The 64,633-nt window shown below is 43.2% G+C and overlaps 1 protein-coding gene across 1 annotated transcript; it reads left to right on the top strand.

Moving 5' to 3' along the window:
- Window positions 1–15,525: 15,525 nt before the first annotated feature.
- Window positions 15,526–50,460, top strand: LOC124594209 (brachyurin-like). The gene is made up of 6 exons (XM_047132569.1): window positions 15,526–15,637; window positions 31,510–31,711; window positions 34,273–34,426; window positions 37,814–37,970; window positions 45,775–45,884; window positions 50,293–50,460. The coding sequence occupies exons 1-6, from the start codon at window positions 15,526–15,528 to the stop codon at window positions 50,458–50,460; spliced, it is 903 nt and encodes a 300-aa protein (XP_046988525.1).
- The last annotated feature ends 14,173 nt before the right edge of the window (window positions 50,461–64,633 follow it).

Genomic DNA, 64,633 nt, shown 5'->3' with positions numbered 1-64,633 from the left:
AAATATCTGTGTCAAACTAGATTATTTTGCAACAGCATCTCCAAAGAATCGATATACTGCTTACTTATCACTTCCACCTGCATAGACGATGCACGTCTAATCTACATCTCCACCGCTAACTTTAGCGCTTCTTGGAATAATAAAACTATTATTTTTCAATTACCCTGTTAGCCATGTGGACCGCAGTACCACATCATTACGTCTTTTGGCTAGGTACAATCATCTTCAGATCTGTAATCCTGTGAGTTTCATGTGCAACGTGTTACACTAACTCGTTTTAACACAGAAATTACAATTATTGCATCTAGCCAAAACCATAATGCTATGACACGGTGTTTACAATCTAGAGGGACAATGAAGCTGCTGCAAAACCTAAGTGAGTGATAGCGCTTTGTCTCTATCACATCGCTGGCGTCGATTAAACTTGTTTAAATTACGTGTTTCCTCTTTTATTTGTCATAATACGAATACATTGACGTTCAGCGGCAACTGAACTCTAAATTCTGCCTCTGCAAGGAGCCAAATTTAACGAAGTAAAAGGAAAATCTGAAACGGCATAGATTATCTCTTTAAAATTAAAGCTTACCAAATTCCTTTTCTGTAACAGTCAATAAACTGCTTCTATCCTGAAAATATGTCCGCATCAGTCACAAAATCGTAATAGTACGTTGTCTATTATGTAATACCTTTTTCCAATTAGAGATCGCGTCCAGTCGTCAATCAAAATCTTATGAAATGGGCAATCATGCTGAAACCAGTTTACAATAAAAAACAACGTTATCCAAATCGCAATTAACTCAGCAGGCGACAGAACGTTACTTCATTGCTGCAATGTTTAAAGTTGGTACATATTAGTTGGGTTAGAGCTCGGTTTGTTGCACTACCAAAGAACTCTCTGACGAATTATATGTACACATAAATGTTATTTTACAACATGAATCTCAAGTAAAGATTTTATCAACACTTAAAGACCAGGAAATGCCAATATTAACATAGCTTTTTAATTCTTTTAAATGACAATATAGACAATATGTAGCTATAAAATTAAGACAGACAAACTGAAAACCTGTTTGTTGCTTATTACGTTGTTCACCTACAGCGACAATTATGGTTCCGGTTATACAGTAGCAAGAATTTAATAAATTGTTCTGGGTAAAGGAATTCACAGGTATCGGTTGAAACCATTTATACTGCTTCTCGTACTGACTAGATTCTTTTTCTTAAAACTCTATAAATGGTCGTTACATAGTCTACATTCTAAAGACGTCCATTGTGAAATCTCCTGTGAATGGAAAATAAATCTGTTTTGCCGTTTGTAGTGCATATTTTTGTTATGTTGCTTTGTTCTGTTTCCTTTTCCATTTGTCCTGTTCTTTATGCGATAGTTTTCATTATTATTATTATTATTGCGTCAGGACACCAATGGCAGCTACGCATTTAGAGTCAGCTACTTATTAGAAACAATGTCTTTCCTTCATTTATTGCAGTCGACTATTTTATATAAAGTCAACTTAACAAGATTGTATGCTCACGGTGAGTGATCCTCTTACACTGAAAATCAAGACTATGATACATTTCTGGTGTTATATTAAATTTTGCTATCTAAAGAAGTTGATATGATTGAATATCAATATCAGGATCCTACACTGCACGCTCACCACTCTCCGGAAATATAGGTGAACATGCTCTGTGTAAAACCATCCTACGTGTCCGAGTATATACACTGCCGGAAAAAATCAGATACCCTGAAGCACAGGTTCATTTCATTAACAACTGAGGTGACAGGTAGTTCACCATTGTAGGAGTGTACGATAAATTCAACCAAATGAATCAATCGCATCAATACGCAGTGTTCCGCCATCTGGCGGGAACGTATGCATGTAGTCACGCATGCGAAACATCATAAAGGTACCGAATGACATCCTGAGATAGATTTTTGATAATTTTTCGTCTTTTTTCTTCTTTTTTTGCAATACAGCAGTGGTTTTTGCAGACCCTGGAGGAAGAGAAAGTTCCCACTTCATCATGTTCCAAAAGTGCTCAATTGTACACCACGATGAGTACGTTGCGTCGCCGCAGCCGTATGTGGAAGTGCATTATCTTGCTGAAGAGCACCTCATCTTCCTGTCGAAGAAAAGGTAGAATCACGGAAATAACTGCCGGTGCAATGTATCGGGGACTGGTTCTTTACCCTGCAGGAACACCAGATGTGACCGCGAGTTGTAACTGATGATCCCACCACACGATGATGCACGTGTCGTGGGCGAATGTACTCTGGAATACGCATGTCACCAGGTCTATGCCACACACGTGTACGTCCATCACTCGCATACAGACAGAAACTACTCTCTTCGCTGAAAACAACAGAATGCCATTTCACTCTCCAATCAACTCTGTCTCGACATCAGACCGGTCATGTTTGACGGTGTCGTGGTGTCAGTGGTAGCCTGGCGGAAGGCACAGCTGATCTCAATCCTGCTGCTGCAAGCAGACGGTTCCCAACGGCCTCTGATGACACAGCACCCCTAAGATGGGCCCGGATTTCGTCCTCAAATGATCAGTCGGCGACCACTATTCGCAGAATGCGTCGACCTTGACAAGCGTTTAAACTAAGTGGAATCCAGAACCTAGTCTACAGTTGTAATAGGTGTGGGAATGTTTCACAGACAACTGGGGAATAACATTTCTTTTTTTGAAACAGCGTCCAGCCTCATTTCCTTCTCTTTCTGTTTCCTGATTACTGTACGCCATATACGTACATTTCTCAATTTGGTCAGTGTTTTTTGCCATTATTCTGTAGCCCTCAATATGCTTAACGAATGTAGTGAGGTCTGCAAGGTCTACCCAGTTCATTTTACATAGCTGTAAAATTGTCCTCTCTTAATAGAAGTTTGCATGTTTTTCATTTTATCCTATGACTATGGCGCATTATTGTGCTGCGTCATTATATGTATACTCACCAATTTAAAATTTACCTGTCTTTCATGGGACTGATGACCTCAGAAGTTAAGTCTCATAGTGCTCAGAGCCATTTTGTCTTTCATGATGTAAAATGCGTCTCAAGTCTTATCTCCTGTAAGCCTTAATTAGCTGTCGACTTTTAGTTAGCTTTTAATATGTTCTTTTAGTGCTATTGCTGCTAGCTATTAATTGGCATGTTACTTTCTGACAGTGTGTACTGTAAGGTTTCGCTACTTTCACTTTTGGACAGTAAAGAGATGCTTGTAAATAGGATTGGAACATGTGTATGTTCTTTTAACTGATGACTGCAGCGTCTTGTTGCACATTGCCACTTACATATCCCCACTAAATCAAATATTTGATTGCCACTCACGTAAAGGGAAAGTTTCATTGCGTTTTACAAAATGGTTCAAATGGCTCTGAGCAAATGGCTCTGAGCACTATGGGACTTAACATCTGTGGTCATCAGTCCCCTAGAACTTAGAACTACTTAAACCTAACTAACCTAAGGACATCACACACATCCATGCCCGAGGCAGGATTCGAACCTGCGACCGTAGCGTTCACGCGGTTCCAGACTGAAGCGCCTAGAACCTCACGGCCATACCGGCCGGCGGCTCTGAGCACTATGGACCTTAACTGCTGTGGCCATCAGTCCCCTAGGACTAAGAACTACTTAAACTAAACTAATCCAAGGACATCACACACATCTATCCCGGAAGCAGGATTCGAACCTGCGACCGTAGCGGTCGCGCGGGTCCAGACTGTAGCGCCTAGAACCACTCGGCCACATCGGCCGGCATTGCGTTTTACAGTTTATACATAAATTTTATATCGCAGCTTCCATTCAGTTTTACTACAGTTCTGTACACCCCCGTTCAACATGAACCGTTACTACGCATAATGCACGTTTACATTTTTCGTGTATTTTTATGTAATTTTTTTGTTTTCTGCTTCATTTTAAATGCGAACCACTAATTCAAGTCCTGAACAGCCGGGCTAGTGACACTGCGTCCTTCTCCCCATTAACAGAGGGCAGCAATTTTGCCACTCAGGTTTACCAGTTTCCTTCCTCCTTCGCTCCCGCTACTCCATGCTCTGCGCTCATAGGCAGCACACCGTGCCTTGGACACGTCCACCGCGGCGCTCGGAGGTCACAGCACCAAGTGTAAGTGTCCTGGTGTTCTTTGCGTATTTCTTTACCTAGACAGTCGTCCGTAGTACTGTCTGGTGTCACTTTCGCATTGACATAGGTTTCACAGCACCTAGCCCGACCGACGGTTTTGAAATGTCTTTAAAATTTTTTATGATTTTTTTTGTTTTTTATGTGTATTGCTGCGTGTAAAAATTATCTCCCTCCTCTTGCTATTTTGACACCTGAAGATTGACGTATAAGAGCCCTTAACCGGTCGTGTGATAATAAAAGAACCTTGCAACTGTAGCGGTATTTTCAACCTCTGGTGTGATGCTCAGTTGCGGATGTTGCTCAGTTGAGGATTTTTTGGTTTATTTAGTGCTTTGAGCCTGTTTTTCCTGATTCCATATCATGGCCGTTGGTTGAGTTTGATGGAAAAATGAACGCAGGTACCGATAACAAAATATTAGACTTGGTGACACTAAATTTTACATATCTACATCTACATCTACATGAATACTCTAGAATTCGCAGTTACGTGCCTGACAGAGTTTCATAGAACCACCTTCAAGCTATTTGTCTACCATTCCACCCTCGAACAGCATGCGGGAGAAGAAAACACTCAAATCTTTCTGTGCGAGCTCCGATTTGTCTATTTTATGGCGATCTTTCCTCCCTACGTAGGAGCGCGCTAACAAAATAGTATCACACTCTGAGGAGAACGGGAGGATGCCTGCGCCCACGAAGAGAAACAGGTGAATTTGCTCGATTGATCTTTCCAAACACACGTTATGAGTTGAGGCGGATAGCATTGTAATCAGAAAGTGTGCTTGCAACATCGATTCAACTGCGCAACAATCAGTAATATCTGCAGAGTAGTAGAACTTGATGTGAAACCATCCCCAAATATCACAAGCTATAATAACAACCGAAGGACCTCCTAGGCGTCGGCACGCGACAGACAGCGAATTTGTTCACACAGTAAGTAAAAATACAGTATATGATCAAAAGTATCCGGACGCCTGGCTGAAAATGACTTACAAGTTCGTGGCACCCTCCATTGGTAATGCTGGAATTCAACATGGTGTTGGCCCACCCTTAGCCTCGATGATAGCTTCCAATCTCGCAGGCATAAGTTCAATCAGGTGCCGGAAGGTTTCTTGGAGAATGGCAGCCCATTCTTCACGGAGTGCTGCACTGAGGAGAGGTATCGACGTCGGTCGGTGAAGTCTGACACGAATTCGGCGTTTCAAAACATCCCAAAGGTGTTCTATAGGATTCAGGTCAGGACTCTGTGCAGGCCAGTCCATTACGGGAAGCAAGATAACACCATCGCCTCCGAATTTTACTTTCTCCACTACATACGCTGGCAGATGACATTCACCGGGCATTCGCCATACCCACACCCTGCCATGGGATCGCCACATTGTGTACCGTGATTCGTCACTCCACACAACGTTTTTCCACTGTACAGGCGTCCAGTGTTTACGCTCCTTATACCAAGCGTGGCGTCGTTTGGTATTTACCGGCATGATGTGTATCTTATGAGCAGCCGCTCGACCATGAAATCCAAGTTTTCTCACCTCCCGCCTAACTGTCATAGTACTTGCAGTGGATCCTGATGCAGTTTGGAATCCCTGTGTGATGGTCTGGATAGATGTCTGCCTATTACACATTACGACCCTCTTCAACTGTCGGCGGTCTCTGTCAGTCAACAGACGAGGTCGGTTTTTTGTTGTACGTGTCACTTCACGTTTCCACCACTTCACTGTTACATAGGAAACAGTGGACCTAGGGATGTTTAGGAGTGTGGAAATCTCGCGTACAGACGCATGACACAAGTGACACCCAATCATCTGACCTCGTTCGAAGTCCATGAGTTCCGTGGAGCGTGCTATTCTTCTCTTTCACGATGTGTAATGACTACTGAGGTTGCTGATAGGGAGTACCTGGCGTAAGTGGCAGAACAATGCACTTAATATGGAAAACGTCTGTTTTGGGGGGTGTCAGGATCCTTTTGGTCACATAGTGTAGCTACTGCTGGGACCCATAACTCTGTGCTTGAGGCGACCATAATTTAAGAAAGGTTGGCAATTGCACGTGAGACCAGCTGATAAATATTGAGTTTATCAGTTAATATGGCAATATTTCGTGTTTACAAAGACGTTACACACGGTTTTCGGAAATTCCTGTTACAAATTTCTAGGACTTGTAGAAGAGGGAGAGTGCGTAATATTTTGAATAGAAACCCATGTCTGTTCTACGACGCTTTCAGTTCAGATGTGTAACACGTCCACGTCTGCAGAATGAAAGACTTTCTTGTCCTCGTGTGGTGCACATTAGACAGTGTGACGTGTACTGAGTCACACGGTCACCTAATGTCAGTTTTAATTTGTGAGACTCCTGTAGAGACAGAGGAAGATCTTCTGGTAGGAGTTCTGGCCGCAGCACTAGGAACTGAGGAGACACCAGATGGGATGGAGAGCGTTTACCAGAACGTGCTTCCTAGGAACAATTTCTGAAACAACGTTGGTGGTCGCCACATCGAGCAGCTGTTGTAGTGCATCAGTACTGTTCTGTACGTACAGTATGATGGGTTCTTTTTTGTTTTGGAATAACGTAAACACGTAATGTTTGAATGTTAATACAAACGAACGTGCTTAAGTGATAAATGGATGTTTCGTTATGTTTCCCTTAGAATCGTTATGTAATAATTGTACAGCGTCACGGCTAATTCAATTCCTCAAGGAGAACTGGACGAGTTAAAAATCAGAATTGATACCGTCGTAGACAGGAAACAGTACGTTTCCGAGCATTGGTTCCTGTTGAAAATATTATCTATTCATTCCTCTCTACAAGTCCTGAAAGTTTGTTACGGCAATTTTCGAACACCATGTATACAAAAGACTGTTGAATAGCTACTTTTTAGGTCGAACAATTACTGTTTATAAAGAGGATGCAAACGTTATGCTGCCTTAAAAAGCAGAAGACTATATAAGGCTACGGCCATGTTGAATTAACAATGTTGTTGTTAATTTGACTATTGCTGATGTTTCCCAATAACTCCCTCCTCTGTCACGTCCATTAGCGTCCATGCTGATGTTTCCCAATAACTCCCTCCTCTGTCACGTCCATTAGCGTCCATTTTCTAAATGTAGAGCATGCCAAGATTTAGGTATTTTAGCACTGCGCCTACTTCAGCAGACGATATCATGAAGATAAAACTTAACCGCTGACTTTTCAATGCGCTGGACACTAGGTCATGGGCAAGCCACCTCATTTACGAATAACCCATAAACTTGCGAATGTGTCATGTCAGCATACAGTCCCACATTTAGTTGTACATTTGCATTTTGAAGCATCCGATTCACGGGATGAATCGGAAATTCACGCAAAAAATTTCAGAGATTGTGCAGGGATATTTTCTGAATATTTTAGTAATATTTCAGTTGGAAGTTCCATCACTCACAATGGCAAATACACGTTTCAGTCACATTAATGTGTCCACCGTCTATGAGCCCTTTGGTCTCATATAACTCCTTATAGAATAGTAAAACATGATTTATTGGGTTTGTTATGCATATTATCTCTGTAGAGTGTAAATACCTTCACAACAATTAAAGAATTTTCGTACATCCATATTCAAATTGGTGATGGTGGGACATCAGTTGGTATAATTTTTATTAAAAATGCAACTCCTCCAGCTGTGCTTAAGATTTAATATTTATTTGCCTACTGGTTTCGGCGTTGTGTCAACGCCATCTTCAGGCCCGTACACTTTGATGGTATCAACTGTGTGTGGCTGAGTACTAGAAGTCCGTGGTAAGACAGATACGTCAAGTAATTCGTAATCACCAATCGCAAAACACAGAACAGTGCAACAACCTGTAGACAGATGTAAAAATACTGTGATGTGGTTGAGGTCACTGTGGGAACAAACAGTTCAGCGTGGCCTCGATATGCCGCGCTTCCATCGCATTCAGTGAACTCATGCAAGGGCTGCTTAGCGGCCAGAACCTAAACCATAATGCCCCGTATCACAGCTAACGTATAACTAACACTTTAGGAAAAACAAACCCTTACCTAGAACCGAACAGTAATGAATTCAAGCTTGAGGGCGAAGAGTGAAGTGGAAATTACTGTTACAACAGTAGATACCAGGAATGAGTGGAACACCGTCGTTCAGAAACAGGACACATGGCGCATACCGTCGACACTTGACTGTTGTGTAGATGTTTTCAGTTGAATCCACATTAAAAGATAAATAAGGTTAAGAAATCGCATGAAATGTAATTACTTTGTAACGACCCGCTGAAGACTAGACGTCCCTTATACGAAAATAGAAGATAATTCTGAACTATTTCCGGAATTGTTTAGTTGAAATTCAAGCTCACCCTGTACAACCAACTGCAAACTAACAGTCCAGGAGCGTCACAAAGCCGCTGTCAGTCTCTCTCTCTCTCTCTCTCTCTCTCTCTCTCTCTCTCTCTCCTCTCTCCTCTCTCTCGCTCTCACTCACTCTCTCCTCCACAAACAAAACTGGCAATTTCAGGAACACTCATAAACTTATGTGCCTTTCTCGTTCTGAAACAACTACCCCATAAATTTGTGCTCAGTGAGACGGCGACAACAATAGCCGTATTTGAGATGGAAGTTCCTTGACTCACAGTGGCAAATAAACATTCCAGTCACAGTAACGTGAACAATGCCTATGTACGACGTCAATGTGCAACAACCAGTCACAGACGGCTAGTGGCAACATTAGCAGTGGAGGGTATATGAAACATGTCTAGCGGTCGCAGTAAACAGTACTGTCGTCGTCGTGATGTAGAAACGGAGGAATTAATTTGACGTCCAAATTGGCTTGATGGCTCTGACACTACGGGACTTAACATCTGAGGTCATCAGTCCCCTAGACTTAGAACTATTTAAACCTAACCTGACACCACACACATGCATGCCCGAGGCAGGATTCGAACCTCGGACCGTAGCAGCAGCGCGGTTCCGGACAGAAGTGCCTAGAACCGCTCGGCCACAACGGCCGGCAAAATGGCTTGATAATTAGCTTTCGAGCCAAGGATGGAAGCATTTCCGAAACGGCTATGTCTGTAAACTACTTGCATGCCACCGTGGTTGAAGTGCACCGTACATTAAGTCCGCCCCGACAGCTGAATGGCCAGCGTGACGGACTGCCGTCCTAAGAAGCCCGGGTTCGATTCCCGGCTAGGTCGGGGATTTTCTCCGAGCAGGAACTGGGTGTTGTGTTATCTTCATCATCATTTCATTCCCATCCGGCGCGCAGGTCGCCCAATGTGGCGTCGAATGTAATAAGACCTGCACCAATGCGGCCGGACCTGTCCCGTAAGGGACCTCCCGGCCAATGACGCCAAACGCTTATTTCCATTACCGTACATTAGAAAATGGCACTATCCAAAACCGGCACCGAGGAAACTGTGGTGCAGCACGGGCCATAGATGACAGAGGTGAACAATGGCTGCGGAGAAGTCTACTGGCGAATAGACATACAACTGTTGAGCAACTGTCCTCCCAGGTGAACAAAGGGGCTACGAAGAATGTCTCCTCAATGACCGTTCACCGAAAGATACTGCGCGTATGCTTCCGCAGCAGGTACCTGTTCATGGACTCATGCTGATTGCTATTCATGGCGACGAAGGGTGGTATTTGCAGCCGGCCGGGATGACCGAGCGGTTCTAGGCGCTGCAGTTTGGAACCGCGCGACCGCTACGGTCGCAGGTTCGAATCCTGCCTCGGGCATGGATGTGTGTGATGTCCTTAGGTTAGTTAGGTCTAAGTAGTTCTAAGTTCTAGGGGACTGATGACCTTAGATGTTAAGTACCATAGTGCTCAGAGCCATTTGAACCATTTGGAATTTGCACGTCAGTACCGTAACTTGACGTCCACTGAGAGGCAACAGGTGGCCTTTTCAAATGAACCACGTTTTATGCCCCATCGGACAGATGGCTTCTGACGTGTACGGCGTGAAAAGTACCAAGGTAAACACCCTGCGACAATTGTTATGGTCTGGGAAATGTTTTCGTGATCTCGTCATTCTGAAAAACTCTGTGGATCAACACAAATATGTATCTATCCCTGGAGACCACGACCACCTCTACATGCAGTTTGTTTCTCCTCGGCCCGATTTCGTCTACCAGAAGCACAATGCAACGTTTCACACAGCTCGTAGTGTACGTGTGTGGTTCAAAAAACGCCAACATGAGTTTACACTACTGCCCTGATCACCAAGATTTACTATATCGCTATTTGAGGAGAAATTCAGTAGTTTTGCTGTCGATTGAAAGTTAATCCTCTAGACATAATAAAGTCTTGCACAGTACCGACTGTAATCTCTGGTATCTAAATGAAGGAGGCTCAAGATGATCAGCGAGACTGCTGAAGAATGAAAGCGTTCTCGCGCCGTGGAAGCCGGGATTAAGTAAGATAAGTAGTGGGCGAGCGTGCTGCGTCGCGTGACCGGCTGGGTATATGTGGCGGCGCGCCGGCCGCCCCGCGCACTGCGTCGCCATGCTGCTGCTGCCGGCTTTTGTTCTCGTCGCCACTGCCGCGGCAGCCCAGGTGGGTCCTCAAGCGAACATCGTGTGCGGCTGCACTGTGTAATAATTCTTCCATATTTTTACTGGTCTCACGAAAAGACATTTCTGCTTGAAACACTCAAAGGTAATACCGGACACTCATTCCGAGTTGGATTAGACGGATTAAAGAGGAAATCCACATCAGAATAGGCAGTCTATCGCACAATGCATCGGGTTCCGCTCTGCCTTTATTAATCTTGTGTTGAGTCAGCCCTCGGTAGCTGACAAGGGAACCTCCCCATCGCACCCCCCTCCCCCCCCCCCTTAGATTTAGATAGGCCTTGAAAACCTGAACACAGATCAATCGAGAAAAGAGGATGAAGTTGTGTGGAACTATGAAAAAAAAAGCAAAATATACAAACTGAGCAGTCCATGCGCAAGATAGGCAACATCAAGGAGAGTGTGAGCTTAGGAGCGCCGTGGTCCCGTGGTTAGCGTGAACAGATGCGAAACGAGAGGTCCTTGGTTCAAGTCTTCCCTCGAGTAAAAAGTTTACATTCTTCATTTTCGCAAAGTTATGATCTGTCCGTTCGTTGATTGACTGTTCACTGTAATTAGTGTCTGTGTTTTACGACCGCACCGCAAAACCCCACGGAATACATCTCACGTATTTAATGCACTCTCGTCCAAAGTAGCGAACAGTCATCTGCCAGCCAGGGAGCCTCGTTAGCAGGAATACACTCTCTTCCTTGCGCTGTAGTCAACTGACGCAGTTCGTTTCGATCTTTGTTTAGGTGTAGCGTCCCCATACTACGGCGCAGTTACCTCGCATCGGACGGACGGACGGACAGCTAATAATTGCCTGAAAATAAAAAATTAAACTTTTCACTTGAGGGAAGACTTGAACCTCTCGTTCCGCAGCTGTTCACGCTACCCACAGGACCACGGCGCTCCTAAGCTCACACTCTCCTTGATGTTGCCTACCTTGCGCATGGACTACTCAGTTCGTATATTTGCTTATTTTTTTCATAGTTCCACACAACTTCTTCCTGTTTTCTCGATAGATCTGTGTTCAGTTTTTCAAGGCCTATCCACTGTGCCAACTTATAACTAAATCTGAGGGGGGTTCATTTGTGAGTGATCAGCGCGACAGAATGTCAATTCTCAGGGTCCGGGTTCGATTCCCGGCTGGGTCGGAGATTTTATCAGCTCAGGGATTGGGTGTTGTGTTGTCCTAATCATTATCATTTGATCCCCATCGACGCGCAAGTCGCAGAAGTGACGTCAAATCGAAAGACTTGCACCCGGCGAACGGTCTACCCGCCGGGAGGCCCTAGTCACACGATATTTACATTTGACGGTGACTGCTCTATGCGACTGCCAGAGGCTCTCCATATTTAGGAGGTTCAGCAGTGAGCCCATTCGTCATCAGCGAAACTAATAACTTTTTGCTGCTGTCATTCGTCTTTCTTACCGCTAAATAGCGATTATTTGTTGGTAGCAGTTCAGTATTCCACTCTTCCACCAAATAGCTTTAAGTACAACAAAAACTGATGTTATAATTTAAAAATTATTCGTATTTACAACGCCTCTTAAAACTATTAAGGGACGACGTTCACGAAAAACACATACAATTTAAAGATGCACGAAATCCATAATTTTGAAGATATGGCAATGAAATTTTGGATCATGTTTTACATTAAACTAACATATTTACTGTTAAGTTCTTTGTATTATATATATTTAACTTTTGTATGGAATTTAAAAGTTTTAAAATAATAATATATGTATATTTTTCTCATAAACTTTTCTAGAGATTTCTACAAAATGTTCTCTGTTTAATTTCTTTTCTTACTGTAACCTTCCCACATGAGGTTTCCTCAGTATATCAGATAGGAGAATTTTAATAACTGTTAATTATAATTCTGTAAGCATAATATAAAATTCATGCAAACCTCCGAGCACTTTGCCCCATATCTCAGCTTACACTCAGAATTTCAGAATTTACTCTTGAGACAACGTTTATTGGATTTATAGAAATAAGTATACAAAATTATATAATCCTAACCATCGTAAATTCAGACAAAAAGGAACATAAACTTTAAAAAACATAATTTTCTGGAAAAGCAATTTATAGTTCAACCTAGCGGTATTTTTATGTCACCTCTTTAGAAGGCCTTAGATTTGTACTCACGCTCCTCTTCCCCTTCAAGGCTTCTCTTTTGGTTCATTTACCAGGTCTTACTGACTTTTCAGCTGCGGAGAGGCGCTGTAAACCCATTTTGCTCAAGATGTCTTGAGCGAAATTTCCTATCTTATAGCCCGTTCTCTCTAGAACGTCCGTTCTCTTTACGTTTCCGTCATTAAATACAAGAAGTGCATCATAAGTTGCACTTCTAACAACTGTGGCAGACGAAAATATGGTTTAAGGGTCATCGTTTCCATACGAGTGAATTTAGGGATTCATTTGTATTCTGAGTTTTGGCACAAACATACTTTTTTAGAAGTTCGGGATGGGCCAGAAAGCTGTAAGTGGGCTTGACAAAATCCAGGATACAGTTTGGAAGCATCTCCTTGTGTATGTAATTCACGGAATCGTTGTTCGCCGAGCTAGTAATGAAGTGTTGCTTGAAAAACTGGGTGTGGCAGGAAGGTAATGTCACACATTTTATTGTTTTTCAGGCACTTAGGATGCGATTTCACCATTGAAACTTTGGGAACTTATTGTCCATGAGCTCTACTAAAAAGTAACAAATAAACTGAAAATTGACGTTCTCGGTCAATTTCGTGAACGTCCCCCCCCCCCCCCTCCCCCAACCTTCCCTTAAAATGCTGATGTGAACTGATGAGCTTTACATACGGACATTGTTGTCTTTCTTGAAAACGATCACAACAATGCGCGCGAAGGAGCTGCACAAGCCAAGGATAGATGGTGATGATGAGATCCCATACTCCGAGGAGCGTAGGGGACGAAGCGGGAGACCCGCACCGCTGACTAGGCAAGGACCCTAGCGGAGGTGGTTTGCCATTGCCTTACTCCAACTGTAATGGGAATGAATGATGATGATGAAGACGACACAACAACACCCAGTCATCTCGGGGCAGGGGAAAATCCCTGACCCCGCCGGGAATCGAACTCGGACCCAGGGCCGGCCGGAGTGGCCAAGCGGTTCTAGGCGCTATAGTCTGGAACTGCGCGACCGCTATGGTCGCAGGTTCGAATCCTGCCTCGGGTATGGATGTGTGTGATGTCCTTAGGTTAGTTAGGTTTAAGTAGTTCTAAGTTCTAGGGGACTGATGACCTCAGCAGTTAAGTCCCATAGTGCTCACAAGGCAACCTCCCCATCGCATCCCCCTCAGATTTAGCTATAAGTTGGCACAGTGGATAGGCCTTCAGAAACTGAACACAGATCTATCGAGAAGACAGGAAGAAGTTGTGTGGAACTATGAAAAAAAATAAGCAAAATATACAAACTGAGTAGGCCATGGGCAAGATAGGCAACATCAAGGATATTCAAGGCTCAGTGGCGTCGTGGTCCGGTGGTTAGCGTGAGCAGCTGTGGAACGAAAGGTTCTTGCTTCAAGCCTTCCCTCGGGTGAAGATTTTTACTTTCTTTATTTTCGCAAAGTTATGATCTGTCCGTTCGTTCATTGACGTCTCTGTTCACTGTAGTAAATTTGAAGTCCTTGTTTTGCGACCGCACCGCAAATCCGTGCGAGTAGTAGACGAAAGGACGTGCCTCTCCAATGGGAACCGAAAACATTTGATCGCAAGGTCATAGGTCAACCGATTCCTCTACAGGAAAACGCCTCTGGTATTTTCTATACGACACTGGTGACGGCATGTGCGTCACATGACAGGAATATGTTGTCGACTCACCTAACTTGTACACTTGGCGAATGGGTGAAAAGATTCTTCTACCTTGCCCGATTTAGGTTTTCTTGTGGATGTCATAATCACTCCCGAAAAAGTGATGAAAACATAAGAGTTTGTCACATAAACTGCAACAAATAAATGCAACAGTCTCACAGTCACACAGTTTTCCCTGTGCTCTGTCAAAACATATGTTTTTAACGTTTTCAAATTTTTCGTGTGTAGACTGTCAAATCCTGCATATGTCCAAGCAAATCTGAACATGTCCTGGAATTTGGGAGAGCGAAGTTGATTATGTGTGAGTACCTGAACTTTAATAATTGTTTCAAAATAAAAAATTAAATTTATCACTCAAGGGAAGACTTGTACCAAGGACCTTCCGTTCCGCAGCTGCTCACGCTAACCACGGCACCACGGCGCTACTGAGCCGATCATATCCTTGATGTTGCCTATCTTACGCATGGACTACTCAGTTTGTCTATTTTGCTTATTTTTTTCATAGTTCCACACAACTTCTTCCTGTTTCCTCGATTGATCCGTGTTCAGTTTTTCAAGGCCTATCCACTATGCCAACTTATAACTAAATCTGAGGGGGTTGCGGTGGGGAGGTTCCCTTGTCAGAGCCATTTGAACCATTTTTGAACCGGGACCCCGTGCGCGGAAATCGAGAACGCTACCGCAAAAGCACGAACTGCGGACCAAGGATAGATAAGGAGGGGAATGGCAGATTGTTTCTGAGCTGGTGTGATGTGTGGAATATCGATAGATTACAACGAAGGAGCTACAGATTTTGGGAAGATACAGTGTTTTGTATGGGGAGAAGGAAGAATTTGGTCAATGGAGTGGAGAAGTTGAGCAAAGGAGTGTGAAGTAACTATGAGAAGGAATAAGTTAGAGAAGGTAAGAGGAATAAACGTTGCGGCAGATTCCATGGGCTGGCATTGGACATGTGTTAAGATTTCCTAGGGAGAGGATATTCCGTGTACCGCTATACGGTGGACACGATGTACAAGTTCAAGCGCGACAGAGTAACAGGACGGGAGACTAATCGGGAAATAATGATACTGCTGGAATCTGATGTCCTGGGTGTACCTAGGCGTTCATTGAGAATGACAGGTATGGGAAAATCAATGATCCGATGAAGAATTTGTGTGACGAAGGCGAAATGGAAGCGAAAAACCAACAGAGATGTCTCCCATCATATTCTGCATAAAGACAATGATCAGGAACTCCTGGCACGTTCATGCGATTTAACATGTACGATTCTTTATTTGCGCGCCGCGCGGGGTAGCCGTGCGGTCTCAAGCGCCTTGCACGGTTCGTTTTTTCATTCTTCTATATATTATTCTTGTTATCAGTTGGATGCATGGGCTGTTAAACTGATTGTGCGATAGTTCTCGCGCTTATCTGCTATTGATGTCTTCGGAATTGTGTGGATGACACTTTTCCGAAAGATTGATGGTACATCGCGTCTCATATATCTTACACGCAAAATAATCGTTTAGTTGCCCCTTCACCCAAGGATTTTAGAAATTCCGATGGAATGTTATCTATCCCTTCTGCCTTATTTGCTCTCAAGTCTTCCAGGGCCCTTTTAAATTCTGACTAATACTGGATCCCCTACTTCTTGCATATCGACTCCAATTTCTTCTTCTGTCGCGTCCTCAAATAAGTCCTGCCCCTCGTAAAGACCTCCAATGTAGTCGTTCCAAACATCTGCTCTCTCCTTTTCGTTTAAAACCAGAATTACCATTTTACTCATAATGTTGCTACCGTTGCTTTTAATTTCACTGAAGGTTCTTCTGAATTTTGTATATCTGTGTTAATCCTCCTGACAATCATTTCTTTTTCTATTTCTTAACATCTCTCCTACAGCATCTTCGCCTTCGCTGCCCCCCTCTTCCTATTTGTTTCATTCCTATGGGATTTACATTGTTGTATTCTAATCTTTTTCCTGAATATGTTTGTACTTCCTTCTTTCATTGATCAGTTGAAGTATTTCTTCTGTTACCCAGATTGCTTCACAATTACCTTCAATTTACCGATGTTTGTCTGTCCAACATCTGTGATCGCTCTTTTTACAGATGTCCACACCTCTGCAGCTGAAGTGCCTAGTGTGGTGTGCCTTATCGCAGTATCGACAATCGTAGCGAACTTCAAACGCATCTCATCATTCGTCATTACTTCAGTTTCCCTTTTCCTTCCACACGGATGTTTCCGGAGGATCTCTTAAACTTTAGTCTAAACTTCAATCTACTCTCCATCATTGCTTATTAAATTGTGACCTGAGTCTATACCTGCGCCTAGTTACATCTTATAATCCAAAACCTGATTTCTGAATCGGCCGGCCGGTGTGACCGATCGGTTCTAGGCGCTTCAGTCTGGAACCGCGCGACCGCTGCGGTCGAAGGTTCGAATCCTGCCTCGGGCGTGGATGTGTGCGATGTCCTTAGATTAGTTAGGTTTAAGTAGTTCTAAGTTCTAGGGGACTGATGACCTCAGATGTTAAGTCCCATAGTGCTCAGAGCCATTTTCTGAATCTCTGTCTGATCATAATGTAATCTAGCTGAATTCTTCACGTGTCTCCTGTTCTTTTCGAAGCATATTTCCTCTGTTGTGATTTTTGAACAGAGCATTCGCTATTACCGTCTGAAATTTACTGCAGTGTTAAATCAGTCATTATCCTCTCTCCCTCCTATCGCCACGGCCGTATTCTCCCGGAATCCTTTCTTCTTTTCCTTTCCCTACAGCTGCATTCCAATCCTCTAGGATTACTAGATTTTAATCTCACACGACATACTGAATTAGCTGTTCAGCATTCATAAATACTTTCTCCGTAACTTCATCTTCTGCTTATGACGATCGCGTGTACAACTGCACTATTGTGGTTGGCTTTGGTTTGCTGTCGGATCTGATGAGTCCCTGTCAGTGAACTGTTCACAGTAGCTTGCTCTCTAACCTAATTTCCTATTGAAAATGAGTCCTATTCCTGTTATACCACTTTCTGCTGCCGTTGATAGTTCCCAATATTCATCTAACTAGCAGTTCTTATCATTTCACTTCAACGGTCCCTAGTGTATTTGGGGTGAGTCTTTACATTTCCCATTCATGTGTACTTTGTATCTTTCCTACTACTTCAAAACTTCTGACATTCCAAGCTCCGAATTGACAAATGTTATTCTGTCATTGACAATTCCATATCTTTCTCGCGGCCACCTCGCCTTTGGCAGTTCCCTCCCGACAACCGAATGGAGGACAAATCAGGAATCTTTTGCCAATGGAGAAAAACATTATGGCATTTTTTCAGGTACAGGCCACGTGTCCCGTGTATATACATTCTGTACCTTTAATGCAATGGTTTTCTTTGCCTTCTGTAACCTCATACCGTTGTCATAGCTGACTCTACCGTCTTTTACGCGAAGTTTCCCACCCCAAGGGCATGTGAGTGCCCTGAACCTCCGTCCGCTCCTCTGCCTATCTGACAAGCCCATTGACAGAACGAGGGTGACTTCTTATGCCGGAAGTCTTCGGATGCCATTGCCGATAATTTTTATTCGAAATTTAAGCAGTAGCTTGGTTAGAACCTGTAGCGCATACAGCTCAAGTCACCTTCAGCCAATACACTCAAAAAACTAGTAGGAACTATCGACTAAGGCCGACTTAATATAAGAACTTAGAAACTCAAATACACAGACACTGTACTTAGGGCTACCGCAGAGAGACTAAGGTGCCTATTTATTGTCAAATAAGCAGAGCAGTCACACGCCATGACTGTCATTCAATGGTACCAGAAGCTCTCAAAATGGTCAAGAGCAAATACGCTCAGGAAATTGGGGAGTACGTAATAAGTGATTAATGGGAACCTGCTCTACAAAATAAAATCTGTGCAGTAAATCAGTCCTGTGGCTCACGATACGTACCGGAATGGACGGCAACCAGAAGAGTCCGAATAACAGATAGCAACGCAAGCCAAGTCCGTGATATGTTTCACTGCCTGTATTATGAACACGACAAACTTCTAACCATTGCCGTCAACGTCAGTAATTCGTAACACAGTTCAAGACACAGATCTCACGAAAAGAAAGCCCAGTACATTCACTGCAGTCTGACCCACAGTCCTTAGAACAACAACCACAATCAGTACGGGCCTCCACGTTGTTTCACTTCGGCTCCAAATGCAGTCAATGGGCCAGTCAATAAACTCCGAATTATAACCTCTTCTTTCATATACTGGCCGGTCCCATCCTCTCCAGTGTGAACATTAGTGAGAGCCACAGGAAGTTTCAACTGCCACCCTCAAAACTATCATAAAAAGTTTTCGAAATGTGTTTCCTAAATCTTGGAATGAGCAGAACCAAATTTAATTTATAGTGACGAAAATCAGTGGTGAAGTCTCGCTGTGGGCATTTGACGTATCTGAGATTTGTACATCATGCCTTGAGTCTGAAAAATTATTTATTGCGAAATCCTGGTCGAAGAGTAAACTAATTAGACTTAGAAAGAGTATTTACAGCCCAGCATTTTATAACACGAAGCAGTGCACACTTAGCAGGTATTCCGAAAGGTACATAAATAAGATCTGAGGTTGCATAGTGACTACAGTACATTCCGGAGACCCACTAACCTCTTACCCTGTTCTCAGCCTGGGCGCGTCGCTCCAAATTGCGACCTTCGAGTACCTACAGTGTTCTCGGCACAGCGGGGTGCAAACATCCCTCGGACTGTCAGGCCATTGTCAAGTTCTAAATGTGCGCAGAACCGTCACAGCATGAAAAAGAGAACATCGTGGTACAATATTTTAGTTTATTGCTCATCAGTGGTCCATTCCCGCAGCACTGAAGTGTTGCATGAAAAATAATATGCGTACAGTTGTAACTTTTCAGAATAACAATTGTTTATTTGTTGTGAACTATATCAGGTCTGAACTCTTATCCAACTTCGCGTGCTGTGTAGTCGTCCTGAATAATGCAAGTGGTGAAATGACGAAATGTTATCTGATAAAGATTAGTCGGCAAACTATCTGAAGCTTTATAACTGTATACTCGCTTTGCAATTAACTTCTACCAAAAGAATTAGAAAACCAAAACTGTAACCTACGTAATTCTGTATTATGTAGTACAGTGAACAGTGCTACGGTGCGTGACGTCAGAATACGTGATTTGCACTTTCAACACACAGAACTAACAGAAAAAAGTGCTACATAAAATTACCAACAAAATTTTGAAAGATTAAAGAACCGAAATATTTCTATTAAATTCCCTGTAAATTTAAGTGTGCAAACTGACCAAATAAAATTCCAAACATTAAATAATGCACACGCAACTGTAACACTGCACAGTAAGAAAAAACTTGGGCATAACAAATATAACCTGAATTGAACACTACCTAAACTGAACCTGATAACAAATTTGAAACGAAAAGCTAATTGTAATGATCTTGCTATGTTCTGGCTGTGATGTTAAACTGGCCTTAAATACATTTTTCATGTAGTTTACCTGTGGCAACGGAAGCTCAGTACTGCTCGAAGTGATGAACATAAAAAAATACAGCGGAGCAGCAAACCAGGTAAAAGGATAGGAAACTTTGCGCAGTGCAATGCATTTCGCCATGCAACTATTCTAAATATCTCATGCTTTGACTTCAGGCACTTTGTTCCGCAGAGTGCAATGGGGTGACTCACATAATCAAAAAAATGAAATTCTTTAGTAAGGAGACACTCAACAATTTAAACTTGCTAAATGACTGGAAACAAACTAAGCTTTAAAAAGTAGTATTCCTAAAACAAAATTATCCCTAGACAATTATAATGTTCTTTACAAAATATAATTTTTAATAAATATTACTGCGGCATGAGATTAGTTATTGAAATAGTAAAGCGTTGGTAAATCTATGACTTCTCAGTGCATACATGTGAACAGACAACGTGTTTAATCACGCCTCAATCACGAACTAGCTGATTCAGACCAATAAAGTTAACTCCTACTAAACTTTTCGTTATCCAAACACATCGACTAAATTACGCACAGGCAAGCACTGGAGCAACAACACTACCTGAAAATCTTCGTTTCTCAAATTAATCCTTACCAAATCATATTTCCAAAATTCACTATCCTCTGTAACTTTGTTTCTGAAAGCTATTTCCAGACCAATCGGTGGTATAACCAACATCCGACTCATTCACCATCTTCTCTTAGGACACTACAGGCACGAGATGGTAATAGCAACCAAGATCACGTTGCTTATGCTCAGAACCTCTGTGACGTAACCTACCGACTACTGAAAACCTCTGATTGTAAAATATCCAGTACATAGGTAAGAAGTCTGACACACCGAAGAAAATGAAGCTTATATTACTTTTCTTGAATACCAAAACCAAGCTAGTTACCTTGCACAGCAACTCTTGAAAAGAAAGAAAAGTGATATTAGATTCTTTTCTTGTTCACAGGTCGCGAAACCGCCGCCAGCCAGACAACAGGCAAATACGGCATCGCTCACAAAAGCGAACAGTAAGTACACTTTGGTTTCGTCACTAGCGAAGTAAGTGTTACTGAAGGTGTAACACTTTCCTTTTTTAGGACAGACGAGACCTCATGTCTGCGTCCACCTTTCTTTCTTAGTAAACTACTTTTGTTCACTAAGCTCTCGACTTGTTTGAAGCTATGTATCCTTCAACAATGAATCTTTCCAGTTCTAAATAGTTTCTACAGTCAATAGCTTTAAAAATCTGTGAGGAATATTCCAGTCTTCATGGTGCCTTTATCTGTACTCCTTTAACCAATGTTGAGTGCCTCATAAAATATTGTGGCAACTTATTTCGCCTTCTGATGAAAAGATCACTGTTTTCTAACTTTTATTCTAAAATCTGACTTCCGTTTTGGTCTAGCGGCGAAGGTCCATGAGACGCATAGGCAGCGTGTTGGGTTCCTATGCATCAGCCAGTATATTTATACCTTGTGAAGTCCGCCCCGGTAGCTGAGTGGTCAGCGTGACAGACTGTCAATCCTAAGGGCCCGGGTTCGATTCCCGGCTGGGTCGGAAATTTTCTCCGCTCAGGGACTGGGTGTTGTGTTGTCCTAATCATCATCATTTCATCCCCATCGACGCGCAGGTCGCCGAAGTGGCGTCAAATCGAAAGACCTGCACCAGGCGAACGGTCTACCCGACGGGAGGCCCTAGCCACACGACATTTCCATTTTTTACCTTGTGAAACTCTCGAACGGGTGATTCAAATGGCTCCAGGCACTATGTGACTTACCATCTGAGGCCATCAGTCCCCTAGGCTTAGAACTACTTAAACCTAACTAACCTAAGCACATCACACACATCCATGCCCGCGGCAGGACTCGAACCTGCGACCGTAGGATCAGCGCGGTTCCGGACTGAAGCACCTAGAACCGCTCAGCCACAGCGACCGGCTGAACGGGTCCGGCAAATAAACTGCTGCTTGTGTAACTTAACAGTTACAGATACGTCAGGGCTTACGTCCACTATCTTATCAAAAAGATTCGGATACCTATTAGACGACATTAATATCGCCTGTATCCACCCGTTGCCCTTATGTTGGGTCGTTCTCCGCTGGAAGTACTTTTCATGACATATGTGAGTGTATGTGGTGGATGGACAGCGCATTATTCCTCAAGAGCCGAGACCAGACAAGTAGTGATGTTGGGCGCTGCGGTCTGGAGCGAGGTTGACATTCTAAGTCATCCAAAGCTGTTCCATTAGATTCAGGAAGGGACTCTCGCAGGCTAGTCCATGAGTGGGTGCATTGTCATGCTCATACAGTCATCGTCTCAGAATGGTTCCTCTACTGTAGTAGCGGTACACAATACTGTAAAATGTATTCATATCCTTCCACATTTAGCGTTTTCTTAAGCGCGATAAGAGGAACACCCGTAATCACGAAAAACATCCTCATATTGTAAGACTCCCTCTTCCGTACTTGACTGCTGCGACTACACGTAACAGCAGATAACGTTCTCCAGGGTTTCGCCAAATCCATACTCTTTCAGCGAATTGCCATAATGTATAGCGTGATTCATCACTTCATATCATTTGTTTCGAGTCAGCCACTGTCTACATCTACATCTACATCTACATTTATACTCCGCAAGCCACCCAACGGTGTGTGGCGGAGGGCACTTTACGTGCCACTGTCATTACCTCCCTTTCCTGTTCCAGTCGCGTATGGTTCGCGGGAAGAACGACTGTCTGAAAGCCTCCGTGCGTGCTCTAATCTCTCTAATTTTACATTCGTGATCTCCTCGGGAGGTATAAGTAGGGGGAAGCAATATATTCGATACCTCATCCAGAAACGCACCCTCTCGAAACCTGGCGAGCAAGCTACACCGCGATGCAGAGCGCCTCTCTTGCAGAGTCTGCCACTTGAGTTTATTAAACATCTCCGTAACGCTATCACGGTTACCAAATAACCCTGTGACGAAACGCGCCGCTCTTCTTTGGATCTTCTCTATCTCCTCCGTCAGACCGATCTGGTACGGATCCCACACTGATGAGCAATACTCAAGTATAGGTCGAACGAGTGTTTTGTAAGCCACCTCCTTTGTTGATGGACTACATTTTCTAAGCACTCTCCCAATGAATCTCAACCTGGTACCCGCCTTACCAACAATTAATTTTATATGCTCATTCCACTTCAAGTCGTTCCGTACGCATACTCCCAGATATTTTACAGAAGTAACTGCTACCAGTGTTTGTTCCACTATCATATAATCATACAATAAAGGATCCTTCTTTCTATGTATTCGCAATACATTACATTTGTCTATGTTAAGGGTCAGTTGCCACTCCCTGCACCAAGTGCCTATCCGCTGCAGATCTTCCTGCATTTCGCTACAATTTTCTAATGCTGCAACTTCTCTGTATACTACAGCATCATCCGCGAAAAGCCGCATGGGACTTCCGACACTATCTACTAGGTCATTTATATATATTGTGAAAAGCAATGGTCCCATAACACTCCCCTGTATCACGCCAGAGGTTACTTTAACGTCTGTAGACGTCTCTCCATTGATAACAACATGCTGTGTTCTGTTTGCTAAAAACTCTTCAATCCAGCCACACAGCTGGTCTGATATTCCGTAGGCTCTTACTTCGTTTATCAGGCGACAGTGCGGAACTGTATCGAACGCCTTCCGGAAGTCAAGAAAAATAGCATCTACCTGGGAGCCTGTATCTAATATTTTCTGGTTCTCATGAACAAATAAAGCGAGTTGTGTCTCACACGATCGCTGTTTCCGGAATCCATGTTGATTCCTACATAGTAGATTCTGGGTTTCCAAAAACGACATGATACTCGAGCAAAAAAACATGTTCTAAAATTCTACAACAGATCGACGTCAGAGATATAGGTCTATAGTTTTGCGCATCTGCTCGACGACCCTTCTTGAAAACTGGGACTACCTGTGCTCTTTTCCAATCATTTGGAACCTTCCGTTCCTCTAGAGACTTGCGGTACACGGCTGTTAGAAGGGGGGCAAGTTCTTTCGCGTACTCTGTGTAGAATCGAATTGGTATCCCGTCAGGTCCAGTGGACTTTCCTCTGTTGAGTGATTCCAGTTGCTTTTCTATTCCTTGGACACTTATTTCGATGTCAGCCATTTTTCCGTTTGTGCGAGGATTTAGAGAAGGAACTGCAGTGCGGTCTTCCTCTGTGAAACAGCTTTGGATAAAGGTGTTTAGTATTTCAGCTTTACGCGTGTCATCCTCTGTTTCAATGCCATCATCATCCCGTAGTGTCTGGATATGCTGTTTCGAGCCACTTACTGATTTAACGTAAGACCAGAACTTCCTAGGATTTTCTGTCAAGTCGGTTCATAGAATTTTACTTTCGAATTCACTGAACGCTTCACGCATAGCCCTCCTTACGCTAACTTTGACATCGTTTAGCTTCTGTTTGTCTGAGAGGTTTTGGCTGCGTTTAAACTTGGAGTGGAGCTCTCTTTGCTTTCGCAGTAGTTTCCTAACTTTGTTGTTGTACCACGGTGGGTTTTTCCCGTCCCTCACAGTTTTACTCGGCACGTACCTGTCTAAAACGCATTTTACGATTGCCTTGAACTTTTTCCATAAACACTCAACATTGTCAGTGTCGGAGCAGAAATTTTCGTTTTGATCTGTTAGGTAGTCTGAAATCTGCCTTCTATTACTCTTGCTAAACAGATAAACCTTCCTCCCTTTTTTTATATTCCTATTAACTTCCATATTCAGGGGTGCTGCAACGGCCTTATGATCACTGATTCCCTGTTCTGTACATACAGAGTCGAAAAGTTCGGGTCTGTTTGTTATCAGTAGGTCCAAGATGTTATCTCCACGAGTCGGTTCTCTGTTTAATTGCTCGAGTAATTTTCGGATAGTGCACTCAGTATAATGTCACTCGATGCTCTGTCCCTACCACCCGTCCTAAACATCCAGTCTATATCTGGTAAATTGAAATCTCCACCTAAGACTATAACATGCTGAGAAAATTTATGTGAAATGTATTCCAAATTTTCTCTCAGTTGTTCTGCCACTAATGCTGCTGAGTCGGGAGGTCGGTAAAAGGAGCCAATTATTAACCTAGTTCGGTTGTTGAGTGTAACCTCCACCCATAATAATTCACAGGAACTATCCACTTCTACTTCACTACAGGATAAACTACTACTAACAGCGACGAACACTTCACCACCGGTTGCATGCAATCTATCCTTTCTAAACACCGTCTGTACCTTTGTAAAAATTTCGGCAGAATTTATCTCTGGCTTAAGCCAGCTTTCTGTACCTATAACGATTTCAGCTTCGGTGCTTTCTATCAGCGCTTGAAGTTCTGGTACTTTACCAACGCGGCTTCGACAGTTGACAATTACAATACCGATTGCTGCTTGGTCCCCGCATGTCCTGACTTTGCCCCAACCCCTTGAGGCTGTTGCCCTTTCTGTACTTGCCCAAGGCCATCTAACCTAAAAAACCGCCCAGCCCACGCCACACAACCCCTGCTACCCGTGTAGCCGCTTGTTGCGTGTAGTGGACTCCTGACCTATCCAGCGGAACCCGAAACCCCACCACCCTATGGCGCAAGTCGAGGAATCTGCAGCCCACACGGTCGCAGAACCGTCTCAACCTCTGATTCAGACCCTCCACTCGGCTCTGTACCAATAGTCCGCAGTCAGTCCTGTCGACGATGCTGCAGATGGTGAGCTCTGCTTTCATCCCGCTAGCGAGACTGGCAGTCTTCACCAAATCAGATAGCCGCCGGAAGCCAGAGAGGATTTCCTCCGATCCATAGCGACACACATCATTGGTGCCGACATGAGCGACCACCTGCAGATGGGTGCACCCTGTACCTTTCATGGCATCCGGAAGGACCCTTTCCACATCTGGAATGACTCCCCCCGGTATGCACACGGAGTGCACATTGGTTTTCTTCCCCTCTCTTGCTGCCATTTCCCTAAGGGGCACCATTACGCGCCATCGTAATGGCGCACCTCAAGCATCGCGTAGCGTTTCAAATGTGTGGTTACGAGGAACTACTCCAACATTGTATTCTCTTCTTTTTAACTCCCTCAGTAGGACCATTGTGACAGCTGGATTGCTCATGGCATTTTGCAACTCCTTCAGCTCATTTCATTAAAAATTTTTTACAACTGTTCTTCGCAATGTCTGATGGTCCTCGTCCGTCAGCATTTGAGTGAGGTCTGCCTTGTCTTGGTTTAGTTATTGCTCTTCCTTCGCGTTTCCATCTCACAAGCACCTTACCTCAGTCTACTTGGGTAGTTTTAGAAGGGTTGAATTGTCCTGATTGATCTGTTAGGTGAAATGTTGCTAGTCCACGTTCGGAGTTACTGAGCTCTCCTGACTGGCCAGTTCTGCTGTTACTATTCCTCTTCCGACAACACTGCCTGTGCGTTTCGGGATATCCAGTGGTCAATTCCGCGTTACACAGGGATGTCCGAATACTTTCGATCTCATAATATATTTTTGAAGAGTTTTTGTGTTACAACCGAATGAAACCTGTCGACGAATTCTAAAAACCGTTTTTCCCTTCAGTCCACTTCCCCCAAGGGATTTCTTCTTCTCAGAATAGCTGACTTGATTTTCCTCTCTTACTGCCACTTTCCATTTTTCCATGACCAGCAAGTTTCCCATCCCTTTTACATATTTTGAGTTATTCTGTTTTTAGGTTCTGAGGGCTCCTCGGCGTAACAGTTACTTCATCTTCGATACTATGAAACATATCTCTTTTACTGTAAGCTCTTTGCGCTCCACATTTGGAGAGGTGGTAGTATCCTCTCATATCCCTGAATACTGACCATTCCTCCAGGGACACCCCTATGACTGCCAGAAGCACTGCCATTGCGTATCACCTGGTTGCCTAAGTTCTAGGCAAGTCCGGACGTAATTTACATGGCACAGTAATCGCACTATAGAGATCATTCCGCGCCTTGTTTTGACGGAGACCATTGTCATCCTTTATGAAGTCTACTGAGAGTGAATTTCCATCTCTTCTCTGTTTGCAGCAATTTTTTAACGTCAGTTAAGTTTATTGTATGAAATTTTGTCAAATCAATGCATTGTTGATCAATTACTATGCATTTCTTTTGGGGACAACTGAAAAAAAGACATATTTATAATACTGTCTCTTATTTAGTTCTCAAATTTAGATCTGATGACCCTAATGTAGGTCATCCGTGCTTCCCCTTAAATCCTTTAATGGTGTCTTAATTGCTTCTCTTTTTTTTCCTCTCTTCTTTTTTTCTTTACTAAATGTTCTAGTTCCACTCTAGTGATCACGATTTCTAAAGAATGTTAATACACTTTCTTCGTGTCCTGTTGGACACTTCCGGTCGTGAAGCTAAAATCGAAGAAAATATAATTAATGAAAAATGGACGTAAAACAAATCATCAGATTCTAGTTGGAGACTCTTTGCTTCATTGCTCAATTAGCAGCTCATCTTCAGCTTTCTAGATGTCATCGTATCCATAGCGATCGGACCATAGTCTTCATTTACTGCCATGATATCTTCAATGGCATTAGTTTTTTCTCTGGGCTGCCTAATGTTATTAAATAAACCTGGAATCCTTGTCTTCTTATTTTCACAGGTTTCGAGCCTCAAAATCGTTCTGAGCACTATGGGACTTAACATCTCAGGTCATCAGTCCCCTAGACTTAGAACTACTTAAACCTAACTAACCTAAGGACATCACACACATCCACGCCCACACATTTTGAGGATAAGTTATGTACTGCTATTTATTGGCATACAAACTTGCCTGTTCCATTATGCGCAGTGTTAATCACAGACGTGGTTCGATTGATGTTTATCGTAGCAAAATTCATTTTACGCATTTCAGACTACGTTCATTGTAGCCAGAGTTCCTTATCGTCAAGAAGATAGTAAGTACTACGGATAATGAAAACAAAATAGTGCACAGTCGACGTATAACGTTCAATACTCCAATCTTCGTCACTGCAGTAAAACAAATTGATTTAATAAAGAAACAGCGTTACCTTGATCAGTCCTCATAGCCCCAGTACATGGCAGTTGCTCTTACATTTACATTTGTTGGCCACATGTCAAATTTAAAAATTTAAATTACTATGAGTAAAAACGCAGTTGCCTTCTCATATCAGCATTTGGTTCGAGTTTACTTCTGCAGTGCATATGAGTGCACTGTCAGAGTATCGGCGTACTCAGTAACTGCTGAAAAGAGAAATCAGCATTGACTTCTTTTAGAGGTGTGTCTTTGAGGTCAGCCAATGGATCAGCAGCCAATACAAATGGCATTTAAGTAGTTCTCCACAGTGCTTTTGGCGACCCCTTCCCTCGCTCGGCTATTCTTAATACGAATATCTTTCTCGTGATTTGTACTCAGTAATGGCAATGTGGTTTTGTACGTGTGTTTTATTAACTTAGTTAGCGTGAGTGTATTATTTTTTGTTCTTTCCACTTCACCTTTAGGCCCACGGGATGTATTTTTCGTCTTGAGAACGTACAACATTCTATTCCTTGTGCGTGACTCTAGATGAGTGCTTGTATGACTGCAGATATAGAAAACGTGGTTCTGAAATATTGCACGTAGAAGCAAAAATAGGAATAATCTGAAAGAACGTTCCACTCCTTAATCCACCACTACCAAAGCATATTTTGCCACGAACGATGTAGGTGTGGAAAAATTTTATTTATTTATTCATTTACCTGATCTGATTATGGCCATCAAGCTCTATCATACGTGAGACCACGGTTTCACACATAATACCTTTTTCGGATCGTAGTTACTTAAGAAATAACAATTTTAATATGGCAAATAGTATTGAAATGATTAGATTGTCTACAGTGACAATGTGAGAAAATAATACTGAGTATGAACTAATAAAGTTAATACTGGCAGTACTTGTACTACCGCTGCTGCTGTCACTACTAGTGATAACAATAATTATGACAATAATAACAACAAAGATTGTGGCAGATGTAAAGTGAATTTATAGGTGTACAAAGTAGATAAATTCCGATGTAGCGAGTTCTGGAGAAACGAAATTTAAGGAGACTGAGCCAGCTAAGAATACTGGGAAATGAGGAAAATCTGGTATTATTATTGTTGCTTTAACAGATGTCATTAAGTGTCTTCTGAAGCTGGAGGTGTTATTCAGCTCTCTGATATTTTGTGGGAGGTTATTCGAGAGTCGGGTTCCTTCTACTAAGAAGGACTTCGAGAAAGTGGCTGATCGATGGGGTGAGACAGAAAGATTTTTTTCTCTGATGGGAACGATTGTTGCTGATATGTTGTTCAGACAAGACCATTAAGGCCGAGGGGACATATGAGGGACACTATAAGATGATAAGACAGTACAGAAGACAGACGGTATGGAAATCTCTGCACATATCTTCAAGCACCTGGACAGCTGTGTATATGATGGTGAAATACGAAAAAAAGAGTCAAACTTCATAGAGGTAACGAACACGTACATTAATAATCAGTTGTAAGCTGTCCTGAGAATGGCCTGACATGATAATATCGCTGTAATCAGTAACCAGAAGTATAAGTGTGTGTACAAGTTTCTTTTTCACAGGGAGGGAAAAGCTTCTTATATTTTTGTAGGGCGTGGAGAGATGCTGATGGCTTCTTGCATATTACAGTTGTATGCTCAGTCCAATTTATATTTTCATCTGTTGTTACACCTACACTCTTTGCTGAAGGAGAGTAGTTGATATTTGTCCCATTTAAGGTTAAAGATGGTAAAGATACACGATATTTCTGGCCAATGACCCTAGAATGGACAACCAGTACCTCTTAGGTTTTGGATAGGTTTTGCTTTAACCCTACACCCTAACCACTTAAGGGGTTTGCTGCGGCCACTGCGGTCGTGGCAACCGACAGCGGAACCATGTGCTACACAAATAATATGACCGCCTCTCCTTAATTCTACTTCTGGGATATTAGAGTAGGGTAATGTTAATACCGCGATAAGAGAAGCTGCTCACCAGCTAGTATCGGAACGTGTCCTTTATTTAGGTCATTCGCAACTACCGCTAAAGTAGTATTAATGTTACAAAGTAGAAAACAGTCAGTGTCGATTGTGCTGCTGTGTAAATGGCGAAACCGCTTACACCGGTTGTCTTTCTCGAGTAGTACCCAGGAAGACGCATAACAAAGTGCCCCATTGAACCAGTATAGAACAACAGAGGTAAGGGGACAACTACTGAATACGTGAGGCGTCTTCTTTATACCTTGGATTCCCCCCCCCCCCCTCCATTGCCTGTCCTCCCCCGTTCTCCTTCTCCCCGCCTCCCCAATCCTCTCCCCCTCTCCCTCTCGTGAGGTACCCCGCAGCCGAGTAAAAATACGTGAAAATGAAATTTTTATTTAATTAAACATTTATTGAAACGGTTTAAGTTTTATTTATAAAGTGTATTAAATAGTGATTTTCACACTTGATTAAATCACTTTATTTTACACGTGCCAAACCTGAATAGTATTCTGACAGATACAGACAGACGGAAAATTGTTTTAACCGTGTTGACGGATCCCTAAATGAGTGACCTTTTATTGGTATATTATACACTTTCAGCGTCATTGAACCTTGACATGTTTTGCAGACGACAGTCAACATTGTGTGTACCTTCCTTAGAACGTCAGGCGGTATGTTTCCGTAGGTTTTCAATCTCTTGATTTATATGACGACTAAGAGAATTCTCGTCGGTGAACATCAGCTTAGATTCCTTCAACAAACGATATTCTTGCTCGCATGTGTGTTTCAACTTGTCGGCATGCCACGTAACAGACACATTGTAAAAGTCTTAATACAAATTCATACTGAACACAATAAAATCAGCTCTATACGCGTTGCAGAATATCACGAGTAACTCCCTCGACCAAGTGATTTCGACCATCGCAGCAGAAAACTCCCCTAATAAATTCTATCACTTGTGCGACACTTGTTTCAAATCGGTGAATCCCGGAGAAGCACACATGTAAAGAATTCAGTTCAAAGTGGGCCACAAAGATCGGTGGACAACTCTGATATTGTCTATCCTCTGGATTAATTATATAAAACAAAATGTTATTCGTTATAATAAAGTACCTTCTCTAAATTAAAAAGTTGATGTGAGATTTTCATTGCCACCTCCCCCCTTTTAAATGAGATTTAGTGAGATTTTACGGGACCCCTCCCCCAGCCCAACCCTCGTCCCCATTTTGATTTCACGTAATTAATGGACGTCCCACAAGCGCATTGATAGTTAGCGAAAAGAATTTTCTGTAGCTTCGGAATGGAAGGGCACATTTTCCAAAAGTTATTAACGCATATCTACCATACACTGCTGCCTCACTTGATAGTGGGTAAGCATTTGTGACAAGTTAAAACACTGTGGTGGACAGTAGGAATCGGATATCTGACTGTCATCGTCAGTGCACTGTCACTTTTGCTATCACGGCCGGATTAGTTTTACTAGTCCCTCCATACCTTGTATATTTGTCGTGCTAACGTCTTACAGGGGATGAGCGCATCATCAACGGCGTGGACGCGCCCGACCAGTACCTGTACATGGCGGCCGTCTTCGCGGACGGGGCGACCCTGTGTGGCGGCACGTTCGTCTCTCGCAGCTGGATCCTCACCGCCGCGCAGTGCGTCGTCGGGTGGGTATCAGCGGACGCCCACCTCACCTTCACCTTCAAGCTGGAAGCTCCAATTCAAGGGCGCGCTGCGCTTCACGTGTCCGAGGGATTGGAATGAGGCGACTAAGTGATCCACTCTGCCTAGCGATAAACACAAGGCATCTCATTTCAAAGGCAACCGTGAGGGGCGTACAATAAGTAATGCAACGCACTTTTTCTGCGAGCAGGTTGGTTTTATTCAGTTTTCCAATACATTATGTTATTCCCTACTCATCTGAATGCAAGAAAATACTTTTAATCTTGGTTCAGTGCGACGGCCTCTTCTGAGGGTAGCGCAACAAACTTCAGACTTAATCGTGGCACCTTGAGGGAGGACATCAAACTGAATAACCCCTTCACAGTCTCAGAAGACCGTCGCCATGACTTCACCGGCTGAGTGTGTGACTTTAATCTTTTTCTCTGGAGGATTTTCATTTTGTTTCCGATTCAAAGAGATGAACCCACATTTCATCGCCTGTGACGAAGTTTAATAAAAAATTGTTATGATCAGCCTATGTAACTCACAAGGCATTCCGCACAGACGGGCCTTCGTTTCTCTTCATGGTGTTCTACACTACTGACCATTAAAATTGCTACACCACGAAGATGACGTGCTACAGACGCGAAATTTAACCAACAGGAAGAAGATGCCGTGATATGCAAATGATTAGCTTTTCAGAGCATTCACACAAGGTTGGCGCCGGTGGCGACACCTACAACGTGCTGATATGAGGAAAGTTTCCACCGATTTCTCATACAAAAACAGCAGCTGACCGGCGTTGCCTGGTGAAACGTTATTGTGATGCCTCGTGTAAGGAGGAGTAATGCGTACCATCACGTTTCCGACTTTGATAAAGGTCGGATTGTAGCCTATCGCGATTGCGGTTTATCGTATCGCGACACTGCTGTTCTTGTTGGTCGAGATCCAATGGCTGTTAGCAGAATATGGAATCGGTGGGTTCAGGATGGTAGTACGGAACGCCGTGCTGGATCCCAACGGCCTCGTATCACTAGCAGTCGAGATGACAGGCACCTTATCCGAATTGGCTGCAACGGATCGTGCAGCCACGTCTCGATCCCTGAGTCAACAGATGGGGATGTTTGCACGACAACAACCATCTGCACGAACAGTTCGACGACGTTTGCAGCAGCATGGACCATCAGCTCGGAGACCATGGCTGCGGTTACCCTTGACGCTGCATCACAGACAGGAGAGCCTGCGAGGGTGTACTCAACGACGAACCTAGGTGCACGAATGGCAAAACGTCATTTTTTCGGGTGAATCCAGGTTCTGTTTACAGCATCATGATGGTCGCATTGGTGTTTGGCGACATCGCGGTGAACGCACATTGGAAGCGTGTATTCGTCATCGCCATACTGGCGTATCATCCGGCGTGATGGTATGGGGTGCCATTGTTTACACTTCTCGGTCACCTCTTGTTCGCATTGACGGCACTTTGTACAGTGGACATTACATTTCAGATGTGTTACGACCCGTGGCTCTACCCTTCATTCGATCCCTGCGAAACCCTACATTTCAGCAGGATAATGCACGACCGCATGTTGCAGGTCCTGTATGGGCCCTTCTGGATACAGAAAATGTTCGACTGCTGCCCTGGCCAGCACATTCTCCAGACCTCTCACAAATTGACAACGTCTGGTCAATGGTGGCCCAGCAACTGGCTCGTCACAATACGCCAGTCACTACTCTTGATGAACTGTGGTATCGTGTTGAAGCTGCATGGGCAAGCTGTACCTGTACACGCCATCCAAGCTCTGTTTGACTCAATGCCCAGGCGTATCAAGGCCGTTATTACGGCCAGAGGTGGTTGTTCTGGGTACTGATTTCTCAGGATCTATGCACCCAAATTGCGTGAAAATGTAACCACGTGTCAGTTCTAGTATAATATATTTGTCCAATGGATACCCGTTTATCATCTGCATTTCTTCTTAGTGTAGCAATTTTAATGGCCGGTAGTGTATTAGGCGGCGAGGAATCCAGCGGCCACACACCTTTGAGTACCCTGACTGGTAGACGAGTATCTACCAACACAGAAGTCTAGCGTGGTGTTTGATTATGATACATCGATAATCTCGAACCAGAATGGCCGCACGTTCCAACACTGCAGGAGTCACTACTGTAAGGGGCCAGGAGGCACGCGGGAGATCCGACAGGTTGGCGTGACCTAGTGTGATGACTACAGACGCCTCGTGCAATTACTCACTGTGCTTTTGTTCAGTACTAGGTCTCCGTAGACATTTTGCTAGTGCCTCTGAATGTCTGTGATGCTCTGGTTTTTAGCCAAAATAAATTCAATGACAGTTCTCTGCTTGGAACGTCCCTCTGTTCCAGACACTATTTGGAAGAATACATATAGCGCAATCACGTGTCGCAATTTCATGAAACTGTAGGGGCTGAACTGGAAATTTCCACAATGTCCAAAAGCAAATTCAGCATTTCTTCAAACCAAATTCGCCGAAAAAAAAGTGCATTACTTATTGGACGTCCGTTGTACATCGTTGACGAAGAGAGCCACAAAAGTGCGTGCTTCCCTGAGATTGCGATGTTGGTTCCCGTTCTGATATGCGTATTGCTGTCGCAGGTTCACCATTTGGGAGGTGTGGCTGGGAGTGACGAGTCTGGCGGGAGGTGATCCTGGTCGCATCACCATCGTGTCGGACAACGCCACCGCCAACCCCAGCTACAGCGGCAACAACTACGACATCGCCGTTATCAACACCATCGTCGTCGAGGCAGTCTGTAAGTACCCGCATCTCTCTTCAACCATAATCTTAGTCAGATCACTGTTATTACATACGTCAGAAGACACAATGTGGCACACTGTAGTATTTGGCATTTAAAAAGAAAAGCTTGTGCTATAAGAACAGAATAAATTGTTGCAAACTCTTAGAAAAACTGAATACATTGAAGTGACAGAATTTGTGGGACTCTATAGCCGTCCGTAATTGCAAAAGTGTTGCCGGTGCAGAATTTTGAGTAGGGACTGACCTCTCGATTATGTCTCGTAAAAGTTCGGGCCATCTGGGTGGCCAAATCATCCGCTGTAACTGTCCAGAATGTTCTTCAAACCAACTGCGAACAATTGTGGCCCGGTGACATGGCGCATTGTCATACATAAAAATTCTATCGTTGTTTGGGAGCAAGAAGTCCATGAATTGGTACAAATGGTCTCCAGGTAGCCGAACATAAACTTTTACAGTCAATTATAGTTTCGGTGGGACCAGAGGACCCAATCTATTGCACGTAAACACAACCCACTCCATTTTGGAGCCACCACCAAGATGCACAGTGCATATTTAACAACTTGGATCCATGGCTCGGTGGGTCTGCACCACACTCGAACCCTACCATCAGCTCTTTTCAACTGAAATCGGGACTTATCTGACCGGGCAGCGGTTTTCTAGTGTCTAGGGGCCAACCGATCTGGTGATGAGCCCAGGAGAGGCGCTGCAGGCGATGTCGTGCAAAGGCACTCGCGTCGGTCGCCTGCTGTCATAGCCATTAACGCCACATTTTGCCGCATTGTCCTAACGGATACGTTCGTCGTACGTCCCACACTTATTTCTGCGGTTATTTCAAGCAGAGTTACTCTCTGTTAGCACTGACAACTCGCTGATCTCGGTCGTCAAATGAAGACCGTCGGCCACTGCGTTAACCGTGGTGAGAGTTAATGCCTGAACTCTGTTATTCTTGGCACATTCTTCACACTGTGGATCTCGGAATATTGAATTCCCCACCGATTTCCTAAATGGAATGTGCCATCGTCTGTCTCCAATTACCATTCTCTGTTCAGAGTCTGTTGTGCGACCATAATCACGCCGGAAATCTTTTCAGTGAGTCACGTGACTACAAACGGCTGCTCCGGCAGTGCACTGCGCTGTTGTACCTTGCGTACGCCATACTGCCGCCATCTGTATATGTGCGTATCTCGATACCACAAATTTTGTCACCTCAGTATATTGCTTTTGATGAATCTGCTATGAATAAACCAAGAGTCTTGAAAAAGCTGAAAACGACAAGATTCCTGGACTCCCTAGCACATCGACAACTGATGAAATCAAGGAAAACGTGAACGGAATGGTTGTCATAATGTCAGACATCAATAAGGAGCAGTACTTACAAGTTCAACCTCATCTGCGTGAAGCAACGCGGAAAATCACGCAGACTTCTGGCGAAACAATTCCTGGATTTTGCACTACGATAATGCACCTCTTCACACTTCGGTTTCTGTTCGTTAATTTTTTGGGCAAAAGCAATACTTTAATGATGCCCAAGTCTCCATGTTCGTAAGACATGGCCGAATGTAGTTTTCTTGTTCCCAAAAATAAACAAAGCCCTGAAAGGCCGTCCATTTACAAGCGTAGATGAGATTAAAAACGCGTTTGTGAGAGACCTAAATACTATATATAGCTAAATACTATATATTGAAAAAAAACGCTGACATAAACGTATGATATTTTATGCAGCCTATTTTGAAGGACGTAAGTTGCAAGTGCTGCTCTGAAGTGAAGAAGCTGGCACAGGAGAGGAATTCGTAGCGGGCCGTATCAAACTAGTCAGAAGACTGAGGACTCAAAACAAAGCTTTGGAGGTGACAACACTGATGTAGATGTATTAAGTTCTTCATAAAAAACAAAAATTATCTTAATTTTCTTAACACTTCACGTATGAATGAATCCAAACGGACTAAATGAATCTTCTCTTCTACAATTTTTGACAACAGTTAGTTAAAAGTGCCTTTTTGTCAGTAAATCGAGGGGTTCGGCGAGAAGAACAGTCACACTAGATGCTTAATCAAACTCGGTAACACCTATTACCTGCAGATGTGTTATCACATAACCGATAGTGAAACTAAAAGCATTTCATAACTGTAGCTGATGTTGTGTTTTACTTGTACCGTAAAGCTGAATTATCACTAAAGACTTACTGCTTTTTTGCAGAACAGTAAATGAACTATAAATATACGTTTAATGTAAAGAATACCAATGTCGCTGTAATTTTAATAATTTGTATCTAAGTTTCCGAACTCACGACCCCGGCTTCAGACTTTTCATGCTTATTTCAAAAAATTACAGCCGACACATACAGGGTGCTTTAAGATTCCTATTTTAGGCTTCTAGGGGCTGTAGAGGGCACTTGTAAAGTTGTGATCAGGAACCCATGTCAGTAAATGTACCGTTTGGATGTAAAATGGGTTTGAACATCTGATTACTTTCTAATCTCCCGCTTCACACAGCAGAGACGATGAGCTCTGAGTTGTGTGCCCTACACGGGGTGTTCCAGTGGCGACATATGTGTTCATTGTAGAAGTCTATCTGTGGTGTCTATTTTCATACACACGCTGCACAAACCCTAGTACACGTCGCTGGATCAGCACAAAAAAAACAACAAAAAAAACGTGCAGGACGAAGATTAGAGTTTAACGCCCCGTCGAGAGCGAGGCGCGGAGCGTTTCAAGGACTGGGAAGGAAATCAGCCATGCCCTTTTCAAAGAAACCCATCACGACATTTGCCTGGTACGATTTAAGAACATTACGGATTACGGAAAAGCTTACGGAAGACTACAGTCAGCCATCTCGATATTCGCCTGGAACGACTCAGGTAGACTACGGAGAACCTAAATCTTGCCTGGAACGATTTCAGAAAATTACGGGAAACCTAAATCTTGCGTAGCGCCACACTCAAATATCACGACATTTGCTTGGAACGACTTAGGAAAATTACGGAAAACCTAAATCTTGTGGAGCACCACAGTCTTAGCTGCGAACGTACCAATTTGTCACAGCCGCTGTTGAATTCGGACGAATATGGTATGTGAGGGACTGAGGCGATCTGGAAAACGTTACCGGTATACGCGAAGTGCAGATCTGCCATTACACACCGTACCGCGAAGCGTGAGATTTGAAAGTGGCCCGATCTTCATACATTTTTTTTTTTTTTTATAATCAAACGGTACGTTCCCACATATGGATTCTTTATCTACTATATTCCCTCTACAACCTGTTGAACACCGTAACAGAAATAATGATGCACCCCTGCATAATCAGATGATGTAATACTGCATGTTATTGCTAGATCACGGTTAAGTAGGCCTAATAATAATTTGAGAATGCCAAGAAAAGCCAGAAAGTGAGACTGCAGCTAACGGCTGCGCGTCGCCGTCGTCGTCGTCTCTTGTTGCAGACCTCGCGCCGGCGGACCTGCCGTTTCGCTCTGACACGCCGGCCAGTCTCATCGGAGAGGTGGCCGTCATGACGGGCTGGGGAGCCACTGTGGCAGGTATGTGCCTCCAGGTCACAAAACTGACGCTGCAGAACTAACAACATATTAAACTGCCCCTATGAACATGAGATGCAATCCGCTTACGCGCATTTAATTAATTAATTAATTATTTAAATAGATTACGCCCACGTTGGAGCACTAGAATCAAACATTATACAACAGCGCCTACAATGAATAAGTTTAGCACTCAATAATTTCTTCCTTTCACAAAACTTTTCCTTTCGGATTGATCTGGTGGCTCGGTCATCTGCGGGTATGACATATACTGGTAAGCCAAAACATTACGACCACTGCCCAAGACGAGATTAGATGCTGTGTGGTGGTGTTACGAGCACGTGACGCAGTAACTAACGTATGTAAGTGGAACAGCACGGACAGCGAAGATATGGGCTGGAAACGGGGGAATCCATTGAGATAAGCGATTTTAACAAAAGGCAGATTATTATTACGCAGAGCCTGTGAACGAGCATCTCGAAAACGGAGAAGCTGGTCAAATGTCCACATGCTACTGTCGTGAGCATCTACAGAAAGAGGTGGACGGACAGTGAAACAACCACTAGGTGCTAAATGGTTGGTCGTCCACGACTCTTCACAGCACGTGGTTCAAATGGCTCTAAGCACTATGGGACTTAACATCTGAGGTCATCAGTCTCCTAGACTTAGAACTACTTAAACCTAACTAACCTAAGGACATCACACACATCCATGCCCGAGGCAGGATTCGAACCTGCGACCGGAGCAACGGCCGGCCCACAGAACATTCGGAGGCTTGTCTACTCTGTAAAATAAGATAGATCTGTGGTATCTGTGGCGTCTCTGACGAAAGAGCAGAATGCTGGTGCTCGCACAAGTGTTTCAGAGCACATTGTTCATTGTACATTGTTGAACATCGAGATTCGCATCAGACCGCCTCTACGTGGTCACATGTTGACCTAACGACATCGTAAATTGCGACTGCAGTGGGCATGGGACCATAGGATTCGACTGTCGATCAATGGAAACGTTTGGGTTCTTCGGGTGAATCACATTTTTGCTACACTAGGTCGATGGTCGTTTCGGCAAACGCTGCAAACGAGGTGAACGGCGGCTCGAATCGTGCAGTGCGCCAAGTACGCAGAATGCTGAGACTACGCTATGGGAGACATTCTCCTGCTCTTGCATGGGACCTGTGGTAGTAATCGAAGACACACTGACAGCTGCGAACCACATGCACCCTCCATGCTTGGTGTCCCCCCCGACGGCGATGTCATTTTCAGCAGTACAGTTTTCCGTATCTCGGAGCCAGTATTATGCTGCAGTGGTTTGAGGAGCACTGTAGTGAACTGACTGTTGCAAATCCTATGTAACCCATCTGTATCGCTATTAGGTGCCATCATCACGTACGCAAACCAGAGGTCCGTTATTTAAGCGAATTATTTGACCTGCACGTAGGCATCTAATGCCAACACCCCACAAACCTACCAGCAAACTGTCGGTTCCTTGATACACAGAATCACTGGCGTATTTTCTTCCAAAGACGGACAAACAAGGTATTAAGCAGGTGGTCATAATTGTCTGGATCATCAGTGTATGCACTTGTTCTTCAGCAGTATCTTCTCTTCCCTATGTTTAATTTGATGTTTAGTAATGTTCAATTCATTTAGATCCATTTTTATTTCTTTAAACCAGCTATTTCTTGTAATCGAAAAGGTGTTTCAAGAGTCTAGTATTCAATAGGCAAGAAATTTGGTCAAAAATTGCAACCTTACTTTTTCACATCGTATCAACAGTGGATTCGCTTTCTTGGTAAACCACCGTACTGGGCAAGAATCTCCATCGACCATTAACTTCGTGTATTATATTGATAATAGTTCAGAGTATTCTTCTACCAACTTTCTACAATTTATCAGTTATTGCTTGAGTGTTTAGTTTAAATTTTGTTTCACTTGCGTTCTTTACCTCCGGTTTAACGACAGAGAAGTAATGCCGAAGTCTAGTATTTATTGAAAGAGATCGTTTTTTGTAAGTTGGCCAAGTAGTTATTTGTGATCGTTGTAGTTTTATTGTTCTCCTGTCTCTTGATGCTCTTTTATTGGCAATTCAAGAAATAACCTCATGTGACCGTAAAAATTCTCTTGCGTAAAAGTGCAGGGTACTACTCTCTCATCTCAAATAGAAAATTACAGGCAACACAGGAGGAAAGTGAATTTTTTAATCTCCGGTGCCGTTAAAAAAGTTCCATTTAGTAAGGTCATACGGACAACAAAATGCAAAGGGGGTACCTAAGTCGTACAACTAACAACTGCAACAGACGTTCTAACGACGGATATTAAACAGCGTTACAGCAGCTTTTCAAACGTAAAAACTGAGGAGGACAATACAAAACCAGAAAAAAAAATATTTTCTAATGAAGCTAAATTACATAGTACAACGGATGTGAGGGACACAAGAAGCTGACTGTAACAGAGAAAGAAAGATTGCTTCAACAGAAGAACTCTTCTGCAATTTAGTAAAGACTTGCATTTGAGGAAGATATTGAAACTTTCTGTAAGATTAAATCTGTGTTCTGGATCGGGAGGAAGTTTAATATCAGCGTACACACCGCTGCAGAGTGGTAATTCATTCTCGAAACAATCCCTTAGATTGTGACTGAACCATTTCTTCGCAGTATCCTTTCGTCCAGGAGTACTAGTCCAGCAAGGTTTGCAGCGAGCTATTGTTTGTACTGGCGGAAGGGGAGAGAGGGGGCGTTGTGATTCGTGCTTGCTGAGCTCTGTCGGCAAGAGCAATTGCCTTCGAAATGCAAACGCTGTAGGTTCGAATCCTGGCCCGGCACTGTTTCAATCTGCCAGGAAGTTTCAAATCAGCAAACAACCCGCTGCAGAGCGAAAATTCGTTCTGAAGGAAGATATTTCTAAACTTGATGCTACAAGGTGCACAACACGAAATAAGACCGCGAAATTCAAATTCATCATCGACTACTTTGAGTGTAACACGTGTGCAAATAAGCAGAAATTAGTACAAGGCAGCAGTAAGTGAACGCTGAAATCAAGTGAGTCAGAAGACTGGTGACTTAAAAATGCAAGCGATAATCGTATACCTGGAGGCCAGGAATCTAACCCAGTCCCCTTCGGTTAACAATCCGCCGGGCTGATTGCGCAACTGCCGAGGCGGGCGTTGCCTTACGTCTATTGACACATACACCATCGGTCCGAAACGTTTCGAGATTGGATTCGTAAGAAATAGAGAAAATTGTGTGTTATATAGTCTTCCCCCACTTGAATACAACGCACAGAAATTCATAAAACCATGTGAAACTGTCAGAAGAATCCTTCTTTGGGACAGTGTGCAACAAGCGCATCACATTGATTAGAATATCGGTTAAGTTGGCGAAGGGTTTGCATTTTAATCAAGTCGTGGCAGGTGCCCATAGGTCGTTGTTTTTGTTCAGAAGACAAGGTATGCGACACAAACTTTGCACACACTTTTTGTTTCTTGATGATATTCTGGAGAGTGTCTTGAGCACTTCATTTACAGATGCTGCTGAGCTGCGATCGACACAACAATGTTAACGTACTACAGCCGCACTCCCGCAACTTGACACTACTTGCTCACAACCGTCTAGTCGAACGCACATATTTTGTTTACAGTTGGTAGTTTAAGCTGTCACCATAGTTACTGCGCCGACGTTGCTTCTACTCCAGGAATAAAATCAGTATCGGGGCTTTTTGGAGAGACAGTGTACGCTACACATTTAAAATGCATGGTGAAAGTTTGTGATGTGTGTTGTATGTGTTGAAAATAGCAGACCGCTCGGCAGTGTTAACACATGAAGTACGTCGTGTTACTGACCAACTAGCCTCGTACTCCGGGATGCATTGATTGACCACATTGTTAATGGAAGGATTCGTACAAAGAGCTCATTGTATGGACCGGTATATAGTGAAAGGACCGGTTGAACAGATCATGCATGCGAATCCACATGGAGAAATATGTTGAGAGGCTATAGAGTGGCATTTAAATCGAAGTGTAGCAGATTTTTGTGTCTTATTACACTACGTGCCCAATGAAATAAGTTATCAAAGGCATTTAATTTACAGGAAGACTACGTTGACACACACACACACACACACACACACAAATGCGCGCAAAAAATATCGTTTCGACAGGTAGTGTATAACATACCTTCGACTTATGGAGAGGGATCAGACAATTGCGGCTATTTAAGGGATGGGAGGAAAAAAGAAATTAAATACACTGAGATAACAAAAATTATTGAATATCTCCTAATGTCGTGTCGGGCCACATTTTGCCGACATAGAGCAGCAACTCGACCTGGAATGGCTTCAGCAAGTCGTTGGAAATCCCTTGCAGAATATTGAACCACGCTCCCTCTCTATTCATCCATAACTGCGAAATTGATGACGGTGCAGGAGTTTGTGCACGAACTGACGTCTCTATTATGTCCCAAAAGTGTTCGATGGGTGAGCAAATCATTCACTCGAACTGTCCAGAATGTTCTTCAAACCAATCGCGAACAATAGTGGCCTGATGACATGACTCATAGTCATCCATAAAAATTCCATCGTTGTTTGGGACACGAAGTCCATGAACGGCTGCAAATGGTCTCCAAGGAACCGAACATATCCATTTCCAGTCAACGATCGTTTCAGCTGGACCGGAGGACCCAGTCCATTCCATGTAAACTCAGCGCACATCAATATGAGGCCACCACCAGATTGCACGGTGCCTTGTTGACGACAATGGTCCATCGCTTCGTGGGGTCTGCGCCTTACTCGAGTCCTACCATCAGCTCTTACATACTAAAATCGGGGCTCATCTGACGCAAGCCACGGTTTTCCAGTAGTCTAGGGTACAACATATAGAGTGAACAGCCCAGGCGAATCGCTGCAGACGATGTGCTGTTAGTAAAGACACTCGCGTTGGTCGTCTACATGTTAACACCAAATTTCGCCAAACTGTCCTAACGGATATGTTCGTCGTGCCTCACACATTGATCTCTGCGGTTATTTCACGTCGAGTTGCTTGTCTGTTAGCACTGACAACCGTACGCCATCGTCGATGCTCTCGGTCATTAAGTGAAGACCGTCGGACAATGCGTTGTCCGTTGTGAGAGTTAACGCCTGGAGTTTGCTATTCTCGGCACACCCTTCGCGCTATGGATCTCGCAATATTGAGTTCTTGAACGATTTCCGGAATCGAATGTCCCATGCATCTAGCTCCAACTACTATTCCTTGTTCAAAGTCTGTTAATTCCCGCCGTGCGATCGTAATCGCATTGAAAACACTTTACATGAATCGCCCAAGTACATATGACAACTCCGTCAACGCACTGCCCTTTTATGCCTTACTTACGGGACACTAGCACCCTCTGCATACGTTCAAATCGCTACACTGTTACTTTTATCACCTCAGAATACATCCTGCATATTGTTATACCATTTGGGATTGGTGAAGGGCAAAGCTGTGCGGGATCACTTGATAAGCTATCCTAATCTCAAGTGTGTAATAAATAGGCATATTGCTTGAGATTTCAGCTACAGCACTGTGCGCAAGAGTAGAAGTGGAATTAAACTCTCCGAGTACTTAATGAGCTATACATTTTTCTTTCCGTTTTTCGTCGCGATATTTTGCTATTAACTTTGAGCTGAGTAATTTTTTTCATTTTCTCTCAAAGTCCCATTAACACGTGACCAAAAGACTGCTGGTACTACACGCAGAAAAAGATCTTCTTATGTTCGATCACTGTGTGATTGAAATATTATTTTTCCTTTCGGTTTCAGACAAGCACAACATTCCGCATCAACACAACGCCACGAAGAGTCGATGCGATTTTTATAATTGGCCTTGATGGTCCAGGTCCGGCAGAAGGACGAAATCACAAGTGAAGATAGTTATTCAATCAATCATATCTTTTGCCTTTTTATATACTTCATCTCACTACATTTCTAGGTAAAAAGTCGCACGACAGCTTATACCTTTAGCTGTACTTCGCTCTTTGTGCTATCATTCAGCCTATGAATGACAGTACACAAAAGATTACGCATCTATGGTTTCTTTGTTGTTGTTGTTGTGGTCTTCAGTCGTGGGACTGGTTTGATGCAGCTCTCCATGCTAATCTATCCTGTGCAAGCTTCTTCATCTCCCAGTACCTACTGCAGCCTACATCCTTCTGAATCTGCTTAGTGTATTCATCTCTTGGTCTCCCTCTACGATTTTTACCCTCCACGCTGCCCTCCAATACTAAACTGGTGATCCCTTGAAGCCTCAGAACATGTCTTACCAACCGATCCCTTCTTCTAGTCAAGTTGTGCCACAAGCTCCTCTTCTCCCCAATTTTATTCAATACCTCCTCATTAGTTATGTGATCTACCCATCTAATCTTCAGCATTCTTCTGTAGCACCACATTTCAAAAGCTTCTATTTTCTTCTTGTCTAAGCTATTTATCGTCCACGTTTCACTTCCATACATGGCTACACTCCATACAAATACTTTCAGAAACGACTTCCTGACACTTAAATCTATACTCGATGTTAACAAATTTCTCTTCTTGAGAAACGCTTTCCTTCCCATTGCCAGTCTACATTTTATATCCTCTCTACTTCGACCATCATCAGTTATTTTGCTCCCCAAATTGCAAAACTCATTTACTACTTTAAGTGTCTCATTTCCTAATCTAATTCCCTCAGCACCACCCGACTTAATTCGAGTACATTCCATTATCCTCGTTTTGCTTTTGTTGATGTTCATCTTATATCCTCCTTTCAAGACACTGTCCATTCCGTTCAACTGGTCTTCCAGGTCCTTTGCTGTCTCTGACAGAATTACAATGTCATCGGCGAACCTCAAAGTTTTTATTTCTTCTCCATGGATTTTAATACCTACTCCGAACTTTTCTTTTGTTTCCTTTATTGCTTGCTCAATATGCAGATTAAATAACATCGGGGATAGGCTACAACCCTGTCTCACTCCCTTCCCAACCACCGCTTCCCTTTCGTACCCCTCGACTCTTATAACTGCCATCTGATTTCTGTACAAATTTTAAATAGCCTTTCGCTCCCTGTATTTTACCCCTGCCACCTTTAGAATTTGCAAGAGTTTATTCCAGTCAACATTGTCAAAAGCTTTCTCTAAGTCTGCATATGCTAGAAACGTAGGTTTGCCTTTCCTCAATCGTTCTTCTAAGATAAGTCGTAGGGTCAGTATTGCCTCGCGTGTTCCAACACTTTTACGGAATCCAAACTAATCTTCCGCGAGGTCGGCTTCTATCAGTTTTTCCATTCGTCTGTAAAGAATTCGCGTTAGTATTTTGCAGCTGTGACTTATATAACTGATAGTTCGGTAATTTTCACATCTGTCAACACCTGCTTTCTTTGGGATTGGAATTATTATATTCTTCTTGAAATCTGTCTCTTACATCTTGCTCACCAGATGGTAGAGTTTTGTCAGAACTGGCTCTCCCCAGGCTGTCAGTAGTTCTAATGGAATGTTGTCTACTCCGGTGGCCTTGTTTCTTTAGTTAATCAATAATCTGAAACTGCTCGCCTTCGTCGAGTTGTGTAAGTTTACTGCTCCTCATATGTGCAATAAGTCCGAAGGGCTGACTACAGCCTTCTCTGTGCAGACTAAAGCTCTTGTCCACTAGGAGTGAGGAGGCCAACGCTTTCATCGTAGTTAAAATTCTGCGTAGAGGAGAGGTGCGGCAGTATTTCTCCCCATGAATGTTTGCACGTGGAGCAGCAGCACCGCTGTAGTGAGTCAGAAGCCAGTTGCCGCTATCCTAGGCGTCGCCTGTTGCAGGAGGGCCGACAGAGACGACTCTGAAGACCGCCAACGGCAGCTTCGCCGGGGAGTGCGGGGCTGGCTACCACGTGTGCATATACACGTACAACCAGGTGGACGTCACCACGGTGAGTAGCTGGCCGCAGCCACGAAGGAACTGAGGTACACCAAGAGGGTCCGAGAGACAGTTGCAAATAAAGCTGTGCAAGTTGAAAGACTTGACCACAAAGACTGAACACCAGCGGGAAATCCCTTGTAGGCAGGGGCCATTGTCGATGTATGCATTAGAAGCGTAGATGTTGAAGTGCCAAGTGGTCCATCTCTGCAGTCCCATATTAAGTAATGTAAACAATCCTGAAATAAGGGGCAAGTCAATCATAATTTTGCAGCTGACCACCCAGTAAGACATCGATTGTGTTTCCAGAATGAGATTTTCACTCTGCAGCGAAGTGTGCGCTATATGAAACTTACTGGCAGAGTAAAACTGTTTTAATCTGCCAGGAAGTTTCATATCAGCGCACACTCCGCTGCAGAGTGAAAATCTCATTCTGGAAACATCCCCCAGGCTGTGGCTAAGCCATGTCCCCGCAATATCCTTTCTTTCAGGGGTGCTAGTTCTGCATGGTTCGCAGGAGAGCTTCTGTAAAGTTTGGAAGGTAGGAGACGAGGTACTGGCAGAAGTAAAGCTGTGAGGACGAGGCGTGAGTCGTGCTTGGGTAGCTCAGTTGGTAGAGCGCTCGCGAATGGCAAAGGTCCCGAGTTCGAGTCTCGGCCCGGCACACAGTTTTAATCTGCCAAGAAGTTTCATCGATTGTGTTGCTGTTATGTCCGACTGATGTCATACAACTTTGCATGCAAGTCTATTTTCCGCAAGCCTCTTCATCTCTGCATAGTTACTGCTGCCTACACGGTATGAACGTAGTTACTATACTCAAGCCTTGATCTCTCTATATAATTTTAACCCCCCTCCCCCCAAACCCCCAAATTACACACACACTTCCTTCTGTTACGAAACTGACGATTCCTTGATGCCCCAACATCAAGCTAGTTACATGTGCCACAGATCATCTTAGCGATTCTTTTATCGACATGATTTGCAACGAACCACTTTACAGGGCCTGTTCATTGTCAACATTACCGAACACATTATTTTGTAGCCCTACTCATGCAACTCTACGGAAAAACTAGAGATTTTTATTATATTTATTTCTACAGGCTACCAGTTTTTAAACAGAAATCCGTCCATGGAATGGATGTGAGGTTAAATTTTAAACTTGTTTTGCTACCTGTCAGCCATTGCATGTTACTGGGCATACGATCAAAAAATTTCGTTACTGCTTTCGGATCTGCATTCTGAGCTACTGACAGTGTGATGTGTCCTATCAATCAATCCCTCCTCAAAGTCAAGCAGTCCCACAACGTTTTTCACCAAATTCGATTTACTACCTATCGGTTACTTATTTCATCTACCCAAGTGACCTTCACCATTCTTCTGCATCACCGCATTTAAAAAGTTTCTATTCTCTTCTTCTCTCAACTGTTTATCGTACACCTTCACGTCCGTACAAGATTAAACTCCATACAAATGCCTTGAGATAATACTTTCTAAGTCTTGAACACACACATGAAAGAGTTAGCGTGGTTCGATTCATAGGGACAGACTACTCTTTCCGGATAAATCTGTGTCCATTTGACTAAAACGACAAAATTATTAATTATTGCAGTCTCTGGTATTAAGTGTTATCCGGTACTTGCGCGAGAGAGGAACATGTTTTTCTACGCTCTGTCACTCCATTACTACAGTGATACTGATATAAATAATGGTACTGAAAAGTGGGTGAAATCGTTAAAACCTATTAAGACCCCAAGACTGGATTTCTGCCGAGTTCTATACAGATTTCCAAGCCAATTAAAACCATTTTTTACATTTATCTACCACACCTCTCTTGAGCAGAGAACTACTGCCAGTCTAATTGTCTGCTTTCTTTACCTCGAACATCGTCAGCTATTTTGATGCCCAAATAGCAAAATCCATCTACTATTTTTAATGTCTCGTTTCCTAATCTAATTTTCTCAGACAACACCAGAGAAACTACCTTCATGTCCGCCCCCTCAGCTGAGTGGTCAGCACGTCGGGTTGCGACGCAGCGGATTCTGGTTCGATTCCCGACTGGGTTGGAGATTTTCTCCACTTGGATCTGGGTGTTATGCTGGGCTCACCATAATTTCATTACCATCGTCACACAAGTTGCCCAGTCTGGCGTCAACTAAAAAAGATTTGCAGCGGGGTGGTCGAACTTCCCCAGGTGGTGCCTCCCCACCATCAGTGCCATACAACCATTTCATGTCATCATCCAAGTTTTGCTTTTGTTGATACTCACCATATAGGGCTATCCTCTTTTCAAGACACAGCCCATTCCATTCCGACTGTGACTGAATTACGCTGTCATCTGAAAATTCCAAAGTTTTTGTTTCTCCGCCATCAACTCCAATTCTGATTCCACAATTCTCCTTGTTTCCTTTACTGCTTGTTCGACGAGCAGATTGTATAACATGGGAGATACGCTTCAAACCTCGTTCCCTTTTCAACTACCGCTTCTGTTTCATGTTCTTCAACTATTCAGCTGTTTTTTGGCCTCTACACAAGTTGTAAGTGTATTTCATTTCTGTTACTTTCAGAAGTTCAAAGAATGTGTTCCATCAATGTCACCAGAACGTCCTGCCGCACGAAACCTGTGTGCCAGACTTGGTCTCAAACCCAAATTCTTTGCCTTTGGCAAACAGTCCGAGTCCCGGAAGGGCATATAGTTTTAATCTTCCAGGATGTTTCAAATGAACGCACAGTCCACTGTCCAGTGAACGTTCATCGAGGAACATTGTCAAATGCCTTCTCAAAAACTATAAATGTTGTGAATATAGGTTTTCTTCAACCTGTCTTCTAAGATACACCATGTGATCAAAGGTATCCGGACATCTCGCTGAAAATGACTTACAAGTTCGTGGCGCCCTCTATTGCTAATGTTAGAATTCAACATGGTGTTGGCCCACTCTTAGCCTTGGTGACAAGTTCCACTCTCGCAGGCATACGTTCAGTCAGGTGCTGGAAGGTTTCTTGGGAAATGGCAGCCCATTCTTCACGGAGTGCTGCACTGAGGAGAGGTATCGATGTCGGTCGGTGAGGCCTGGCACGAAGTCGGCGTTCCAAAACATCCCAAAGGTGTTCTGTAGGATTCAGGCCGTGTAACAACTCCGCCACCGGCCGTGCATTATGAACAGGTGCCCAAAAGTGTTGAGAGATGCAATCGCCATCCCCTAATTGCTCTTCAACAGTGGGAATCAAGAAGGTGGTTAAACATCAATGTATGACTGTACTGTGATAGTGCCACGCAAAACGACAACGGGTACAAGTCCCATCCATGAAAAACACGACCACACCGTAACACCACAGCCTCCGAATTTTACTGTTGCCACTACACACGCTGGCAGATGACGTTCGCCGGGAATTCGCCATACCCACACCCTGCCATCGGATCGCCATATTGTGTACCGCGATTCGTCACTCCACACGACGTTTTTCCACTGTTCAATAGTCCAATGTTTACGCTCCTTACACCAAGCGAGGCGTAGTTTGGCATTTACCGGCGTGATGTGTGGCTTATGATCAGCGGTCCGACCATGAAATCCAAGTTTCCTCATGTCCCGCCTAACTATCTTAGTACTTGCAGTGGATCCTGATGAAGTTTGGAATTCCTGTCTGATGGTCTGGATAGACGTCTGCCTATTACACATTAAGACCCTCTTCAACTTTCGGCGGTGTCCGTCAGTCAACAGACAAGTTTGGCCTGTACGCTTTTGCGCTGTACGTGTCCCTTCACCTTTCCACTTCACCATCACATCGGAAACACTGGACCTAGGAATGTTTAGAAGTGTGGAAATCTCGCATACACACTATGACGCAAGTGACACCAAATCACCTGACCACGTTCGAAGTCCGTAAGTTCCGCTGAGCGCCCCATTCTGCTTTCTCACGATGTCTAATGACTACTGAGGTCGCTGATATGGACTGCCCGGCAGCAGGTGGCAGCACAATGCACCTTATATGAGAAACGTATGTTTTTGGGGGTGTCCGGATACTTTTGATCACATAATGTAAATCGTAGTGTGAGTAATTCCTCGCGTATTCCTACATTTCTCTGCAATTCAAACTGATGTTCCCCAAGGTTTACTTCTACCAATCTTTCCAGTCTTCCACAAATAAATTGTCTCATTATTTTGCAACGATGACCTATTAAACGGATAGTTCTGTGTTTCATAGCGATCAACATCCGCATTCTTTGGCATTGGAATTACTGTAAAGATGAAAACGATACACGTAGCTTTTCCCAGGCGTCTTAAAGGATGATTGTAAACATCTGAAATACGTTGTAAAGCACGATGCGTTCAATGTCGCAATTTCATTTTTTGTCGTAGTTGTGTATAGTTTTTCATTTTGTGCCCACGGCTTTAGTGGTACGTATTGTACACGTGTGTTTCCAGGGTGACTACGGTGGCCCCCTAACGGTGGCGGGCGTTGGAGTGGGCAGCTATAAGGTGGTGGGCGTCGCCATCGGCACCGATCTCTCTGGTAACCGGTCCGTCTTCACCAACGTCTACCAGAACCTCGACTGGATCGCCTCTGTCACCGATCTCCCCATCTACGATTAGCGCCACGACGCTGGCATTTTACAAGTACAACCACACGTTGCACTGCCCCTCTCAGAGGACAATTCGTGTGGTGCTCTGGTACCTGCTCGGCGCACGTGTCGTAACGCCCATCAGCGACTCAACTGCGGAAGCCGTATGAATTGACATCGGGTGTTGATAGGTTCTGAGCTCCACATAAGTGCGTCGGTGCCCAAGAAGTTAAAAAGAGACTCAAATTTCGTGGATGCACAGCCAAACATCTCCTCAATGCTCGTAGTGTAAACGATGTTCCTGTAGCGAACACAAAACGAAGAACTTCGACAGTGCCCGAAGTCTGTGTGCAGGTAATCTCTTAGTTTTGTAGTGCTTACAGTAATAATAATTAATAAATTACCGCCGAAGATCTACAAAACCAGACGTGAAATTCATTCATTGAACTTGGTCTCTTAAAAAAACGGTATTGATTAGAGCGGTTTAGACCCAATACAACTTGTTTTTAAACCATCTGTAGGTTCTTCACGGGCATTCGACAGTGGTCGTCACCCACTGTTTTCTTTATATAAACTTGATGCGGCGATGTATTTTAACTGGCAGAACTGTAAGATACTTCTGTATGTTTCATTAGTTGAACATTAAGTTAATTACGAAATTAACATGCAATAAATCTGTGAACACCTCTGTAGGAACATTTACAAACAATGAATTAACGATGTTAATCATTTAACAAAATTAGCATCTGCCTGTTACTATTAATTACTGTAAGTTACCTGAGAATCGCTTAAGGAAGATGTGCAGTACATTAGTTTTGGACAGCTTATAGCCAATGGAACTAGAAAAATGAATCTTTGATACGAAGAAAAGATATTTGAAGTACGCTGTTTCTATGTGATACGGCAACCTGTAAACATTAACTTGAAATTACACAAATCCAACAAATTATGTTCAAGCAGTGTACATTATGTACAGCAGAAAAAGCTTATTAATAAAACCAATAGAACGTATGATGTCATTTCTTTTTCTAAATATCCCTATAAGAGACACGTTCATCAGATCAGAGCTGAAACAGCAGATCAAAGCTCCTTGTTTCTTTATTGTAATAATATGTTTCGTTATTTTACAACCATCACTTTGCGCTTTCACTGTACAGTACTTCAAACGTTTAATTTCATACAGCTTAGATGTGAACAACAAAATTTTTTTTATCCTTCTGTTAGCGTAGAGCGCATAACAGTATGAACTTAAATCTTTATTGGTGTAGCTAACAGTTGGTTCTAACAGCAATTAATAATTGCCCAGCATCCAGATTTGAGCATACTTCTTGGTGAGTAATCAGTCAAGTGTCACGGGGAGATAACTACACGTTTGCGTTTGGCGACAATACAAAATACTGCAGGAATTATCTATTACCCACAAAAATTAAAAATTTTACATTTCGCTGAAACTATGTGGTGCAAACAACTGATTTCGGAATTAAAAAGCAGTAATTCTGTTTATTCTGAAAGAGTACACAGGCTTCGGGTCATGGATAGAATATTATATAGCAGTAGCTCTTGTTCAAAACAGACTACTGATAAAATTTTGATCTTCTTAATCCTGGATACCTTTTTCTTCGTTAGGTATTTATCACGTCATATGAGTGCAAAAAAGAATAGTGACCTTATACTCAGGGTTGTAATTGTTTATGTATCTTTGAGACATTGTCTTATATAATGTGTACTATACGAGTAATGTCTCTCACGCTCAGTTTGCAATAATATGTTGATAACAGAAGAAACGATTACACACGAGTGTTCCACCAAAATCATACAAACAACAGTTTTTCAAGCGCAAATGACAAGCGCCATACACATTCATATCAGTAAGAATCGAATAATTTGAAACATTGGAAAACATACAATATTCATAGCCTACGACCAACATATTCTTGCACATGTGGGGTAAGTTTCGCCACCTCTGTATAGCATTATTTAGTCGCCCAACGTACGTCTTCTACCGTCTTTTTTTGGCGAATGCTTTTTTAGGATGTCTGTGTCCTTTTTTCCGCAATTATTCGTGAAATGGAGCTAAATTTTCAGGCAATGAATATATAATTGGATTTTAAAAGTTTTCATGTAGAGCGGTGGTAATAACTTAAACGTATTGAGAATGTGATCTTACCTCTTAGGAAACTAGACGCTTTCAGGTATGTCCTGTGTCGTCCATAAGAATCCGCAACGAAGTCAAATAATTTTGTTGTCTCTGTTAGTCGAAGATTTTCATCTAAATTCCCCTTTTTTTAAGGCGAGCAAATACATTCATCAACATAACCGTAACTTTCGATGTGTAACTACAATTTTGTGATAGACTGTATAATATCACATGTATGAACTGTTATTTTGATTTGTGAACAATTAGGAACTAGTTGCAAAGTGTTTGTTCTTCGAGTATTTATGAATTGTTATGTTCATTTGTGAACAATTAGGAACTAATTGTGAAACTTCTGTTCTTCGAGTGTGTCTCTCGTACGCCAAAACAAAGGGCAATTTATTTGGATTTTAAGTGTATTTCTTCAGCTGTCTTCGGCACAAGTCAGATTATATCCACCATCTCAGAGTAGAATTGTGAAGACATATTCAGAACATCAACATGAAAGGCGAACGGTAACAGTAGGTAGCCGGAAGTGATCAATTTTGGAGCATTTTTCAGGTCACCAAAAACATTTATGGACCTATTCCCGTTAACTGATAGCTAGAGGCAGAATAAATGGCAAGCCCTCACATAGATTTGGGCTATGATGAGGAAGACATCGGAATATACGAGTATTTATAGTAAACAATATTTCGTCCTATAATCTTTACTGCGATAGGGTCTGCAACTGCGATGAATTTTTTGAGTGATTTCGTGATGCCTCCAACTGCCATTCTCTTTTATTTCATGTAGGATTGTGTAATTTCAGCCTTAGGTATCTAAAAGGTCAGCATTATACATTGGATGCATTAGCACCACTTACAGCTTTAACACAGGAATAAGTCATATCTCAGTAAATACTAGACTGATTATGACATACTTTATGGACGATTCTTTAATGGGATATTACGCCATGTACGTCCTTACTTCCACGACTGCGTGTAATTATCACTAAATAGAAATAGTTTTTCTTTATTTTAGGAGCTTATTGTCTTCGAGCATTTGCAAAGCCTTAAATATAAGGTCGAAAATTTTATCGTACTTAACACTAGGAAGATTGTAATTATTTCACAGACATTTGTTAAATGAGCATACATGTCTTTTTTCTCAATTATGTCCGCATGCTTAGCTGAATGGTAACGTGTTTCCTAACCATGCAGCAGGCCCGGGTTCGATTCCCGACCGGACTGGAGATTTTCTCCGCTCATGAATTGTGTGTTGTGTTATCATCATCGTCCTTGCATCATCATCACCGACGAGCAAGTCGCCCAGAGTGGCGTCGACTGAAACAAGACTTGCAACCGGCGGCCGAACTTCCCCGGATGGAGCGTTCCAGCCAACAATACCATATGGTCATTTCATTTCTCAATTATATTTAATTATCGTCCACCATTTGTGTAAATATGACTGTATTTAATTTCTCTTAAATAACTTGTAAATATTTGTTCTGTTACTGTGAGATCACGTCGTTTTTCAGTAGTTGTTACAAAGATCTTATACACAAAATCTACCACAGCACTCTAATGAAACAGTACTGAAAACTACGACAATCGAGTAAAACCGGATTTGTGATGGCGTGGCCTTTCATATTACAGTCAGATTTATAAATGAGTATAGCGATAATTCCTCCCATGAACCATGGACCTTGCCGTGGGTGGTGTAGTTTGCGTGCCACGGCGACGCACATAGCCATATCGTAGGTGCAACCACAGTGGAGATCTATCTCTTGTGAGGCCAGACAAACGTGTGGTTTCTGAAGAGAGGTAGCAGACATTTTAGTACTTTCAGAGGCAAGAGTCTGGATGATTGACTGATCTGGCCTTGTAACATCAACCAAAACGCCCTTGCTGTGGTGGTACTGCGAGGGGTGAAAGCAAGGGGAAACTACAGCTGTTATGTTTCCCGAGGGTGTGCAACTCCATTGTACAATGAAAAGATGTGGCGTCCACTTGGGTAAAATATTCTGTGGCAGAATAGTTCCCGATTCGGACCCCCGAGGGTGAATACGATATTCCGTGTTATTCTGAGCCGGCCAGAGTGGCCGAGCGGTTCTGGGCGCTACACTCTGGAACCGCGCGGCCACTGCGGTCGCAGGTTCGCATCCTGCCTCGGGCGTAGAGGTGTGTGATGTCCTTAGGTTAGTTAGGTTTAAGTAGTTCTAAGTTCTATGGGACTGATGACCTCGGCAGTTAAGTCCCATAGTGCCCAGAGCCATTTGAACCATTTTGTTATTCTGAATTACGATGCAAAGTTCCCGAACCGAGACTCGAACCCGGATTTCTCGCTTATCGTAAGTGGTCACCTTACCAGTTGGCTATCCGAAATGACTCACAGCCAGATCCAAAGTTATATGTCACCAAACATTACGTATATTCCCGTACAGGTGAGGCATTTTACTTGAAAGTCCCTTGCACGGTGTCGGCGGATAAATACGATATCGCCGTACCTGTGTTATTCTGAAAGCCGCGTTCGGGTCCCGGTCTGGCACAAATTTTTACTGTCGTCAATCCATGCTACGGCTGATGGTTGTCCATATTCTCAATTGCGAATACATTTTATGTATTCAGGCGAATGTCGTCATCAGAGGAGAAAAAACTGGAGTTCTACGGATCAGGGCGTGGAATGTTAGATTCCATGACCGTGCAAGTAAGTTATAAAGTTCAAAAAGAGAGATTGATAGGTTGAATTCAGATACAGTGGCAATTACCGAAGCTCGATAGTAGAAGGGACAGGACAGGGTTATAAATACAAAACCAAATAGGAGCGAGTTTAATAATGAATAAGAAAAAAGAATGTGGGTAAGCTACTATCAACAGTATAGGGAAAGCATAATCGTAGGCAAGGGAGACACGAAGCCCACACCCACCACAGTAGTACAACTTTATATGCCAACAGCTCTGCAAACGATGAAAAGATTGAAGAAATGTATGATTATATAAAAGAAATTATTCAGATAGTTAAGGGAGATGAAAATTTAGTTCTGATGGGGGACTGGAATTCGATAGTAGGAAAAGGGAAAGAAGGAAAAATTAAAGGTGAGTGTGGGCTGGAGGAAAGAAATGAAAGAGGAAACCGACTGGCAGAATTTTGTACAGAGTTTAATCATCGCTTACGATTGGTTTAAGAACCATGAAAGGAGGTTATATACCTGGAAGACACCTGGAGACACTGGAAGATTTCAAATTGATTGTATGATGGTAAGACAGAGATTTCGGGAACAGATTTAAAATTGCAAGACATTTCCAGCGGCCGATGTAGGTTCTGACCATAACTTATTGGTTGTGACCCGTAAATTAAAACTAATGAAACTGCGAATAGGTAGAAAATTAAGGAAAAGGCATCTGAATAAGTTGAAAGAACCAGAGGTTGCTGAAAGTTTCAGAGGGAGCATTAGGCAGCGATTGATTAGAACAGGGGAAAGGAATACAGTAAAAGACGAATGGGTAACATTAAGAGATGAAATAGTGAAGGCAGCAGAGGATAGGTAAAAAGACAAGTTCTAATGGATGACACTTGGATAACACAGGAGATACTGAATTTAATTGATATAGGAGAAAATATAAAAATGCAGCATACGAAGCAGACGGAAGGGAATGCAAACGTCTAAAAAATGAGATTGACAGGAAGAGTAAAATAATTAAACAGGGACAGCTAGATGACAAATGTAAGGGTTTATAAACATTTCTCACTTGGGTAAAGATAGATACCGCCCACAGGAAAATTAAGAGGCATTTGGAGAAAAGAGAAGCAGCTGTACGAATATCAAGAGCTCAGATGGAAAAGCAGTCCCAAGCAAAGAAGGGAAAGACGAAAGGTGAAGGGAGTATATATAGGTTCTATACAAAGGACATGAACTTGAAGGCGACATTATATAATCTGAAGAGGACGTAGATGAAAATGAGACGGGAGATGTGATACTGCAAGAGCGCTGAAAGACCTAAGTCGAAACAAAGCCCAGTGAGTTTTTTCCCTCAGAACTACTAATAGCCTTTGGAGAGTCAGCCATGACCTAACTCTTCCGTCTGGTGAGAAAGATGTATGAAACAGACGAAATACCCTCAGACATAAAAAAGAATGTAACAATTCCAATTCCAAAGAAAGCAAGTGCTGACATATGTGAACATTATCGAACTATCAGCTTAATAAGTCATGGTTGCAAAATACTAACACGAATTTTTAAAAAAGAATGGAGAAACTGGTAGATGCTGACGTCGGGGAAGAGAAATACAGCATTTCTAGATCTAGAGAAAGCTTTTTACCGTGTTGAGTGTAACACATTCTCTGAAATTTTAATGGTAGCAGGGGTAAAATACAGGAAACGAAAAGCTATTTACAACTTGTACAGAAACCAGACGGCAGTTACAAGTGTCGAGGGCATGAAAGGTAAGCAGTGGTTGAGAATGGAGTGAGACGAGGTTGCAGCCCGTCCCCGTTGTTATTCAGCTCGTACACTGAGCAAGTATTAAAGGTCACAAAAGAAAAATATAGATTAGGAATTAAAGTTCAGGGAGAGGACGTAAGAACTTCGAGGTTTGCCGCTGACTTTCCAATCCTGTCACAGACAGTAAAGGGCTTAAAAGAGCAGTTGAGCGGAATGGACAGTGTCTTGAAAGGGGCGTATTAGATGATCATCAAGAAAAGCAAAACAAATATAATGGAAAGTAGTCGAATTAAATCAGGTGATGCTGAGGAAATCAGATTGGGAAACGAGACATTTAAATTAGTAGATGAGTTTTGCTATTCAGGCAGCAGAATAACTTATGACGGCCGAAGTAGAGAGGATATAAAATGTTGACTGGAAATGGCAAGAAAAGCGTTTCTGAAGAAGAGAAATTTGTTAACGTCGAATATAGACTTAAGTGTTGGGGAGTCTTTTCTGAAGGTATTTGTCTGGTGTGTGGGCATGTACGGAAGTGAAACATGGGCGATAAACAGTTTTGACAAGTAGAGAACAGAAGCTTTCGTAATTTAGTGCTACAGAAGAATACTGCAGGTGAGATGGGTAAATCACGTAACTAGTGAGGAGGTGCTGAACAGAACTGGGAAGACAAGAAATTTGTGGCACAACTTGGCTAAAAAAAAGGGGTCGGTTGATAGGAAACATTCTGAGACATCAAGGGATCGCCAATTTAGTACTGGAGGAAAGTGATCGGTGTAAAAATTGTAAAGAGAGACCAGGTGATGAATACAGTGTCATTAGAATACTGTGATCGATTTTATACATAAGTCGAGCCGATCTGAGCAGACGCATCAGCAGCGGTAGCAGAGCAGCAGTTATCTGGCACACAGCAATTTAATTTACGAGGGTCATTCCAAAAGAATCTAGGCTGCAGTAGTTAAAGGAGAGAATAGGATTGCACAGGAAAGAGTAGTGTGGAGAGCTGCATCCAAGCAGTCTTCGGACTGAGGACCACAACAACAACAGCAATAATTATACGTTCTATGGTTCTATAATGCTTCGTCATAGAATTGGTAAAAAGTTGTCCAGAAATTTTCATTTCGCAGGTCTTTCTGTTCATTTAAAACACCGTCATTTACATAGATGTAAATTTCAATTTCTTCCATTATATCCACGATCTTGTTGCAATGGTGCGCAGCAAAGGTGTCTGGGCTATTGTCGCTTATTGTCGTGTGTTTTTTGAATCTGTGCTAACTTTCCTTCCTGTACGTCCAACATAAAATTTTGAGCATTTTTCGCATTTAGTTTTGTAGATTCCTAATTGAGAAAAAGTCTCTCATTTCCGTGGTAAATGTCTCAATAACCGTTGCAGACTGTTGGTGCTCCTGTAGCCAGTGTATAGCACTGTATCCTTGAAACATTGAGTAACTTGGTTTTGAACAATACCTAGATATGGCCATACAAAAACTTTTTTTTCTGTTGCTTGTTTGTGTCTCTGATAAATTTATTTCATGAATTGGTAAGTTTTCTTTTTGATTGAAGTGTCCGCTAAGTCTCTAGGATAACCATTATTTAGAGCCACGATTCGAAATATATCTAATTCTTTTTCAGTTTTTTTTTCAGTGGTGCGTTGATCAGTCTGTGTATCATAGAATGAAAATATGCGGACTTGTGTGCTCTCGGGAGGCATGATTGGTTGTAGATGATTACGTCTGTTGTCATTGGTTTACGAAACAGGAATCTGCAAAATTAACTATAAATAATGATCAAAATTTTATATTAGACTAACAAGAAGGAAAGTTAGCACACGATTTAAAGATCGCATGGCAGTAAGCGACAATAGCTCGTCCACCTTTGCTGCACACTTAAAACACACCAACCAGAATAAACTTAATATAGATGAATCACTACAAACATTACGTAAGTTACAGAAAGGTAAAGTGACGGATGTGATGGAAGAAACTGAAATTTACATCCATCTAAAAGACCAGTCAGACAGAGCTCTAAATTAACAAAATTCCTATACAATTTTTTACTAGTTTTACGACGACACATTATAGAAACATTAACTGTGTAGTTATCGCTGTTCACATTAAAACATGTGACTGTTCTGCGATCACGCAACCATGAAGAAGGTTTTATTCGATACTTATAGCTTTCAGTACTGTGTCATTAGAATACTGTGATCGCTTTTATACATAAGTCGAGCCGAGCTGAGCAGACGCATCAGCAGCGGTAGCAGAGCAGCAGTTGTCTGGCACACAGCAATTTAATTTACGAGGGTCATTCCAAAAGAAATGCACACTATTTTTTTTAAAATCCATCTTTTATTCTACCTGTCTGAAAGTTTTACAGTGCGTAGATACATCCTTTAGGAACAGTATTTTCATTTCTCCACATAATTTCCATGCCTCTCAACTGCCTTACGCCATATTGGAACCAGCGCCTGTATACCTACACAGTAAAATTGCGGACCAACCTGTTGGAGCTACTGTTTGGCAGCGTGCACAAGGGAGTCATCATCTTCAAACCATGTTCCACGACGAGAGTCTTTCAGTTTACCAAAGAGATGACAGTCACCTGGAGCCAGGTCAGGACTGTAAGGCGGGTGTTTCAGTGTTGTCCACCCGAGTTTTGTTATCGCTTCCATGGTTTTTTGACTGACATGCGGCCGTGCACTGTCGTGCAACAGCAAAACATCCTGCTTTTGCCGATGTGTTCGAACACGACTCAGTCGAGCTTGAAGTTTCTTCAGTGTCGTCACATATGCATCAGAATTTATGGTGGTTCCACTTGGCATGATGTCCACAAGCAAGAGAACTTCGGAATCGAAAAACGCCGTAGCCATAACTTTTCCAGCAGAAGGTGTGGTTTTGAATTTTTTTTTCCTTGGGTGAATTTACATTATGCCACTCCATTGATTGCCTCTTCGTCTCTGGTGAAAAATGGTGGAGCCATGTTTCATCACCCGTCACAATTCTTCCAAAAAATTCATCTCCACCATTCTCGTACTGTTCCAAAAGTTCGCTGCGTACCGTTTTTCTTGTTTCTTTGTGAGCCACTGTCAACATCCTGGGAACCCACCTGGCACAAACCTTTTTTAACGCCAACACTTTCAGTATTCTGCATACACTTCCTTCCCACATCCTAACGTAGCGTGACAATTCGTTCACTGTGATGCGTCTGCCAGCAGTCACCAATTCGTTAACTCTCTGCACATTGTCTGGAGTGTGTGCAATACGAGGCCTGCCGCTGCGAGGACAATCCTCAATATTGCCGTGCCCGCTTTCGTTACGTAACCTGCTTGCCCACCGACTAACTGTACTGCGATCGACAGGAGCATCTCCATACACCTTTTTCAACCTCTTGTGGATGTTTCCCACTGTCTCGTTTTCACAGCACAGGAATTCTATGACAGCACGTTGCTTTTGACGAACGTCAAGTGCAGCAGCCATCTTGAAGACATGCTGTGACGCACCACTCACGGGAACAGGTTGAACTAAGTTTGAAAACAAGCGGGAAGGATGTATCTACACACTGTAAAACTTTCACACATGGAAAAACTGTATTTTTTACAAAAATAGTGTGCGTTTCTTTTGGAGTGACCCTCGTAGTTGATTTTTCAAGTGCTTCTGCAAAGAAGTGAACTATACCTGTGTATTTTACTGTGTAGACTAGTGGTTAGCAAATCACTGTAAGTGTTTGTTCCTGCGTAAATCTTGATGCACATCCTTGTGTAAGGCGGCATCCTAGTGTAATTTTCCCGCCGCCAGATCGCCACGTCACGCCACTATGTTTCAATTTCGTGCTGGTACACAGCATATAGTTTAGATCAGTGCATTCTAGTTTGCATACCTATGACGTGCATTAGCTTCGGATAGGCAGGGTATCTAGCAAGAGGTAATTGTAGATACAGCCATTTCAGTAGAGAAATTTATTTCTGTTTGAGCTTGCCGTCTCACGGTATAGTGAGAAATCTGCAGACCAGTTTTTATTGTTTCTTTATTCTCCTCATTATGTTTTGCGCACATTCCGAACTCAGTAGCGCCATTTGAGGTCTTATATCTGTTTTTACACACTACGATATGGCTAGGAACTGTGCTTGTTGTGAGCAGACACAAGCAGAATTGGCTGCTGTCCTCAAACGGCTGGAAGCAGCATTGGCTATACCCGACATGCTTCTGGCTAATGCTCAAAGATGGGGCGGCATTGGCGCGCTGGGGAAGAGACCTGAGACATCTTTGGTGCCGTTGGAATCCCCTGGTTACCAGAGTGTCGCTGCATCTTCTGATACGCTACATCCGACAGGTCCATCCTCACTCAAGAGTGGATGGCACACAGTGGTGTACGTTCGCTTGTCACTGGGCGGAAGGCGAAAGATGGAGCAGGTCGAGCTGCTGGCTCCATACGCCTTGGTGACATGTATGAGGTGCTAGCCAGTGTTGATGATAACTTCGCACCAGCACGGGATCCTCTCCTGTCGGGCCAGCGGATGATTTTTCCTACCCAGTCTGGACAAGTGCAGAGGGTGGGTATGCTTATGGTTGGGAGCTCCAACTTTTGCCGGGTGGTGAGGCCGCTCAGGGAAACAGCCGGCAAGGTGGAAAAGAATACCAGTGTGCACTCGGTATGTTTGCCGGGGCTCCCGTCTGTGATGTGCAAGAGGCCCTTGAGCCGTGGTAAAAATTGATGTTTTGAAGAGCGCGCCGCAGTGCGTAGTGTGAAGCAGTCGCCCTCCGTTTCTGGCGGTGGCGCTGCTGTGGCAATCGTAGGTTCGGTGTGTCCCTCTGGTGGGAAAGGGGAAAGGTTGCCTGTTCACGTGCATTTATGGGGCGCTATGAGCTCGCCAGTTGGTCAGTCTGGGTCAGTCTCTCGTCCCTAGCTTGCTAGTCTGTCTCTCGTCCGCATTTGTTTGGCAGTTAGTGTCTGTCTGTCGTTCGGATGAACCTTTAAAGCCGGCAAAATGAGAGTCTTTCCACTCCGCCAGTAAGAGAACTCAGCGAGTGGTCGCGCGGTCGGGGCTTAGTTCCTGCATCTGAGTCTGCACATTAGGCCGCCAGTCTGCTCTAGTTAGCTCAGGCTATGGTCATTGGCGGTTGGATCGATCAGTCGGTCGGTAGCGCACTGAGATACAAGATGACTTATCCGTCTTGAGCGTCGGCGCATGTGAGGCCGCCACGTGAGTCCAGTGGACCGCGGCGTATAGCGAGGGATATAGTGACTTCGCGGTCGACACAAGAGCAACAGGAGTCAACCCATGACATCAGTCTGGCAGGTGCGACCTGCGACGCCATGAGACGGGAGATCGGCGCGCCTTCCTGCGTCCGTTGAAGCGGCTGGCAGCGGACGGTTCGGGAGAGCGATTTGGGAGTGCTGCGTCAGCCGTGTCGGCGGATGTAGAGAGCACTGGGTGCAACCGTCTGCTTATAGTGGCACATGCCGACACGGATGACTCCTTCCGCTTGAGTTCTGACGACATCCTCGGCTCCTTTCGGTAGATGGCTGATTTTGTGAAGGCAACTAGCATGGCACGTGGGGTGCAGGCTAAGTTGTCTATTTGTAAGATCATACCCAGGGTTCATCGCGGACCTCTGGTTTTAATCAGAGTGGAAGGTCTAAACCAGAGGCTCAGACGCCGGCCGCGGTGGTCTCGCGGTTCTAGGCGCGCAGTCCGGAACCGTGCGACTGCTACGGTCGCAGGTTCGAATCCTGCCTCGGGCATGGATGTGTGTGATGTCCTTAGGTTACTTAGGTTTAAGTAGTTCTAAGTTCTAGGGGACTGATGACCACGGCAGTTGAGTCCCATAGTGCTCAGAGCCATTTGAACCATTTGAACCTCAGACGAATCTGCGACGGTATCGGATGCGAATTTCTCGATCTCTGCTATTGGATACAGAATTGTACGGTTTCCCTTAATAGGTCAGGCGTACATTACACGCAGAAAGCGGCTACTAGGGTAGCGGAGTGCGTGTGGCCTGCACATGGGGCTTTTTTTTAAGTTTTTTAAGTTAGAGAAACCCTCCCTTGAGATCAAAGACGATACACCTTATAAATTAGTCACAATGTCTTCAGAGAACCTCTGTCGTCGCAGATCAGAGATAGAAAAGGTTAATATGAATTTAGTAAGCTGAAGGAGTATCCAAGGATAATTATAGACCTGTATCATTTGACGGAAGTCCGTTGTAGAATTATCGAACATGTTTTATGCTCAAGAATTATGACGTTGTTGGAGAAGGAAAATCTCTATAAAAATCAACATGGATTCCGCAGAGATCCTGCGAAACTCAGTTCCCCCTGTTCCTTCATGAGACCCACAGCGCCGTAGACAATGGCGCTCAGGTTGATGCCGTGTTTCTTGACTTCAGGAAAGCATTTGATACCGTACCGCATTGCAGTATAGCGAAAAAAATTCGAACTTATCGAGTATCGGAGCAGATTTGCGACTGGATTCAAGACGTCCTTGCAGACAGAACTCAACATGCCGCTCTTAACGGACAAAATTGACAAATGTAAAGGTAATTTCCCGAGTACCCCAATCACTCGTGATAGGATCATTACTGTCTACAATGTATATAAATGATCTAGTAGAAAGCTTCAGATTGACGACAAACCGCTGATAATGAGAGTTGGCAATACTCTATTAGGATGTAAAGGTTGGCTACAGCGCGCATACACAAGCTCTGGAATCAAAGATATGGTTGTCGCGCTTCGCAGCGCACGGATTAACGAGTAGCAATTTGGAGGCCAGTGTAGGAACCCGCCTGCTCTGGTGCGCACGTGTGTTGGGCGAGGGGTCGTCGCCGAGTTGCCGTACTGCCGTGTCCGCCAGCAGCGACACAGGATTTGGTATTTAGTTGATATTTTTTATAATTTGCAGCACGCTTATTAATTTAAAGAAAAGGGTTTGTGTATGTGCGTAGCAGCAGACGGTATTTTGATAATGATAGGAGTTGAATTCTTAAGGGAAACCGTTGTTAGATTAAGTATTGATTTTTGTCATTGATTTCTTTTGTAATTGTCAGGGAATTGTTTCACTATGTATTCAATTGAGAAGTATTTCAGTCTGTCTCAAGATTAATTTGTAATATTGCTTTAATGCCACTGGAGGCAGATTTACAAACGAAGCGATTGTTCAAAGAGCTTCTAGCGTTTTGTTAATTGAATGAGAAAGAATCTCTTTCAGAATATAGTTTTTTGTTTGGGTTATAATTTATCGAGTTTAGATTTGACCAAACCCTTTCTCTTGAATTATATGTAGTTGTAGTAAGCAGCAGCAACAGCAGGAGCCGCCATGCAGAACATGCATTGCACTCAGCATGAATAGTAAGTTTTTTATGTTTTTGTTAAATAATGGAATGCAGCAGATCAAGCAGTGGCAGCAGAAAGACCAAGTAAGTTATTTGTTGCAAACAGGACAAATAAAAAAAAAATCCAGGCGATCTCTGTAATAGTAAAGTTAACAAGAGTACAAGCACGTGATTTTCAGTTGAAAACACAAGATAAAAAGAAAGAGCTCGCAACTTTCATTTGTCGACATGCCTGCCAGGATACGTTTCTACTTTTTTTTATGCGTCGTATAGTTAGATATGCTTCGTCTTTCTACTGCCAACTGCAAGCTTACGCAACAGT

Source organism: Schistocerca americana, chromosome 2 (genome assembly GCF_021461395.2).
Source record: "Schistocerca americana isolate TAMUIC-IGC-003095 chromosome 2, iqSchAmer2.1, whole genome shotgun sequence".
NCBI lineage: Eukaryota > Metazoa > Arthropoda > Insecta > Orthoptera > Acrididae > Schistocerca > Schistocerca americana.
Note: the sequence above shows the minus strand (reverse complement) of the source record. Positions and strands in the feature narration are given on the sequence as shown.

Excerpts from the sequence above, each read along its gene's own strand:
- LOC124594209 (XM_047132569.1), top strand. The coding sequence starts at position 15,526 with ATGTACAAGTTCAAGCGCGACAGAGTAACAGGACGGGAGACTAATCGG. Across the intron at positions 31,712-34,272 it reads CTGGAAGCTCCAATTCAAGG|GTTCACCATTTGGGAGGTGT; the intron begins GCGCGCTGCGCT and ends TTGCTGTCGCAG. Across the intron at positions 45,885-50,292 it reads ACCAGGTGGACGTCACCACG|GGTGACTACGGTGGCCCCCT; the intron begins GTGAGTAGCTGG and ends GTGTGTTTCCAG.